This window comes from Ixodes scapularis, unplaced genomic scaffold (genome assembly GCF_016920785.2).
Source record: "Ixodes scapularis isolate PalLabHiFi unplaced genomic scaffold, ASM1692078v2 PGA_scaffold1__304_contigs__length_218370807, whole genome shotgun sequence".
NCBI lineage: Eukaryota > Metazoa > Arthropoda > Arachnida > Ixodida > Ixodidae > Ixodes > Ixodes scapularis.
This window is the reverse complement of record NW_024609846.1, coordinates 206,473,911-206,540,971: the sequence shown is the minus strand read 5'-3', so window position 1 is coordinate 206,540,971 and position 67,061 is coordinate 206,473,911. Positions and strand designations below refer to the sequence as shown.

Here is a 67,061-nt window from a genome sequence, read left to right as displayed (position 1 = left end):
AGGATTTTCTAGGGTGCTTTGTGTAAGTTGATTGGGGTTGCGCCATAAATAAACGATCTAAAAAAAACACTTTAGTGCTCCTTTAATTAGAGTGACTAAACCTGTTTATGTTGCTTGGGTTGCATGAGTTGCTTAAGTTGCATAATGTGCTTAGAACGCAAAAGAAGCTTAGGTAGCATAGGCTGTTTAAGTTACTCAAAGGGAAATTCCGGTCGGAATCTAAACCAAAATAAATGACTAGTATCGCTTTAGTTTCTCTAATTATGATCCCAGCCGAAGTATTACGTCAAAGTGAAGCCGCGTACTCCACTAAAATCATTTTTAGAGATGCACCCAGCTGCTCTTTAGTGGGTGGCAAGCGGGTTAGCTTTTTGTCAAGGAACACTGGGCGGCGCACCCACGTGACGTCACGTCGCTGTGAAGCTGTGGGTGATTCCGCACGTTGTACCGCGTGCCGCAGCACCACGGTGATGTCACGAAGCAGTCGTACGGCTGATGATCGGTGTTGCCATCTCTCTAGCAGATATATAGTTTCGGTTTTGGCGTAGACGTCCGAAACAAAACTTCGATCGCGATATTTAGAAAACTAAACAAAATATCGAGAAAAAAATATACTTCCTTATCAGGGAGACTGCAGGGGCTGAAAACAGTCGTAATCTCCAATTCGAAAATTTGGACAGGAGTTGCCCTTTAAGCTGCTTAGTTTCCAAAGAATGCTGAAGTTACTTAAGCTTCTTAAGTAGATTATGCTGCGAAAATTGCTTAAATTGCTATGGTGTTCTGTGAGTCCGGTGCAGACGCAATGATAAAATGCAATCCATAGGCAAAGAATTTTGAAATCGACGGTCTCTGGAATTTTCTACAGAAGGGCGTCTAACAGCTGTTATTTCAATTGTCGGTATGTTTGAAGCATGATTTCCTTCCATGTGTTTCGGAAAAGAAAAGGCTGTCCCAAAAACGTGTTGTGCGAAAGTGTAAAGCGCTATATTTAGTGAACTTACGAAATATAATTGGTATATAATTATACACCAATTCAGTATTCCTGCTAGCGCTATAGACTTAGCGGGGAAACGCTTCCCGTCAAATTTAGCTTCACGTTCGACGTTAAGGAGCTCTTAAATAAACGACCAGCGCAGCTCGAGCCACGCTGCACAATCTGTCTCCAAACGTTATTCGTAGGAAATAGATAATTTTTTTTTTTCTTTTAATACATGCTGAATTGTTAGTGTTTTCAGAAATTTTAATTTTGTAATCTCCGTCTTGGGGGTTTTGTGCTAGGTACAAAGAGTCCCGGTCTCGAGGACGTGGCTCTAGAATGGGCTTTCTAAGAGCTTAGGCAACATATACAATTCGTGAAGCTACCCGCTAGTGTCTGTGCGCTTCACAGATTTGATAATTGTTGTAATTGCTATACTTCATACGTAGCATCTGCTTTTAATAAACGCAGCAGGAATGGTGGTTTAGGGATCGCGAATTGCCAGAGTAACTAAATGAGCTTCTGACTTGACGCATACAGATGCTCATCGCCTGGTTTACTTCCAGTGAAGTTGTATAATTTCTAATCAAAGCTTCACGAGCTATAACTGAAGAAGCCATCTGTATTTTCATCAATAAAGCTTTTATTAAAACTTCTACAATTTGAGTTCTTATTATTTATTTCGGTATATAAATATGTTTCACATTTGAATTTTGCATCCTGGGCATTTCTATTCTAGGTCATTTTAAAAGCCGGTTGATAAAAAAAACGCGTGTCGTAGACTCTCATTCAACTTTCAAACGTCCTCAATAAATTACAGTGTAGTATGTCTCAAACTTGCAGCGCTACGCGAATAGACGATCTGTCGGACGCACAACGTTCTTCAGCCGGAGGTCGCCAAAGCTGCTGCAGTTGTATAGTGAGATAGCACTGACCTCACGAGCTTCCATTATGACCGAATTAGAGTCATGAATCAGCAAAGACGACGAAGTGTCGTGAAGCATGAGAGGAAAGCATGCAGTTGCTGTAAAAAAAATAATTTTTGTCTGAGACTGTGACCCTTGTCGAAGCACAGTATAGTTCAGTGAAAAGCTTTGACAGGTTCGAATGATCTACACGAAAAATTATTATATGCCTATATTATCTCACCGACCTTAAGTGGACCCTAAACTAAAAATAAGCATTATATTTAAAACTTTTAAATTTTATTTAAAACCCGAGTCTGTGGTGAGGGATACATTGAAGTAAGAAAAAAGGCACAGGAAAAGAATTCTTGGATTTTAAACATCATGATTTACTATCAGCAGCTGAGCTACATACACCGTCTTCTTTAGTGTATAATATTATGAAATACAATACTGTTTAGCCATTCTCCCAATTTATTTCCTATTTAGTATGTTTACGTTAGTGTGAACGCTTTTACTTACGTACGTTTCACGTATACAAGGAATTTGTTGGTTTACAGCACACTAAATATTGAAAGGGTACGGAAATAGAAGCTGAGATCCTTTTTTATTATTAAACTGCTGACTATGTTGTGGAAAAATTATAAAGATACCAATTTTTATTAAATGAACAGAACAATTTTATTTGACTAGTCAAACGATTACCGAATTGCACCTGGGCCCGTTTGCTCGAACAGCTAACCGCGGCTAAAGTTAGCCGCAGTACCTAGGAAAGGGATTTTTTAGTCACGTGACTGGCTCGGTAGGGATACGGGGAGCTACGCATTGCCCCGTCGCGTCGTTCGACAAAATGGCTGCGGCGTACGCAGTTTCCGCGGTCGCGATCGCATTGGTGTTTGTCTTCAGAGCGATGATTTAGGTTCCGTGTTCTAAGTTAAGAGTGTACAAGTATCCTACGTGCGCCTTAAAGAAACTGACATTTCGAGGGGACTGCGACTGAAGTCGACGGCAGCAGCCCGTCGACAAACAGTGGCTCAGAGTCACCGATTTGTAGAAGTACAGTGGCCCGGAGTCGCCGACTGTCGAAGCTTCGCATCGGCTTCATTGAAGCACGGCAAGAATCATGCATCGCAGCGCCGAAATGTGGGATGCGTTCCAAGGAACACGATAGCCGAGTACGACAAGCGTTTTACGGTGAGCACCAAAACATTTCGCGATAGGGTTGTGATGAGGCCAGCCTCATACTCACGTTATGTTGAGCGCTGTGAAACTAACTTCAAGCAGGAGCAGGATCAGAATACGTTTATTGAAAGGAAGCATTACGGAGAGTTGCCTTTTGAGTAGCGATTGCGGTTTATTGAAAGTAGTCACGCCGGGAAAATTTCTGTTCAGGGTGTCCATTTTGTACAAAATCCTCGTATTCTGCTTACAGTGCGACTGCAGCTGCAGCATCAACCGTTCTGCAGATAAACGGCGGACAGAGGCTCAACGGTCCAATGGATTTTAGCAGTGATGAGTAGCAGAACTTTCTCTGGGTTTAGTGAAATGCTACGTTGTCCATAAAAGACCAGTGACCTGCCGATCGTTCAATTCACTCGCCCTCCAAGAAAGCCGGTACATGCAGTTTTTCCGAATCAACTCCGTTGTGCCGTCTGCGAAAGTTGTAGAACCGAGAAATAAACAATACTGAAGTTGTTGGAAATGCACTTGTTTGTTATTTCGCGTTGCTTCTGAAAAAATATTTTACGGTTAGCAGGAATAATGTTGCAATTGTGTAGATAAACAAACCAAGGTAGCAGACGATCATGCTCCTTCTGCAAACGAAAATGAACCGAGCGACTACCTCAAAGGGGACCGCGCCGCTGCGTCAAAAGAATTGGACCCTAGATGAAAAATTGGAATTAGTCCGGGAAGTTGAGGCTCGAAAATACCAAATCCTGGGAAAATTCGGCCCTACCGTGACTACTAAAACCAAAAGACGCGCCTGGGACCAAGTCGCCAATTCCATGACCCGCCGCCACCAAGTTCCGCGTTCAGTGAAACAGCTTCAAGAAGCATGGAGAAAATTACTTAAAAAGTGCCGAACTTTGTACAGATTGTACAAAGAACATGACCAACGGACAGGTAAGTTCCAATATTTGCGCTACAAAAACAGAAAAAAGGGCGATATTTGTAAAATCTTTATTGGAAACTTTGGGTGCACTGTACAAATTTATTAGAGAGTGATATATTAGCCCCTCAAATTTTTGGGGCAAATATCTCAACCGAAGACCCCATTCAATGCGCGACAACTAACATCTCGCTCAATATCATGAGAGGGCAAGCCCAAAGATTAATTAGCTCTTACTCGCACAAGTTTCAACACAGTGGCACTAACACAGAAATAGCCCCAAAGCACCTTGGATCCTGTTCCATGCAGTGGGCCTGCGTAATTTCTCAAAATTAATGTCCAAATTTTGCTTGCCAAAAACATTGTCTTTAGCACTGTAAACAATGTAGACACTATTGTTCAACTAAACACAGAAGAAAAATGTATGTAGGCAAGTAGCGTGGGAACAAGGGCAGGGGGGCTTCAGACCCCCTTCCCCTTCCCCCCCCCCCCCCCCCCCTTGAAATTTCAGACAGCTGCGGTAAACAATGCTGCAAAAGGGGGCGGGGTTAAGCTCAGAGGCTCCGTCGCCCCTCCACGTTTCAAACACTTCCGACGCAACCGATTCAGGCACAGAGTGGGCCAGGCTAGCCGGTAGCTGGCAACAGTGAGTTTGCTGTCAAACAAAAAAAAAAAGAAATAAATTGTCCAACATCACATATTACCCGAGACCGGATAATAGGAACCTGAGGGTGAAAAAAAAAACGAAGGTAAGAAAACAATCTTATCATTATTGGCAATTACATGTTTACGCGTTTTCTGTTCATTCGCACATTGATACTATGTTGAATAATGAACACCCTGTCTCCCCTCCCCCACCTTTAATTGTGCTTACATCCTAGAAAACAAAATAAGTGTACTTCAATTCATAGGTGCTGGTCCCAACCCCCATCAGCTGACACCACTTGTCGAGACTGTTTTAAATGTGATCGGGGACGATTCCCCGACGATCTGTGGGATTGACGTCATCATCGGTGACACCGAAAAGTAGGTAACACTTTATAGGCCATGCTGTGTATGCTATGCTCCTGTTAATACTTTATACATTACAATACTAAAGTTGTAGGTATGAGCACGTGGCTTCGTCAATCACCTTACTTGTGCTAATTGAATGGCCCACCCTTACGCCTACAAGTTTGATATCGTTGCACACTGTATGTAGACTGTGACAATGGAGGCGATAGTACAGTGGAAGCTCTGCACCCAGTTACAGCTTACTAGCCCTGACAGCACAAGGATGCACAAGCAGCAGAAGAGAATGAGCACGCGCTGAAGGTGCATTCTTTTTCTGTTCTGCTCGTCACATTATGAGTACTTCCACAAGATGATAGTTATGAAACTGATGATAGGGATGTTCTGCTGTCACTGATGATAGGTATGAAACTGAGCAGAGACACAAGGCATATCAAAAGTCACCAATTGTTGGCATGCTCCTAGAAAACATTGATGAGCATAGGGAACAGTTTGGATTGTCATAAAAGAATATATTGGTTTTCCATCTCAAAGTAGACATGTCAGTTGCATAACACTACTGCTGCGTGCCCTTACATAGAGACCAACTTCATGAAGCAAAACGACAATATTAGGAGCACGAGTCAAAACCTGTCCAGTAGAGAACAGAACACAGCACAAGGACACCACCTTCACATATTTAGCCATTTCTGCACTGCTGAAAAAGTGCCAATGAAACCATTTATTAGGGTAAATGCAGTAAAACTCACAGTTTGAAACTATTTGTACCACAAAATTACAAAGAAATATTTACATCATAATCAACAAAGCTATGGTAGTCTTTCTCTCAAGTTGAGATCACCTATTTTCTTCAAAGTCAGGTCACTCAATACCCAAATTTTTCCACTGTCAGTGGAAATGTTTTTGCATGATCTTCGTACATGCCTGCTAACGTAGCAAAAATCCATTCTTTTTTGGTAACGCTTATGAGATTAAGTTGAGAATGCACCAATGACTTATTCGATGCTGATCTGTGCCAACAAAATCTGAAAAAGTATCAATGTCCCAGTTAGCCGGACAGTGCTTGGGTACACAATAATCACATATGACGGCTGGTGTGAGTGTGCCACATCTACTTGTTTTAAATCTTGTACAAATGTCTATGTGGCGACTCTACCAACCGCCAATGAAACAAAGTTGCGGGGTTAGGCACTCCAGTCTGTTGTACCACCAACATATGTGGTAAAATTATGACAAGTGTTACTGTCACATCTGGATTAAGGTTGCCGCACGTTGCACTCAGTTCTCCCACACATATATGTACCCTGATCCAGGGTGACGTCAAAAATGTCATGCACTGCAGCCCTCATGCATCACTTGGAGAGATAGAGGACGGAGAGAATCATGTCACGGAGGACGTACGTGCACGAGTATGGTGTCTAGTCACAATCCTTTGCTTCAATGCTCTGAGCAGCTCTCTGGAGCTGTAGTCCTTGCAGTTTGCTAAGTTATGCTGAAATTTACAAGTTCACTCCTGCCCAACAATAGCCCTCTGTGAGCTGCCATTTTTCTCACTGCGCATGCTCGGAACACGTCCCGAGCATTAACTTTATGCAGGACAATATTGTACCTCGGGCTGCCATCCACAGCCAGTCAGTGACCTGGGTTTTTAAGTTTGCTGATAATCGTTGTAAAGGCTTATGCGTTAAAGGGATACCTCAACGAAATTAAAAATATACCCGTCGTGTTCAAAAATAGGTTGAATATGATCCACTGTATCCCTAAATGACAATCGCACGTTTGTATTTTGAACCTGGTGGCTATAGTTTTCGTTACAAACGGCCCACCCTGACAAGCGCTCGGAGAACAGCCAGCGGAGAGCATGTGACACCCAACGCAATCGTGACGTAGTTCGTCTCGGGACGAGCAAAGCTGCGACGAGGCTGACGTCGAGAGGATGGCCTAGTCGTTCCAGCCACCAAAGCGGCTGCTTTTGTACGAATTTTGAGTGAAGGGTTAATCTTTTATAATCTTGTAGGGGGACAATAGCAACTTCTGGGACATACAAAAAGGATTCTTTGGAAGAGGAGAGTTCCTCCTTCCCCTCTTCTATTGTGGTAGCCGGAGGCGAGACAGTTACCGTCACTAGCTGTCAAGGTTCTTAGACTGGCATTACAAACGAGGCGTTAGCGACATCCACCTGGTGCTCTTTGCCAATCGCTTAATTCGTTTTAAAATTCCTTTTCGTGACTTTTTTAACAAGATATTGTTGTGTTCGATGTGATACTGCTCCTTCGAACACATATAGACCAAAAAATGAAACCCGAAATTTTGTTGTAGTATCCCTTTAACCTCAAACAATTTCCTGGTCATGCGTGTCACTACAGCAGCTGCACGGGAAGGGTGACGACGCCGCCACCCTCGTCATCTGGCAGCAGTACAGTTGAAGACGACGCAGCACAGAGAACACTGGCCTCTCCTGTTGTGCAGCACAACCAGCGCTGGACCCGTGAGGCTGCACAGCAGTACCAGAGAAGGGCCGAGCGACAGCAGGATCTGGAGCATGAGAATATACTCCTTGAGAGAAAGTACACAAATGGGGCCATACAGGCTGCAAACGCAACCCTCGCTGCAGCAGATGCTGCACGGAGTTTCTATGCTATAGGGGAGGAAGTGCTCAGGGAGCAAAGAGAACTCATTAGACTTGAAACCACCCGAGCACAGCTGCAAATTGAACTGATAAAAAGACAATTAGGACAAGATTAACTCATGTAATGAGCTACTTGCATTGTTTGTCGCTGTGTTGTATACATATTTTGCGTTTTTTCTGACCTACATACTTGGTTGCACGATTATAACGCTCACATTTTTTTTGCCAAAATGGGTGCCTAAAATTAGATGCACTTACAATTGAAACCAAAACTCAAAAGAAAAACGCAAGGCAGCTAGCCCAATCGCCTTTGTGACCGTTTGTTTACATTAGATATTTTGGTATCCGTATCGCGCGTTCTTTCGCCTTTATGTCATCACACTGACGGGAAACGATAACCACGGAGCGACACTGCGTAGCCTCGCAATCCCAGCGACCCAATGAGCTCGCGAAGTGTTGTATGAAAAAAAAAAAGTGAAGGCCGTTTACAACTTTGTAACGCCGAATTAGAGCGCAGCTCTTGAGGAGGAGTAGGGAAGGGTACTGAGGGGGAGGGGGGTCACGTGACCTCGGCGGGGGGGGGGGGGGGTCACGTGACCGCCAGGTCACATGACCCCGCAGAGAAATTTTTCCGCTAGGTTTAGCGGACAAATTTTTCCGCTAGATGTAGCGGGGAATTTTTTCCGCTAGATTTAGCGGGGAAATTTTTCCGCTAGATTTAGCGGGGAAATTTTTTCACTAGATTTAGCGGAGAAATTTTTCCGCTAGATTTAGCAGAGAAATTTACCCATCATGCACCGGCGGTTACGACGACGGCGACGGCGACGCCGCTCAAGCCGGAAACGAGCGCCTAAGAGCTGCACTTATGGGTGTTCAAAGTGCATTACTTTACCTGCGCGGTAGAATCGGCAGCAATTAAATTTTTCGATATCTGGGAGCTAAAATTGCCTGCATGTAAGTATCGGGGCCACGTTAGAATCGTGCAAACATGGTATGTTTGACACTTCATTTATTTTATGCATGCTATCTACAAGGGAAGCTTGCACACAATCTTTTCCATGTCGTTGACTATCCCTACACTAGACCAGCGTGGTTGTTCTGATCGCAATATTTTACGCTGTGGTTAAGTAAGCAACAGAATATCATACTGGCAGTATGGCACCCAGGCTTTCGACGCCCCAAAGGTGGCACATAATTTACATGGATACCTAAAATAAAAATATGGGTTAAGCTCAAAGGCAGATGTATAATTCCTTCTTTCCTATATCCCTTCACATGTTTCCCTTTCATAACGCGGCTCCCCGTCACAGCTCAAGAGAGGAGGTCGCCAAGACGATTAGCCTCCCGGCAGAAGACCAAGGTCGAGTTTCTGTGTTTTAAGAAAATGTTCGAGTCATCGATGAGTGGACCACAGACACTTTCTGACTTGCATCTGCAAATATTCCTTCTGCTTTTAAGATAAAGGCTTTTTCTGCCTGGATATGCTCCTGCGACCTATGGACTGTGTGCTGCTTATGTACGAAAAAGTTCATACTAAGAATATCCCGAAACTCAGGAACAGAAAAAGGGATCAAACACAACACTACATCATTTTGTTGCGTGTGTCACCTTTTGGGGCCCCGGGTCTTCAACTCTTATTACTTTGAATCGTCACCACTTACCTTGTTCTTTAAGTATTTATTTATTTATTTATTTATTTATTTATTTTATTTATAGAGTACCTTCATCGCCTCGAGGGCATTATTGTAGGAGGGGTGGGAAATAACACACATACATAAAAACACAAAGTGATCACTTGTCCGCACGGAATAGATATACAACCGAGAAAAAAATACACTGTTATCCAACACAACAGTTTTTTGGAGCTGAAATCTACTTGCTGCTTGTACGTAGGCTCGCGATAATTCGAACTCGGATATTTCGTACTTCCAGTTATTTCAAACAGGTTTAAAAATTTTGGTTGTCCCGCTAAGCTTTTTTATGTATTTATAAGCCACTTAATTCGAATGGCGTTTTCGCTTAATTCATAGTTTTTTGCTCTCGCGGCCCTGTTGAGTGCGCTTCTTTCCGAGCACCGCTGCACCGCAGAGAAGCAATACCTGCGGAGCTTGCTTTTGCGAGTGTTGCTTCTCCGCAGTGCACCAGTGCTCGGAAAGAAGCGCAGTCAACGGGGCCGCGAGAACAAAAAACTATGAATTAGCGAAAACGGCACACATGAACGGAAAACGGCGTTCAAATTATGTGCTTCAAGACTAGCAATGATGACCAAGACGACAACGAGGACGAGGCACAGCTCACTGGCATCATGATTTCTGGCCTTGAAACACGTAATGTGAACGCCGTGCAGGCGAACTATATTAGTCTTGACGACGATGTGTGTGTTTGTCATGATGACTCATTAGAGGACATAGTACGGAAAGTAATGCCAGCACAGTGCAGCAGTGACAGTGAAGATGACGATGAAGAAATGGATGACCCACTACGAACTGTCACAGCCGCAGAGGCCTTTGAGCACATCGCTCAGCTCCGGAAGTTTCTGTCTGCAAAGGAAAAGTCCCGTAAAGAGCTGCTTGCGTTGGCTGGCATTGGAAATTTTGTTTTGAGATCTCATGTGCTGACTAAACAGTCCACAATTGACGACTTTTTTGCCGGATGAATAAACTTAGTCACAGTTCTTTCACAAATGTGTTATGCCTGTACTTGCTTATAGTTATGCATTAACTATAAGCAAGCTATTGTGCTATGTAGAGGAAACTGGCCAAAATCTGCTTTGTATATATCGCTATCCATGTAACAAATCATAATGTTCTCTAGTATCATATATATCCAACTAAAATATGTGACTTTCTGGAGTTTGAATTAATGAGAGTGTAGTATGTACAATAAAGCTCCTCTCTGGACAATGCCCTACTAAAAATAAATGTTTTGCAAATGATGTTATCATGCCAGCCAGGATGAAGAAAATATGAACTAACCCTAGGAGGTTTGTGAAAAATAAGAGAAAAGCTTTGCGGGTTGGAAAAACCTGTGAAAGGTGTTATGACTCAACACTCAGAAGCGTACACTATGTAAATCCTATGAGCTAGTAACCATGAGTATGCAGTGAAAAATGAACATTCTATGGGGTAGTATATATAATTTGTACTGATAGCTTTGAAATTGGTATCAAATGAACATTGTTTCACTATACTCTCCTATTCATGCTCCTGTACCCATTAAATAGTATCGGTTTGTAGATATTGAATGGGAAAATAACTGTCTTCTTCAGTTGCCTCATTATAAACTGTGCACACATAGTCTGTTATAGGGCTGACTTCAGCACTTCCCATAAAGCATCCGTCGGTGTGGGAAATGTATTACAAAAAATAATGACAGTATAAAAAGAGAGCTCCAGAGAGTGCGAAGAAGTGCACAAATTTGAAGAAGCATCCCTCGTGTCATTAGTTAGAAGTTTGAAAAGTGCATTGTTATGAACTCCGGAAATCAAATTCAAAATCTATTAGTTTAAGAGAGCCCGTGTGTGCCTATGCTTGTAGCTCTGCGAGAGTGCAGGAGTTGATGGGGAGGAGACCAAAGCAGTAACAAGCAGTTGAGCTGCAGCGTGCGATTGCAGGAGTGTTGGACATTGCACTGCACTCCCGTTTGACCAATAGCTTCGGCAGGGATTTTTTTCGAGCACACTCTTTCCAACGAGCTAATTATAAGTGCCTCAAATGACACATTTCGAGCTTTGTAACAATAATGCGGGAAGTAAGAAAAATTTTTTTCATTACTTATTTCGTCGCTCATGCTGCAATTTACACATACTGCTATGGAAGCAACAGGTATAAGGGGATGTCCATCAATCATTCTTTACATTTCTATCATCCAAATTTCGAAACTCTATGTGGGATATCTGCAAGCACTACCCGAATTGATCTGTGCAAGAGTGATATATGCATTGCTGGAATGTCATTGTCATGTTGATAACACACTTTCAGCATTGTCACATGTGTCACACTCCTTTATGGGTTATTTTGGGTAGAACTTATGATAATCTTACATCCAGTTAGATCATACAAAAAAAGCTTAAAATAAAATTAATCAATATCTCAAAGCTGTTGGCTTCTTGCTAACTGTGCAGCACGGTTGAGCCCCTAACTGTTGCAGTTTCCAAAAATACAATTGATGTTTAAGTAGCAAAACAATAAATATTATTTCAAGCAATTATTTGACCTAGTTAGACAACTGTCTGACATAATTTTCTTATAATTATCTGCAAAGCCTGATAAACAAAAGGTGAAAGCAATAGCCACGATCATAACAAAGCATCTTGCATTAGAAATGGACAGCCAGAAGATACCTATCCAGACACTTACACTTAGCCGAAGAAATGGTTGACAATAAAGTCTCGGGCCTCGTTGCTCTCAGCACGGTTGGCTGCTACGGGCTCAACGGGAACCTCAGCGGGGATGGCGGCCACGGGTGTCCTGCAGGGGTACCTCTTGGCCAGGTTGTGGAGGGCACAGCACGCGACAATGATGTCGCAGCACCGTTCTGGAGCCATTCGGAGCTCAGCGTGAAGGCAATGGAACCTCCGCTTGAGTTGGCCGATTGTCCTGTACAGAGCGCATGGATCAAAACCACATGTTATTCCTTCCCAGAAACCCAATAGCAAAATCGGACAACAGCGTGGAACGCAAATACTCAAGAGGATGACACGCAACAAGGACAAATTTACAGCTGAATTCGAATCGCAAATTGGCTGCCGTGCCCGATATCACACCTCCTAATTTTTCCAGCCCAAGCTCCAGCCCATTGCTCCAGGATATCGAAAGCTGGGCATTATGCATACCATTTTATTTTCCTTCCGAATTATTTTTACACTGCGTTCACATCCGGGGTCACCTGAGGTTAGCCTGTGCAATGTATTTTATAGAAAGCAACAAGCAAAGTGCAGCTTTATTCAAGCGCTATCCTCAAAGGGTTTCGTGGATATGCTTCCAACCAAACACCTGCATATGCACAGGCCAATATGTTAGAATTTTTTGCTACCTGATTGCTGCCAACGCTGTAAGAATTAACTTGTAACCAAGCTTTATACTGCAACAAATACAGTACCATCAAAATTTCATTCTACATGTTACTTGTGAGACAGAGTGAAAAGAGAAAGAGAGCCAGACTCTTGTCTTGTTGAGCCTTTTCCCTTCCACTCTCCAGGAATAGATGTTCGTGGTAGCGCAACCCATCTACTTTTGTCATTGATCAATAAGAATCCGTCTTGTAAGTCTGGGAGATGTAAAACGTAAAGCACTTGATATAACGCCTTATCCAAGTACTCCTACCCTTTGATTGTGCCGCTAGTGTTCCTATTAGTTAGTGGTCCACGCACCGCCATTTCTGACTCAAGTGGAAGCTCCTGGACGCATGCAGCCAAAGTTTTGGTAGAGGGTCTTATGGCGCTTTCACAACGGAATCCCAAGCAAGATTTGCCTGAACATTTGAGATTGCAGCGACTCATCATCAGTCGTGAATGACGTGTAAAATGGTGTCTAGAGACTATTTGTGGAAACTTGTTATTGCATGCTCAACTTCAACATTGTCCAAAATGATGCCTTGGCACTACTCTTAAATCCATCGATGAGAGCAGAATAGGTCATGCTAGGCATGTACTCTTGGCCAATCGGTCAAGACGGTCAGCAACACACAATTGTTTGCGACTTACACCGATGTGCCGCTATTTTTGGATCACACGCATCTTAGCACGCACGAGCTTAGCTGTACTTGTGCACTCAATATGAGTACATACATATCTAGCACGTTTAGTTAGTTTTCATTAAACAGCCCGAAACTGACATTTCAAAAAGTAGACATATGAAAGTGCCAAGGCACAGTGTTACTTCCACTGCTGTGTCTAGGAAAAAAATTTCATTGTCATTAATGCTTCTTTTTGTCCAATTAACAAAATATCAACTTCTGTCCGGGTCTTGCGTAGCACTGGCACCTGAGGTGAGTTTAGTGCTTTTCCCCATTATTGCCAGTCCTGGGGACCTAAGACATAACTGAGTTTCTGCATTTTCAGTCTCAAGCGATAAAACCCAATAAAGTGTGGTGAGGTAAGTTTCGAAAGTTTGATTTTAAACCTAAATGGTCAGTACTTTAGACCATTACAGGTGCATGTGACCGAGTAAACAGAGTATAGAAGCATGTGACCGAGTAGTCAACTATCTTATCTCCGTGCTTTCAAACTATTCTGTTGGAAGCACACTTTAGGAAGTATTTGGGTTTGTCATCGATGCAATTTGCGTTCCTTTGTCCATCAAGTTTGCTGTGGTCGTCTAGAGGGCGGATTTGGAGCGTTTTCATTGTTTGTCAAGCCATTTGGTCTTACTTTTGTTCTGGGAGGAATGGAATGTCATTCTGTTCCTATTGTAGGGAGCATAAGAAAAAAACCAAAGCTGTTTAAACAGCCTCTCTCAAGGTGCTATCTGGTTAGAGGAAAGCAGCTTTAATAGTCCTCCACATGTGAAGAACAAAGAAGCGTGCCAAGAATTACGTTTGCAAATTTTGCGATTAAGAATTTGTCGTCACAGCACATGTATAACCAAGGTTACGTTTGCCATGTCCGCAAGTGTTGCCGCTTGACGAATAACTCAGATATGAACCTAATCTACTGCATTCTCGACAAACCTGCTTGAAAAAAAACGTAACTGGTCAATAGATATCGACCGGAAAAAGGCAGTAAGCTTTCGACTAAAAATATTCATCGATAAAAACTGAAAATTTCATACTCACAATAACAACCGAAAAAAGTATGCCGATTCCAGAAAAATAAAAACTGAAACCGCAGAACCCTAGGCAGCTATTATAAGTTGTATTGATTCGTAATCTCAGGATACTACTTTCATCTTGCTTACATAAAACCACGGTACCTTATGCTTCGTTAGATTAATATAAAAATTTGTATGAATATTTTTATGCCATAAAGAATAGCAACAGACGTAAGGAGCATGCACGTGTTGCACATATTACGTCAAGACAGCTAGTCGTCTCGAAATGTCTTGCATGAATATCTCTGTGCCCTTCACAATATATGGCCTAGATTTACCGTTCAACAATGCTTCTTGTCGTCGTGTGTGCCGTATTGTATGCGACCTCGGCTGCTGATGACGGCGACAGGAATGGCGTCATCAGCCAAGGTTGACAGGAGTAGCCGCTGTCACCAAGCAGCAGGCCGTCGTACTCTCCACTGGCCAGCTTGACTGCCAAGGTGCTCTCCGTGAAGATCCGAGAGTCGTGGGTGCTTCCAGGCCACCTTGCAACCACGTTGCGAATCCGAGAAGAGGCGTCAACGACCACCTGTACGTTGATGGAATGGTATCCATGGCGGTTGACGTACGCCTCCTCGTGCACATGGGGTGCCTGGATCCGGACATGGGTACCGTCAACAGCACCCACGACCAAAGGAAAGCCGGCCATGTCGTAGAACTTGTGCTGCAAGGCTGCCCCCTCCGCAGCGTCAGGCCATCTGCGTCGTTGATCCCCTCAGCAATTAAACCACATATAGTAAACTTACAGCTACAATGCTTATGAATACCTTTTTAATGAGGAATGCTAAGGACTTTGGCTGTGCCCTTCAAGTTTGTGGTAGCAGTAAAGTGCCTCAGTAGCACCTGTTCAATAGTGAAGTTTGCATGTTTTCATAGGATCCCTTTTTATTTTTGTTCAGTTACCAAGACCTATAAAGTGACTGTGATTCGGTGCAAGTCCTTACCAAAAGTGCAAACGGGTCGCTTTCTGAGGTTTCTCAGAAAAATGGCGTGCCCGGGCCCTTTCCAATCGGGCAAGTAGGACGCTTACGGCCGTAATCATTTTTTTTTCTATTGAAAAGGGGGGGGGGGGGGAGGAGGGAGGGCTAGTTACTAGTAGGTAGAATATTACTGCCATAAAAAGGCAACCTACAAAACATCCCTATCACCAGCAATTCAGATATATTTTTAGTGTATTTACTTTACTTCAATACGGCTGGCAAACTACAATTAAAAGGAAAAAAAAAGGACCCTTACCGTATGAAGTCTTGTGCTCGACGAGCCAGCGCTACGGTGACTTGCCTCACAGCCCGTGAAGCACTTGACACATGCACGCGGATGTAGTCGCCTGCAGTGATCAGAAAGTTCCCAGTTGCGTAGAACTGCAAGGCGATGATCACTTGCTGCTCCGCAGAGAGGGCGCGGCTACGACGTGTACGGCGCTCCAAGTCCGGACGCAGTGTGTCGGCGAGAAACATTATGCCCGCTCTTCCAAATCGGAACCGTTGCTGCAGCCCATCCTCGTCGAAATCCTCAAAGGGGTTCAGGCGGTCCCGCAGCACACGCTGTCGCCTCATCATTGCCGCTGCGTACTGCGCGTCCGTGCGGTCTCTTCTGTGTCGGCGATTCCTTGCGTTGGACATTCTGCCCGGTAGCAAAGTCGGAAATCGGTCCGCAAATCTTATCAGTCAGTCCGTGGCCGGTCGGAGGGTTTGTCGGTGGGTCGGTCGGTCGAAGGGCAGAATACAGACAGGAAAACTCAGATGATAACCGAAAACGAGAAACGCGCGTTGCGTGCAACGAGGCGAAACTGGTTGTATAAACAAACGCCGTGCAGCCGTGCACGCGACACGGCACACACGGCGTTGCCAGACTTGGAAGCGACGGTCGACGCACTTGCTTTTTGCAAAACACGACAACAGAAAACTGCAAAGCACTTTGACTAGGTGTCTTGTCTACGCTTCCACACTTCGAAAGAAAGAATTTCGATGCAAAAAAGAAACTATCCTTTTTCTTTTCAATTGAGCAAACGTTTCTTGCAAGTTACAACTAGATTTAGCCGAAAACGGTTCCCATAAAGCAAACGTTGTATCATAAAAAAATAACGATTTATTTTTTTCAGCACAAGGTGGCGCAGGCTCCAGCCCAATAATAAAGGACGGATTTGTTTTATGTCCAGCCATTAAAGTTTCGTAGTAGGTACAACGTAGGTACAACTAGGTACTTTCGGTACCTACTAGGGACTTTGGCCAACGCTAACCGCGGTTAGCTCTTCGAGCAAACGGGCCCTGGTGGATGTTCTCAAAGCTTCCCAGAATGACGTCACGTTAATCGTATGGATCAATGGCGCTGAACCATTTTAATCGGGCGACGGCTTGCGCCATCGATGGCGCAAGCGACGGCCTAGCCAAGATCTAGCCAAAGCTTTTAATTTCAAAAACTAATCGGCAAGTAAAAAATCAACATTTCAGATACATTTCTGAATTCGAAATTAATAAAGCACGGTCAAGAATTCTTTCCACTGTTAATCGCAAGCATTAATTTAACCATTGCAACATTATACACAATCAAAAGTTTCAATTCGTATGACGTTCGTGCCTCTTCACAGCATGGTGCGCGCACTTTCCGTCCTACGGATTGATAAGAAAAGAAAACAAAACTTTATTATTTGCTTGACTTCTTGCACCAGTTCAATAATAGTCCGATAACGAGCACAGGGACCTCGAATCACTTTTTGTCGAGTTCTTCTTTCCTCGTGGAACATACTTTCTGGGATTCATTTACTGCCCGCCCGTGTCCCAAGAGTATCGACTACTCGACGCAACCCTGGAGTCCGCCATAGCATACTTTTTTTTTGCGGCAACTTTAACATCCCCATCGATTGGTGTTCCTATGGCGACCCTGTCCCCCGTGACCATTCCGATAACATCCTTCTCGAGAATGCGACCCCTGCTAGCCTGCTCCAAGCATGCCAACAGCCAATATACATGACCAGTGAAGAGGCACCGAGCTTTCTTCACTTCGTATTCGCTTCGACATGCCTTGAAACTGTTGAAGTATCTGAAGACATCCACGACGGTAACCATCCTGCTATGGAGCTTCACTACGCAATCCCTTTGCCGCGCAAAGGCGATTTCGTGCGAAGGCTATGGAGGTTCCGGCATATTGACTTTGATCACATGACTCAGCTTTCTTCCCTGACGCCATGGGGTATGACCACCACAGGTTCCGACTGGTCATCCAAATATGACCAGTGTTGTGACAATTCGTCATATAGAAAGCGTGTGTTCCTAGCTCTGTCGGATCATTGAAACGGAAGCACTCGCCATGGATCACGGCTGGCATCATACAAGCAGCGCAGATTAAGCGATCACTATCACTCTTTCATCGGTCACGCCGATAGCAATGCCTTGCTATCTTACTACTTGCACAGAAACATCAGCGGTCACCGAAGGCTGCTATAAATGGAGAGTTTTAGTAGATCGTTCCTATGACTCCGATAAAGATACCCGATATTCCGCCGCCACCTTTCCGCACACATCGTGTCGCTATCGGGTATAGTTATTGGGAGTATCGGAGGTATTGGAATCATCTACTAAAACCATCTAATACCTCTCATAAACAATACTTGCGCGGTATTGCCAAACGGGTAAAGACCGAGCAAAACGTCTTGTGCATAGGCGTAGACTACGGGGGGGGGGGGGGGGGCATTGGGGCTTGTGCCCCCCTGGTGAGATCCAGGGGGTGGCGGGGCAGGGCACACCCCCGGGCCATGATCCTTACCGAGACCCTGTTTACGTGCCATGTAACGAGCTTCTAGTAGTGGCATGTGATATTCTGCAGCCGCAGGCTTCATTTCCAAGTATTAAAGAGAAGAGGATCGTGGCCGAGTCGATTACTGCTTCAGAAGCACAGAGGCCAGGGCTCTACCCCCACAACTTGGCAGCTGCCAGGAGCATTGTTTTTCAGATTTGTGCTCGCCGGCGCACGCGCCGTGGTACCGACGATAAACACACGGCTACGCTTGCACGGTGATTGACATTGACACACAGCGACGGACACATGGCGGTATACATACGCTGTAAAAGGTGCCGCCTAAAATTAACTACTGATAATTGCCGGTGTAAAAGAATTGCGCGGAAAAGCACCCCTTTCCCCCCCGGAGAACTTCTCAGCCTGCCCCCACCCCGAAAAAATGTAAAGTCTACGCCACTGGTCTTGCGTAACTACATCCGCTTCCTACGATCGCCATCTCTACGACCCTGTTTAACCGTACATGGCCATGTCTCCGATTCTCCGCAAAAGATCCGTAGTCTTTTACCGACCATTTTTCTTCAGTAAACAGTAGCGCCCCCTCCCCCGAATTCCTCAGATCTGGTTTCATTCAACCACCCACACGCAGATTCTTCAGAGGCGTTTGCAGCGCGCTTTTTGACTGCAGATGAGGCCAGGAACATTCGGTCAGAACACACCACCGTGTCCCTCACAAATGAATCATTGCAGGGGGCCCTCTCCAAAATCACGAGCTCTCAGAGCTCTGGTCCGGACGGCATTGCCCCAGCATGGTTCAAAGGTATCTGCTGGCATATGCTACAAACCGCCTGCGAGGTGCTGCAAGGTCTGTTCGAAAGGGGCGTCGTCCCAGAAGCATGCCGACGAGCCTTGGTCATTCTACTGCTTAAGGGAAGAGGAAGCCAGTGAACGGCTTAAGGCATTACCGTCCGGTGTCGATCACTTCAAGTGTCTGTCGAAAATTCGAGAGTAGTTAACGGCCAACTTCTTAACTACCTTGAAATATCCGGCTACGTCAGCACAGCCTTCGGAAATATCGTAGTTGTGAGTAGGCACTGGAAACCATTACTCCTTTTATCAGTGACAGCATAGACAATCGAACCCCTACAGATATAATAGAGCTTTATGTAAGTAATGCCTTAGATACACTCGGCATCGCACCCCTGCTTCGAAAACTCACAAATGCAGGAATACGCAGTTTCTTATTCACAACTGGACCTCCGGTCTCGTGTTGATTCGCAGCTGACAAGCTATGAATCATATGGCCCACGATCTGCGGAGACAACAATCACGTCAGGTGTGCCACAAGATAGTCCTTGGCACGACTATCTTCCTGCCCTGTGTGAACGACTTTCCCCGCAACAAATGTCTCTTGGCTCAGCACCCGGACGAAACATCAATTTTTAAAACTGTTTCGTCCCTGTCTGATGAAAGAGACCTGCAAAAACAATCTGGATGAGGTAAACATATGATTCTTGGGACATCACCTTCGGCTGGCACATAAAAAAAAACGCGTGATACTCTTTTTTAATAAAAAAACGCACGAGAACCCTCTTTTTATCGTGGAAGGCACTGCGCTGATTACCTCAGATCACCTATTCATCCTGGGAATCATGTTTACGCACAACTCGGACTTCTTTGCAAAGATCGACGGGGTTGTCGCAAAAGTCTGCAGGACGCATGGCTTTATCACTCGCGTGGCGAGGCCGTGTGGGCCGACGGTTCTTGAGACGCTTTACAAATCCTTAGTGCTGCCTTTGCTGGTGTGCTGCTGTGCAGTCTGCATGGTCTACCCCTCAGTAACACATAACGGGAAGATTGAAGAGTGTGCAGCATTGCGCATCATGTGAAATCTGTGCGTGGTCTCCGTGTGCGACCAAAGCTTTGGACTGGCGGACCCTAGGGTAGATATGAAGAACCGCGCGAATCCATGTGTTGTACCCCCCCCCCCCCCCCTCACCAACTGCTTGTCCTATCTAAAAATGGGAGCGGCCGGTCCGCCGTTGCGCCTCAGCAGGAGGTGGGGGGAGCCCGAGCTTCTTTGTAGCAATACTGGTCGACACAGCGAGTCTCTTGATTGCTGCGACTAGACTTTCTGCCCACATCGTTGGCTGCTCACAGCCCTCTACCAACATCGCACAGGGAGTCCCGGAACTTCGTAGAGTATTTGCGACTCAAGTGTCATCGAACATGTTGACATGATCCCAAGTTACACCCATCTTTACTTTTTACCCTTCCCCTCTGCATTCATACCCATCATCATCATATTGTTACGAATGACAATTGATGAGGCGATGATAACTGACAAAACTAAACGTTTAATGGGGCGAACTTGTGTCCAAAACAAAAAAAAAAGGAACAGAAGAAAAAGCAGAGCGTCGCGGGCGTCGATGTCGGCGAAACCGCAGGATCAAGCGCTGGGGCGAGACTGATTTCGGCTTGCCACGCGGAGCGCCTTTTGTAGTCGCGTGGGTTTCGGGAACATTCGGCCTGGAACGTCCCGGCGCGTAGTAGATTCGGGCCGCGAACAAGCCCAAGGGGATTCTCGATTTTACCAAAAAACTATACTCGTTTTCACCTCAAGAACCGTAGTAAAAAAATTACGGCGTCTTGCGGAGCATTACTAATTTACCTCTTTATGCTAAGAATTGAAATATATGTAGGTGCATTTTAGATTAGATATACGTTACCTTATCAAGACGTACACGTTTCAAACGCCAAAAGCATCGCTATTGTCTCCGATGACCAAATCGTTTAAGAACTATTTCCTGCGGCGTATGAACACTAAGCAAAACGTCCTTTTTTCTTGAGGTATAAATTCCTACAATAATTCTTGAGGTATAAACGGGTATAAATTCCCACAATAAATAAAAGACACGTGACTTCCAGGAATCGAACCCTGGATTTTCGCGTGGGAGGCATAGGCCACGTGCGCGCTGCCTACTTGGCCAGCTGCGCGCGTGGCAATATCAGTTTTGTTCTAGGGACTCACAGCGCACACGGCAGCAGGCTAGCAGGCGCTCTAGCATGAGGGTTCTTACCTATCTGCTTTGCCTGGCAGGCTGCCGTGTGCGCACTTGTTTTGAGCCAATAAATTACTTAATCACGTAACCAGTGCTTGATTTTTCCGCTCGGGCGAAGCCATTTAAAATAAGCAATAAGTACTCATCCGTCTCCGTTTCCTCCCCACATGCTGCACTACATCTGCCCTGATATTTCGCTCTGTACCGCTGAGCTTGCAACACATAGTCTTTGCCTGAAACAACAACGAGCTTCTCATAGAATTGGCATATATATACCTGATTTAGCAATATTTAGTAATTTAGCAAGTCCAGAGATCCGTTTAAGTCTACATTACCACCTCTCATATTTCCCTCTCTTCTGCTCTAACACACTTCTTAAATGAACAGTGCAAGAAAAAAAATTATTTATAAAAGCATAAATATGGGATACGTATTTTTTCAAATGATTTTCTAGGAGCAAAACGTTTTTGCGCGCAATATTTACACTGTTAGGCGCAATTTAGGTGCTCAAGAAGGATGTCGCAGACCGCTAAGCCCCGTCCCGTGCTTACAAGGTGCTTACATCTCTCGTTGGCTGGTGAAATGATCGACGTGTGACAGGCTGTAAATATGCATCTCTGTGCCGTAATAGTATTTCTGTCGCCATTTTTTTATGTTTAATAAGCAAATATTAAGATAAAGACACTATTGCTGTTAAAATATATTCTGAGATTGCTTCTCTCGCTTTGGTGTGAAACGTTAACAATCACGGCTCCCGGCGTATGCAGAGTGATAAATGAGCGAAGCTCGTTGGCTTCGTCAATTTTTATGAGTGCGAGCGGTTTTGAGTTCACAAAGTGCGCTTACACTGTTAAAAAAAAAGTCGTTATGCATGCTAACCATAGGTTAGTAACTGCTTGTCACATATGTTGCTAACCTCTTAGTAACTGCAGTTAGTAACGGGAGTGTTAGTAACAGTTACTAACTAAAGAAGCTAGTAACGGGAACTGACCTCATCCGCGAAACCTAGTAGGAACTACTAGCTTAACGTACTCAGTACTGTAAAAACTATGGCTCGCATTCTTTAGCAAGACATCAGCAAGAAATAACAGCACAACATAATTAGTTCTTGAACGTTTATTCAGCGCGCATTCAACACAATACTTATACAGCACCTATATACTAGACATCATTCAATATACTTCAAAACGTTCTTGATGGCAGAGATTGCCCGTTTCACCAATGGTGTGTGCGGTGCTCTTCGAAGTCCGCAGAAGAGCTGGAGGAGTGCCAACGTGTTCTTGTTCTGGCTTGAGTGCTTGACGTATAAGATCCAATAAATCTCCATGACGGTTGTGACACCAGCTATAATGTCGACGACCTCCACATTCAGGACTTCAAACACGGCAAATATATCTTTGGCCTCGTGTGCCTTTGAGCCCTCAAAACGAAGGACAGTGTAGATGTCCTGTAACATTTGCATTTATGAAAATCAGCCCAGTTGTGACGACCTAGACCGCCAAAAAGTGAAGAGGGTATTCCTTACCGGTCCTTTTAGAAATCTCGGCTGTTTCTTTAGCAGCATAGGTAATAACTGTAACATGCTAACTGCAAAGCAATCTGTTGCAAGAAAATTTCAATTACGCCGAGCAACAGCATGGTTACAGAATTGTTAAAACAGTACTAGGCAACCCTAGGAGGAGGGTTTTAACACATACACTTCCTGGCATCTCCTTCCAGTTTTTCGAGGTCTGCTTCCAGCTCGTGCACTGTCTCCTTCGCGCAGCGGCGAGACTTCACCAGGCAGAGGCATCTCTCCCCGCACTTTCTAATGAATGCCAGCAACTTTGATTCCAAATCTACGCCTGTGATGGCAATGAACTCCTGGTGCAGCTAAAATTATGGGAATAGCATTTGTATGGAACTATTGCCCAGGAAAACATAATACTGTTATAGCAATACAATCTAGAGACGGACTTTATAACATTCGTGTAAAGAGTTAATTAAGAAAGTTATCAAATCTTATGCGCATACACTGTATGTGGAAGAATTACAAGTGGTAGCCTCATGCTCTGCTCACCATTTCAGCGTTTGCTAAGGCTGGGTATTTTTTTTCCGTACATCAGCTGTTGGTGGTTGCGTCTCCATAATCCATTTACTTCTCGAAGAGCGAGTCTTTTTCATATAGTTTCCGAGCTTCCGTAGGTCAGGAGAACGTCGTTTCATCTCCCTCGTCATGAAGTCAACATGTCCGTTTATGACGGATCCGCAGAGCTCGACATCTGTGTATAGTGGGACATTTGCAGTTTAACAGGAAAGAAACACTACCAATAACATCAGGAAGCTCTCGTACTAGCTGGCACTGATATGCGCATTGAACTTCAGGTGACGACTTAGTTTGTTTTGAATCTAAGAAAATGTCAGTAAAATATTCCTTGAGCAGTACACAATCAAAATGAGGCCAGTGCATGCTGCTGTGTTGCCATCTCGCTCCATAAATACTTGCTTTCTTCTAATAAGCCTACTGTATGCCCGCAATGTTAAAGGGACCATGAAATGATTTTAAAATCGAATTTCATCCACCGCACGTCGTAAAAGGTGTGAAAAGAAACACAAAAACACAAAACTAGGGAGCCAAAAAAAATTATTTGCTATAGAACTTTTAAAAGAAAACTGGACTCTTTTGCGCCTTCCTTCCTTCGCCTGTTCACTACGATGCATGCGCGGAAATGGAGCACGTCAGCCAAATCCAGGTCGCCTATTGGGTAAGAGCCTACCTCACCAGCACCGCGATCGTAAACAATAAATAGCCGGCGAATGTTTCCTAAAAGTTTTGTTAAATAATATTCAGATCCACATTTTGTAGCAAAATTAGAGATGTGTGGCGAAAATTGCAAATTTGATAATGCTGAGAGCCAAGCGCCATCTATCGTGTGGTAAACGAAGCAACTACTGCGCGTGCGCAGTAGGGCAGGGCCGACTTAGAACGGTTATTTCCTTTGGTTTCCTTCCTCTCAAAACTCTGACTGACTGAACGTTTATTTTTCTATGTGTTCATCTCGCGCGTGCCGACTTCAAGCAGCAAGAAAAAAAATGTACTTAAAACAGACCACGACGAACAAGAACGCTGGATCCACAAACACCCGAGAAGAGCGACCACAGCCGCGAATCCCGCTCCGACGAAGCTCTCAGAATATAGGCCTAGCAGGCACTCCGACTCGGCGCAGCGTTGCTTCGTCGCAAGACCGTCTGCCTGCCTACGACCGGCTGGCGTGCTGAATGGAATATGCCCGTGCTACCCTTGTGGACCCTTCCCGTATTATAGTTTGATCGCTGACCTCAATTTTAGATTAAGAGGTGAGGTCAATCTCTTCCCCTTGTTTTCCGAGGCAGTGTTGACGAACACTCGTCGAAAAGAGACCCTCGTCGATTCTCTCTTCTTGTTTTGTGTGATATAGAGCTGAAATAAACGCTGCATGGATTACCTTCGTAACACGGTATGTACTCTTTGTTATTGGTATGCCATTTTTATTCTGACAGACTGCACGTCACTGTCGAGCTGTAACAGTTCGTGGGAGGTATACGTGCAATACCGGTCCAACCTTTCTTTGCCGAGTGTCGCGTCAGTATCGAGTTGCAATAGTAAAAGATCGGTCCCGAAGCGCTTACCAACAGCGCGAATACAGCACTTCCATCAAACGCGCGCGTCCTTTCCGAGTGTGAACAGGTATTTACGTGGCTCTTGCTGACGCTCGTAGTTCAAACGTATCTTTTTTAACGTCGGCTCGCTCCTGCATCTCCGAGACCGCGAAAAACGCCGCGGCAATTTGTTTCTATCTACGTCGCTTTGCAAACGACTGACACTGGCCGCCTTTTACCAACAATGACAGTTGGGTTGACTTCTGAAGTCTTCACCGGAAGACTCGCTGCACTTCCCAACAGGCATACCGGCGTATGGGACTAGTCCCATGCTGTCGCTGTAGCGCAACGTATATCATTGAATTTCGCTCAGCTGCGATGCGGCGATGAGAGGCGCCGATTCAGAAAATACGTCGGTGACATCGGCGCAGTAAAACCTACCGGCGCACCCCAACTCGTCGCCGCTAACGCTCCCATCTCCTACCGCCGAGAGAACTTCCGGTTCCGGAAGCAGCGTACGTCACGGCTTCTTTTGCGGTCAAGAAAAAGTCGATATTTCGTTAATTTTTTGTGTAGAAGTTAATAAACCGAGACGAAAACGGATGCCTGTTCGGCATTCAGTGAACATTGACGGTTTAATGTAAAAGTTATCTGGAAAAAGTAAAAAAGTCATTTCATGGTCCCTTTAAGCCCTCATAAAGTACACTTTCGAAACAAACGTCTCTGGGGCCTTGTAGCGAATAAGGCTGCGCCTGGTCGAAGCAGATAACATATCTTTAAATGCTCTGAAATGCTGAGATTGGGACCCACCTTACGACACTGTCTTTAGTAGCCGCACTGTCCTGAACGTTTTTTCGCTTGCCGAATTTCTCCCTTGCTGCTTGTACAGCAGGCACTCTGTCCAGAGTCTCACATTTCGCAGCTTATATTGAAAAGACACTTTCCATGAGTCCTATGAATAAATATTTTCCCGTTGTTAAAATTGTGTGGTAACACTAGTTTAGGACTACGGCTAAAGTGCACGCTGCACAGAAAGGCAATCTAGGACAAAAACAGGCATATTTACATGTGTTTCCATACAGTACCTGCTGCGTAACTGTAACTGTGTTTGTGCTCACCAAGCCTGTGCCAATTGTGTCCCTTAGCACGGGATACTCCTGCACTAGGGCCTTTGCAGCCGTCTCGTAAAGTCCTCCGGGATAGCTGTGGGCATACCAAAAACTTAGCATCTAATAAACGAGAGATATGAAAATGCAGGCGCGTACTTACCAGTTGATTGTCAGCAAATGGCTTGTTACACAGGAAACTATCCTAGATTTCCTACGACTGGGCACTTTTCCCAGTTCAGCATTGTCAATGGCAACCTTGACATCCAATGGTATAGGAGGCAGCCTGTAATCACTTGTATTGAAAGCAAGCTGCTGACCGTCAGGCAGGCTGCTGCCAGGAACCATTCTCACCATATCTCCCTCATTTTTGCTGAAAACAAAATAGATGCAGGAGCCGGTGCCACACCAGATTTGACTGTGCCCCATGTTTGCAACTCACCCACTTACCTGCGTTTTAGTGGTAAGTTCCCTTTGTCGCCGGTACTTTCATCACCAACAAGCCTAATTCTGTCCCCATCAGAAAAAAATGTCGTCATCTGACGTGTCCACATATGCATCAAATCGAGCATTGTAGACCTGAAAGGAATGCAGATGTTTAGGACCTCGCATATTTAGCGCGATTAGCAGCAAAGCCCCTTAAACAATATACTATCCGGGATATAACTGGCTATTGTAACCAAGGGCTCGTATCTGTAACGCACTGCAAGGTCCATAAAACGTAGGGTCCTATACTCCACCTCACACTGTAAAAAATGGACAGTCAAAATTACGGTAAGTTGACTGGCATTCTGGCTGCCAGCAACTTCTCGTAATTTATACGGCAGACCGTAAATTGAAATTTACTGCCTGACCGTAATCTCCCAGTGAATTAAACGGTCGCAGTAAAACAAGATACCGTTAATTTTACGGGACGATGCTGAACAGACCGTAAACGAGATTTACTGACTGCCGCTAAGATCACGGCATGGTGGCAGTTTATTTGCCAATCAACTGACTGCTAATTTAATGGTCACCGTAAAAATGTTGACCGTTTAATTCACTGCCAGTTGGCCATTGTAAGAAGTAAATTGAAGGTGAAAATGCTGGCACAATGAAGCGCTAGCACTTCGTACAACACATCAGAAAGACTGCAGAATTTGACAAAAGTAAGCATTGTCGGATTCTATCATCTTCCCACCGCATTGTTGTTGATTACGGGCTTTATGGCGCAAAGCTACTATGGCCATACTGCGCTAAGCGTGTTTAGCTGGGACATACTCAGGACTTTCTTATACAAATTATCTAAAAAAGGTTCATATGACAAGGTTAAAAATCATAGAATTAAAATTACAACTGCAGTAGGAAGCCGGTTTTTCTTAAGTAATTTATGACACGATCAAACGGTACTATAGGAGTCTCCCCAATTAGCAGTGCTGGGTGAAAAGGAATCTGGTGTGATAAAAACTCGGGGAAATGTGTACGTCGTTCTGTCTCAAGCCCTGGGCACAGTCACAAAATGTGTAAAATTGTTAACCGCTCCCCACAGTCATCACACAGGGGTGGGGCTTCCCCCCTGAGCAGATGTTTGTGGGTGAGGTAGGAATGTCCACTTCTAAGACGACACAAAAGAACCTCAAGGCGGCGGGTTTTGTGGGATGCACTCTCCCACATACCGAGAGCTGGTTTAATCCTGTGAAGTTTGTTTTCGCATTCCATACTCCACTCCGATTGCCATAGCTGGAAAACTAATGATTTTACTAAGGGCTTCATATCTTGAAATGGAATCTGTGAGGTAGTTGGCAGTAGGTGCTTAGAGCTAGTGGCCAATTCGTCTGCTCTTTCGTTACCCAGGATCCCCACATGGTTCGGCACCCAGCAGAATTTTATGTCTCGGCCAAGCCGCAGACCACATTGTACCTTAGATCGGACAAGTTGTGCCAGTCTATTTTTACTTCCCTTCATTAAGCAAAGTGTGGTGAGCACACTTTGAGAATCCACGAATAAAATAGATTTCATCGTCTTGCTGGTGAGAATATACTCCAAGGCCATCAACACTGCATAGAGCTCTGCCGTATAAATACTTGCACATTCCTTGAGACGTTGCACCTTACTGAATCTTTCAGAGTAAACTGCTGATCCTACAAAATGCAATGATTTGGCACCATCGGTATAAAATTGGGAGTAGTTACCATAATTCTTCTGCACCTCAAGGAATTCTTGCTGAATCACCACTAGGGGAACATCATGTTTATTAAATTTAGTAAAATACGAATCACAAAAGACGGGCAACGTACAACACGGAGCTTCATTTTCACCCTTCTGCAAAAGGTCGGTCTCGTCAAGGGTGAGGTCGAGAGATGTACAAATGCCCTCAAGGCGAAGGCTTAAAGGCGGTACAACCCTGGGCTTCTGCTCCAAAAGACGAGCAAACCGAGAATGTTGCAAAGCACGATAAGTTCGGTGATTTGGATGAGATAGAATTCTGGAAGCATAAGTCACCGCAAGATAACGTCGTCTGTGCCCAAGTGACATCTGATTAGATTCAGCGTACAAGCTAGAAATGGGCGATGTGCGGAAGGCACCTGTAGCGAGCCTTAAATCGAGATGATGCACAGGATCCAACATTTTGAGTGCAGAAGGCCTCGCTGAATCGTAAATTATGGCACCATAGTCCAGACGTGACCGGATAAGGGAGTTGTATAGGCGTAGCAGACATATTCTATCGGATCCCCATGATTTGTGCGCTAAGACTTTAAGAATATTGGCTGATTTAAGGCACTTCTTTTTCAGGTCCTTCAGGTGGGAAACGAAGTTCAACTTTTTATCAAACGTTATGCCCAAAAATGTATGCTCTGTTTTTACACTAATAGGAACCCTGTTTAACGTCAGTTCTGGATCTAGAAACAGCCCCCGACGCAGAGAAAATGGCACACAGATAATCTTCTCAGGTGAAAACTTAAACCCATTTTCGTCAGCCCTCTTACTAATTTTGTTGATGGTAAGCTGCAGTTGCCGCTCACAGCTAGACAAATTCCAAGAAGAAACCGAAATGTGAACATCATCCACGTAGAGGGAGTATGAAACAGAAGGTGGAATTACCTTTGACAACGAATTAATCTTTACAGCAAACAAGGTGACACTCAATACACCTCCTCGCGGAACACCATTTCCCTGGACATACTGGTCGGATAGTGTGGTGGCGAGTCGAACTTGAAAGGAGCGACCTGTGAGAAAACTGCTTATACACCGCAACATGCGACCATGCACCCCAGAGGCATATAAATCATGAAGGATACCATACCGCCATGTCGTATCATATACTTTCTCCAGGTCGAAGAAAACAGAGACACAATGTTGCCTATTTATGAAAGCTTCACGTATGGTTGTTTCCAGACGGACTATGTGGTCCAAAGTAGAGCGCCCTTCTCGAAAGCCACTTTGGTTATTAGCGAAGAAGTGGTTATGCTCCAAAATATATATTAACCGCCTATTAATGAGGCGTTCGAAGGTTTTGCCAAGGCAACTCGTTAACGCGATTGGACGGTAACTACGGGGGTCCGAAGGGTCCTTCCCAGCTTTCAGCAAAGGAATTACATGCGCCTGTTTCCAGATTTGGGGAAAGTAAGCTGCTTCCCACAGATAGTTGAAAAAACCTAGTAGTGTGTTCAGTGATTCTCGAGACAACTGACGGAGCATTTCATAATGGATTCCATCAAGGCCTGGAGCCGACCTCTTCTTGGAGCCCAGAGCCACCTCTAGTTCTTGCATTGTGAAAGGAGTGTTGTATGGCTCGGAGCTACCACCGGACATGGGTACACGGTGACACTCAGCACTTGCTTTAAAACGTTTAAATTCCGTCGAATAATTTCGGGAGCTGGAAACATTCTCGAAGTGCTCTCCAAGCACATTAGCAACATCTTTCAGCGAATTTGCAGGGGTGCTAAATAGAGGAATAACAAAGCAACGGTAATCCCCTTTGAATTTTTTGTACCTATCCCAAACTTCCTTCTCCGAGACAAAACTATTTAGGGAGGAAATATACTTGGTCCAGGAGTTCCACTTAGCTTGTCTCCTAGTCCATCGGGCCTTTGCTTTTAGTCTTTTTAAATTCTATCCTATTTGAAGAAGTAGGGTACCTCCGAAAGGTATCCCATGCCCTATGCTGCTTTTACATTGTGGTGGCACAGTCTTCATTCCACCGAGGCCTACACCACTTGGGTAAATTTTCAGCGGTGCGAGGAATGGCGTCTTGGGCGGCACTTATAATTTGCTCCGAAACATACATTGTCGCTTCTTCAGGTGACACATACGCTAGAACTGACGGGTCAAGCACTGCATCAAGTAGTGCCCAGTCGGCTTTGTCCAGTTTCCACCTAGGGGTTCGTTTTAATATAGTCGGCAGAGGAACGAGGCTTTCAATTACAACCGGGAAATGATCACTCCCGAAAGAGTTGTTTAAAACCTTCCAAGAAAAACAGGGAAGTAATGATGGTGATGAAATGGAGAGGTCGATGGATGTAATGTAATTATGAGTGGAACTATAAAATGCTGGTTCTTTCTTATTTAAAAGATATACATACGTCTGAGGACAGTAAAAATCTTTCTACAACAGCGCCACGAGAGTAAAGGCGCTTACTGCACCACATGGGACTGTGAGCATTAAAATCACCACAAATTAAAAAAGGCGTTGGGAGTTGCTGAACCAATCCTCGAAGTTCATGAAGATGCAGTTGACGATGAGGTGGTAAATATAAGGACACAACCGTAATGAGACGATCGGCAAGAACACGTACCGCAACTGCTTCTAGTGGTGTACGCAGAGGAACTTCCACACACGCTATGCCACTCCGTACAACAATGGCAACACCACCAGAAAAGTGGTCTGAATCCCGATCCTTTCTAAAAACACGGTGGCGATTAAAAACATTTGCATGGGTGTTGTTAAGATATGTCTCCTGCAATCACACAGCAATGGGCCGTAGCTCATCTAGAAAGAAATGAATGTCATCAATATTTTGCAGAAGACTTCTACAGTTCCACTGTATAAACCTATACGTGTTCATGTTAAAAATGGTTTAAAGTAACAACAAAACAAAAAAGGAAACCTGCCCTAGGTGCCCTGGGGCGGTTTGGGCGGGGTTACCCGCGGATTTAGCTTTTTCTGGGATGACTTTTTAAGCCTGGCGTCATCAGGTGGGACCGAACGAGGGGGAGGAGGTTCACCAAGTTCCATCCGCTCCTCCTCAGGCTGAACGGCTGAGGGAGCAGCTGGTACGGGCACCTCCTTAGATGTCGAGGCCTCTCCTAAAGCCTTAAAACGAAACACACCCTCCTTCTTCCTGGGAGGGGTCCGAGTAACCAAGGCAGGCACATCGTTCGGTGGCCCGTCCTTTGGTGTGGAGGAGCCACCAGTGCCTTCTCCCTGAGGCTGGTGTTGCCGCTTATCCTCTTGTTTCCCCTCCATTGGCACAGAGGCATCTTTTGCCTCTGCGCCATCTGGAGGCCCCTGTGGTTTCTTTGCTTCCAACGACAAACGGTTTCGTGGAGCAAATCTTTGTGATGCAGGGGGGGTGGTGGAATTACCAGGTCATTAGGGCAGACCTGGGTTCCTACCGAAGACTTTGATGGCACACCCCCGGCACGTGCTACCAAAGAGGAAGGCCCCTTCTGCACGAAGGAGAATCGCTTCCTGGCTTCGGGGAACGAGATGTTCTCTTTCACTTTGAGTGTTATAATTTCTTTTTCTTTGTTTCCATTTTCTGCAAGAAAATGGAAACAAAGAAAAAGAAAAAAGAAACAAAGAAAAGAATAAGCAGGGTGAGGTTCACCGCAGTTGATACAGCAAGGTGCATTCGAGCAATTCTCTGCAGGGTGATCATTTTTGCCACACTTGGCACATGTTGTCTTTCCACGGCAGCTCTGGGCGCTATGGCCATATCTCTGGCGATGAAAGCAATGCTGAGAGTTTGGCACATATGGCCGTACTCTACAGTTCAGATACCCGGCTTTCACTGATTCCGGAAGCGCCTTCAGTTCATAAGTCAGAATGTCATGCTTTGTCTTCACCTCTTTACCGTCCCGTCGAAAAGAAATTCGTTTTGCAGCAATGACTCCTTGGTCACGAAGGCCATTGACAATTTCATCTTCGGGGGATTCTAGCAGGTCATCTTCTGATATTACACGTTGTATAGTGTTCAAAGTGCGGTGGGGTGATACAGTAACCCTGTAGTCAGACACCACGTTGAGTGCCAGCAGGTCTAAGCTTTGTTGAGCGGTTACCACTTCAACGAGATCCCCAGATGGCATTTTTTTTGCTTTAAAATTCTTTCCGATTACAGACTCAAGAGTCTTAGAGACCAGGAACGAGGATAACTTAGATAATGGCTTTTCCGTTTCAGAATGCATGACGAGAAATCGGGGAAACTTCTCCACGGGTGCGAATGCTTCTCTAACGTGTACTTCGGTCCGGACCCTTTTCAGGGCCCGATCAGGTTTTTGGTTTAGTTTAGAACCCATAAGAAATGGGAAGGCGTTCGGCATCTGTAGCGCACCACCCACCACGGAGCCCAACATGGGGATAGGTAATGCGCCATAGCGCATTACCTCTCTGTGGGTCCAGACAAGGGGTCTATCGCCACCCAAGGTTAGCCCTTGCCGCCAAAGAGGGAAGAAAAAGGAGCAAGAGAAATGAGAAAGAAAAGAAGGAAACAGGACAGGTAAAAGTGAAAGATCGGAGGGGATAGTAGAAGAAAAGGCGACTAGACTGAATCATCCTGGCCGGGCCTTACCAGGACTCCCGTCTACGAGAAGCGGGGGCCGAAGTGGTGTACTGCCTCACACGGGGGGCCCCGAAGGGTTCAAACCTAACCCGGGCTCGGCTCAACCACCAGGATGCCCTTTTCCTCAGACACGGGAAAGCCACGCACAGCCAGACGTGGGCGGGCGAACCCGCATGGCTCGGTGTCCGTGGCGACGCGACTCTCCAAACACCTGCTTTCACAGGTGCCCCCTGCGGTGTCCACCGCATTGTACGACATGCTTAGCGTTTCACCGCACTTGCTTTGCTGCTTCGATTTACTTCCTAATACTGGTCAACAAACAGTGAATGAAACAGTGAGTCATGAAGTCTCCTTAGGTTAGCCATTTTGTGCCTGTAAAATATGTGGCATGCTGTATATTGTAATTGGAGTGGGCTTCATGTCAGCAATACGATCGTTGTGTATGTACATGCAAATGCAGTTAAGCCAGAACATTGCATAAATAATGTGTTGAATAGAAATAAAAACAGTACATTTATTTACTTCCATGGTGAGACCCCACGCCCATCCACCCTTTGATCTGGAAAAGAAAGAAACCATTTATCAACATAATAAATATGAATGTGCCGAAATAGAAGCAATTTAATAGATATATTGTATAATGTCAGCCATGCTTTATCTGCTGTGCAAAGAATCTAATAATGCCGATAGTGCTTGCAATGTTTGAAAGAAGTTTTATGTGACAACTGAATACTATAACTTAGCTTCTGCTAATCAAGCGAAACTTCATTATATCTCAGTAGCTATACATTAGCCGAGTAGTTCATGTATTCTGGTGTTCCCGAATACCATTTCAGTATCCTTGCACAGCCCCAATATACCTAGGCAAATGAATGAGACGATATATAGACAAAGTTTGGCAAAGAGCACTGCAATAAAATAGAGCTATTGAATGTGAAAGCCTAATAATCACTTATTAGACAATTTTTAACTTAAAGGGGCCCTGCAATGACTTTTTGCTGTTTTTTTTTTTTATTTGCACCGAAGCCAAACGCACTGAACGTAGTAACTTAGTGAACTTTTTTCTTTCCTCGCATCGAATAAGTATATTAAAATTACAAAAAACAAGCAAAAAATAACGCCCACCATGATGTCCTTGGTCCTCAGTCCCCCCCTTTTCCCGTGCCCGCAGACCGTGTTGACTGAGGAATGTGGGAAAGGAGGGGAAGACGGGGATAGGAGGTTAGGCCGAGGAGAGAGAGCTGTCTGGGAACGGGGCATGCTCCCTCTCCCCGGCTGACCAGGACCAACAACATCAAGATTTCGTCACATGCCACGCTCATTTGACACCACGGGGCGACCCCGTAGGAGGAGGAGGTTTCCACGTCGTACAGTTAAAATAGGACGCACTGATATTTAGTTACTCTCTCTGTGCCTGCTGGCTTGCCCAAACGCCGAGAGACGTGGATACCGCAAAAAAGGTAGACCCTTAACTAGGATTCCAGCGCCCCTTTAAGAGCAGAGTGCGTTTCTTTTCAAGATGAGGGGTCAACATTAATTACACAGCTCACATAAAAATTTTCTCTTGTTCAACTAGTTAAGCAGGTTGACTGTTAAGAGTTACCCATTTTGGTAGTGATGCTGTTCTAATGTAGAACTAGTCTTTCCCCACCACTGCAGAATGCAATGCTCTTGCCACCGTGCACTAATGAAAAGGCATCAGTAATCTTTCTCTGACATGTTCACACCATAAAAGATATGAACAGTCGGTTGCATCAGAGCGAGCTAAAAACTTCAAGTTTAAGCTTGCAATACAATCTCTCTGCACTGTGCGTCGCTGCAGATCAACAAATGCTGACAGCACTGTGCTCAACACTTATCTTTGAGACGAAATTCAAAATAAGTTTGGACAGCTCGTGATGGAGCTGCCACTTACACACTTCTCATATTATCGGCCTATGTTTGCCATGTAAAAGATCCATCATATCTACAGTTAGTCTCATTTCTAGCATCACAGAGACATTGTTTTATGTAGCTACAGGCAGCGTACTAAAGCTATGCTGGAGTTGTAACTGAGGCTAGGTTAGGTTATGTTTTAACACAATAGCATTAAGGCTCTCGTGCAGCAAATGATTGGGCGTCCAGCGTCGACGTGTCGAGAAAATCCGATGATGTCTTACGCTAAGGGAATCCCATGCAATTCTATGATCCCTTGTGTATGCAAGGAATTAGAGGATTTCCATCCCCACTGTTGCCCTCCCTGCCCCTACACCCGCTTCCCCACTCCTCATCCACCCCCTGCCCTCAAGCTATCGCGTCATACGCTAAGGTTGAGCATAAGTGTCCCGCCAATTATTTTTAGAGCGCAGCTCTTAGGCGCCCGTTTCCGGCTTGAGCGGCGTCGCCGTCGCCGTCGGCGTAAGCAAGGTCGCCCCAAAATCACGTGACCCCTCCCAAGGTCACCCCAAGGTCACGTGACCCCTCTAGGTCGCCCCAAGGTCACGTGACCCCCCAGGTCACGTGACACCCCAAGGTCACGTGGCCCCCCAAAGTCGCGTGAACCCAAGGTCACGTGACCCCCAGATCACGTGACCCCCTCCCCGAGGTCACGTGACCCCCCCCTCCCCCTGGAATAATGTGACCCCCCCCCCCCCCGAGGTCACGTGACCCCCTCCCCCGAGGTCAGGTGACCCCCCGGAGCATATTAAAGAATGAGGGGAGGAGGAGGAGAAGGAGGAGGAGGGGTCTACCCTCCCCTCAGTACCCTTCCCTCCTCCTCCTCAAGAGCTGCGCTCCAATTCGGCGTTACAGGGACTTGTAAACGCCTTTCACTTTTTTAACACAAGCAGCTGGCACTGAATTATTGCCATACTCACCAAATTTAGGCCCAAGTGCCATTGCTTGTGGCTGCTGAAATCTTCCTGCTGCCAAGACCTTGTGTTCAATGAGCCCGAGCCCCATGTTGCGTGCCTTGTTCCCACGTAGGATGACCGACCTTATCGCTACGCATATGATTCAAACATAACAGAATTGGTAGAAAATCACAGACTGAAAATATCAAGGAAAGTAACTCCAAGCTACTGTTGAAGCGATGTGAATGGTCAGAGTCATTTTGGGGCACCTTCTGGACCAGCCAAGAATCTATTTTTAAGCAGCAAAAGGAACTTTTGCAGCATGAATGCACACTTTGTCTCGTTCCTTCCGTTGTGAATATTATATTAAGATTCATCTGTTCGCCTGTCAAATCTAGAAGACAATGCCTGCTTTCCTTTCCCACCTTTGCCTTACCATCAGCAGTTTCAAAGTTCAAGAAGAAAAATTGTGTAATTTAGTTATGCACATCAACTGCATTTAACATAAAGATTTTTATGTTTATTCTAACACATAAATCTAACTAGTAATATACCTGTTCAAAAAATACTATTACTTTATATGTCTGCACTGTTATTGACAGTGCTAACATCTCCATCATTTAATCCATGTATTAAAAGTATTATATATGTCCGATTTTGTGGGCCATTTTAGTGCGTACACTTTTTCAGGAGACCCCGTACTAGCAAACCACTTGGTTTTTTTTTTTTATTTTACAGCAACTAAGAATTTTCAGATTAGGATTTCACAACTCCCCTGTTCTGCCACAGCAAAACGAGATATGCAGAATTGCAGTTTCAAACCTGTGCACCACAGAAACCCACAGTTTGAAACCTGTGAGTCTCTGTGGTGCACAAGTGTATGGCTTAAAGAGCGCCTAATGGAGCTGGTGAACTAACTAGATTGGACAGACCACGCATAATTCCAAAAATGATCAAACTTGAAAGCACGGCAACAATTTTACAAAAGTAAAATTTAATAGTATATTGCCCAGAGCAGCAATAAATATTGATTATTTGCTCAAGCCCACCGTGATAGTCCAGCCATGAATCAGGGTCCGATGCATTAGTTTCTATATTGATGGGATGAATTAAATTGTGGCCCATTGTAGGCATGAGCAGCGTCATAGCAATGTAAGAAAAAATTTAGGCAATTTTTATCAGGCTTAAAATGACTACGGAAGCTATGAATTTCTTGGGCTCACTCCGATGCATGCTGTATGTGGTCATGAACAACAAATAATGATCATGTGACCATCCGACTATGTTTGGTTCGCTATTTGTAGCATAGTCACGTGAACACACAGATGGCGGTTATGTGACCCTGCGGACAATCTGATCAACATTGGCCCGCTATTCCCAGCATACTGACAAGCTGGATGGGGCCCCGCGAACCATGGTGCACAAAATTAGCACAAATGACGAACACAGGAAGGAGGAGGAGACAGAACAGAGAGCTACTTAAAACTAACGTTTTATGAGGATAGAGGAGCATAAAGATAAAATTGACACTAAAATCACAGAAAGAAGTGAAGAAAAATAGAGTAGACAAGAAAGTCGAATTACAAAAAAAAAAAAACTGATCACAAAAAGATAATAAAAATAATAATGGAAAAGTCTTAAGTGATAAGCTGGTGGAAAATAAATATAAAATTTAAAGTTAAGGCAGAGGAAAGTTGTCTTCTGCACTAATTTTGTGTACAATGTTTAAGCAACTAGGCCATCAAAATATTTTGGAATAATGGTGACTAGATGCCATGGATAATGGCTAAGTGTCCACCATTTATTCGCTATTTGCAGCATAATATATAGGGTGTCCCGAGTGACCAGGTTCAATCTAAAATGGAGCGTAAAAATTGACGCCTCCATGTAGCTACCTAAACTTTTCGTCTAAGGTGTATTTCACAGGTCGGTGTTTTCTCGTACAATTAAAACGTAACTCCCCTTCTGTGAAAATTCAGGGTCAAGAAACTTGCCAGGGTGAACGGCGGGCGGCAACGCAGACGACGAAGTCGAGTTGCGGGATATGTTTTGCGTACATATTGATAGATGGCGTCGAGAACAGCGTCCAAAGGTGTAGCCGACCAGCCAAAGAAAGCAGACAACACGCGGACAAAATCCGTTGGCAGCAAAAGCACCGTCGTTATGCAAACAGATTTTTTTAGTTCAAGTTTCGATTTTATTGTCCGCACTTATTTTTATACTAAAGGCACATTACAAAAAGATCATGTTCATTTTAAAAAGCCATGGGGTCGCGAGCAGTCTCGATAAAGAGGTAGCGCCATCTGTCAACACGGCCTTAAGGAGGAAATAAATGAAACGCGACCCGCCACTCGACCTGTTTGTCTGCGTCGCCACCCGCTGTTCACAGTGGCAAGTTTCTTGGCCCTATTTTTTACAAAAAGGGAGCTACGCTTTGTAATTTTACAAGAAAACACCGACCTGTGAAATAGATCTTTGACAAAAAATTTAGATTGCTACGTGCCGGCGTCGATTTTTACGGTCCATTTTAGATCGAGCCTGGTGACTTGATACACCCTTAAGATAAAAAGTATGGAGTCCTACTAGGCATCCACATACATCTACCAAAATCACAGAAAAGAAAATTACCTCTGTTAAAGACGTTAAAGCAATAGTGACTCGCAAAGGGTGCAGCACACACCGTTGGGATGTCTGGTATCTTCTCAACCATGAGCCTCCCACCGATGCTGAGTGCGTAGTCGTGGACAGTCCACAGATCATCCCTTAAGAAAATTTAAAAAAAAGTGAAAATAGTAAACTTTCAGATAATAATCACATTGTTGACAAGGCATTGGAACAATGGGGCTGGGTTGCACCTCCCCATCATGGAAAAAATTCTAAAAACAATACGGGGGAAGAGAAGAGGCCAAGCTTCGTCCCTTCCCCCCTTACTGTCAATCTCCCGTCCACATTCCAAACACTTCTGACATTACTTGTTGCCGACAGGATAAGAGGTAATTGACTCGATTTGCCTTGCCTCCACTATGAGTCAGCTCGCTTAAGTGTAGGCCACAGTCAGAATTCTATTGCAGGAAGGAAGAAGACGAGGCATAAAGGCACCTACGTAAATGTTCCCTGGTTGGCTGAGGGGAGACACGTGTCACCCAAGCTGAACAGGAAGCTTGAAGACCCTCTCTCTCCCCGGTTGCATATGACCACCGCATTTGCATGGGTACTCACTGTATCGTTACATCTACCATATACTTGTATTTGTTGCAAGGAGGCAAAGCGATTTGTCACCTGTAGAGACTTTGGAAATGTCTGTTGTCGCAATGGGCTATATATACATAGCGATTGTAGATTTCATGAATTGTGTGACAGATATGGGAAACACTTCAAATTATGTTTTTTATTTAAACTCTGAGACGTGCTTTATATTTATAGATCTGCATTTTTTTGGTTTTTACTGTTCTAGAATTTGGCACCTTGTTTCGGCTTTTATTTGGGAATGAAGTTTTCGATTTTATTGGTGAATGTTTTAAAAGACGAAAGCTTACCGGGTTTTTTGCGGTGAATATGCATTGATTAGTTCCAGTTTTCATTGACGTCTGTCCAAAATGCAGTACATTAGACAGATATTTTAATTGTATTTTCGCAGCAACACTTGCAGACATGGAAAGCAGTTACCACTTTCATAGGGACGACGACGAATTCTAAATTGCGAAACTCGCAAGCAAGATTACTAGGCATATTTCTGCTCTTCACACTTCTAGGAATATCGAAACTGCCTCCTGCTAATCAGAGAGAAGCTTGAGAGGGTGTTGAAACAACCTCCCAACAAAAAGAAACCGCTGAAATCAAACAACTTGATAAACAACGAAAAACTCCAAATTTGGCCCTTAGAAGATGGCAGCCAACTTGACGCACAAGGACTAAATCACAAAATGAACTCGGATTGCATCCACGATAAACCCAAGTACTCCATAAAGAGTGTTGTCCTGCAGACCTTCACAGTTGCAGAGATAAGATAGTTGACTACTCGGCCAAGTGTGATGACTTATCCCCCCTCATCTTGGCTTGCCATAGTGGCCTGAAATACTAACCTTTCTTGGCTAAAACCAAATATAAAAAAAATGATTTTACTACTTTTACTTGTTTAAGTCAAAAATGCCAAACCCCATTTATAATTATATTCTATTTCTGCACTAATTACACTTTGTAACATTTGAACTTGAACTTCTGGAACTCAGTTTGAGAAGGAAAATTTGCAGTACATATAATGATACAATTTAGTCATAAACATACCCAGCGCTATAATGCAAAGAGGAAGCGGAAGGCCATTCTCGATTTCAGCAGCAGTTAGAAATGGCTGGTTTCAGGAATGATAAATGGTCATGGTCAAATAATTTTTAATCAAATATTTCTCATAGCAAGAACCACAAACTCTGACAATGTGTCATTGCCGATAGCATGCACCGCCATCCATTCAACAAACTTAACAAGCAATGATTTTTCAATAAAAAAAAATCCGAAAACCTTCTTTTGAATTTTACAAAATATAAACTCTGAAAAGGTGGAACCCTATAGACCAACACACGGCCCTGATGTAACGCAGCTGCGGTAGCACTGTTGACGGCACTGCGCATGCGCGGACGCCTCACTTTACACGAATTCAGTTTCTGCACACGCGCAGTGCCTACACCTGGTGTAGGCAAACGCGGGCTTGTTTGTAAACCGTGTGTTGGTCTATATCCTATAATGTATTGCTGAGCATAATATGTAGGGTAAAGCTATTGCCAGTAACAGTATGAGTAGAAAAAAATATTATTGTAATTACTCTGTGGCCTGAGGTAGGCGACAAGTTTCCTGGCTTGGATCGGTTTAAGTAGGCTTGCAAGGTCTCCCTTAGTCAAAAAGTCGAGGTCACTTGGGCAGTCTACGCCAAGGATCATTAATTCGTTGAGGACACACTCAACCTTACCCGAGGTCAGGTTTGGCAAGGCCGCATTTGTTTGTTCTTTGACAGCCTGCATCCTACGGAGGAACCCAGTGTTTTGGGATGATCATCATTGCATTCTGTACCTTATGTGCAGGTAGTGGGTATAATCCCTTAGTTGATCAATGTGCATGCATGCAAACTGCTCTGATGCATGCACTGCATATGAATGCAAATTAGGCAGATATGTTGTGCTATAAACTTTCACAGCAGTGAAGCGATCCTTTCTGTTATGAATTAAGAGCAACATTATTTCACCAAAGCACAACTCACTGTCCATGCTGGTAGGTACAAAGGCACCAAATGAGTATGATATCCCTTTGTATGAAACCGCATTTGTAACTTCTGACGTGAAGTTAAAAATGCCTAAGCATTTCTGGAGAGCTTCTGAGTAAGTTGAAATCAGAATAGGCATTCCTGCCTTCATTACAATGTCAGGATCGAAAAATGCCTCAGAGTGCAGGTATGCCTGCAGCAGCTGGTGTCGTCCAGAAAGGGTTTTGTTCAGTGCCTTGAAATTTTGCAGGTGTTTGACACAATTTTTAAAAAATGATTGTTTACTTTCAAACCTCAACGTCCACAGGTTTATTAGTGGGCCAAGCTGTGTGATGAGCGTGGAGTAGTGAAGCAGGTAGTGGTGCTTCAGTTTCAGAGGTGCCATAGGAAATAACTCTTTGCAATATGCAAGGTACTCCTCAACTAGCACATGCAAGTAGGCAACCATTTCTTCATTTACTTTGGGAGCGCAGATAATGTCAACCACCTTCCTTAAGGTAAGGTAGAGGCACCAGACGGGATCTTTAGTGTCAACTTTACGGCTAAGAAACAGAGGAAGCAGGCGCAGCAAATTCCACGTTTTAACAGCTTCACCAACTAACTTATTTCCTTTTATGTTTATTTCACAGGGTTTGCTATTTGTGTCAGAGCCCATGAACTTTAAAGATGTTATCCTGAAGTTCAGGTATTTCAATGAGAACCACTCACATGTCTCTGTAAAGTGCCTTATGAAAAGGAGGAGGTCGTATGAAACAACACCTTCAAAAAGGTCATGTGCTATGCAAGGAGGAAGTCCCGTATCACATACATGAAAGAATGTCAGACTGTTAAATGGGCTGTTTGATTTCACCCCTTCAACAGGAGACCCAGTGTCTTCAATCTCCTGAACTGCCAAATCATACTTTTCTGCAGTCGTCTTTTCACCAAGCCGACACGGATCCTCGCTGAACTCTTCGTGTGAGCAGGCAATAGCGGCAAATGAAAGTGGAGGAACTGAAGTTTTCGGTGAAGCCCCCATAAAGTGGAATCCCAAGTTATCTCCGAGGATACATACGACTGTCCCCTTGACGTGCACACCATCAAAAAGAATTCTGTTCAATTCGATATCGACCAGGTCACGTAAAAGAAGATCAACAATTTTTTCGATTCCAAAAGTTTTGATGTCTTTCTCAGCAAAAAGAAGAGCCAGCTGAATGTGATCTCTGGTAGATCTGTTGTGTTTTTTTTTTAATTTGCAAGAGTGAAGTAGACACCACCAAGTTTGTGCTTCTTCTTTGCAGATCTCAAAGGATTCACAACCTCAAATGCGTCCTGATACAGCAGTAGCTTAAATGTTGGCAGCCCAGTCCTAAAGAGAGGATTTGATTTGTAGGCTGAACCGTCTGAAATGTCTTGCATGTAGCTCGCGTCCCTGTCATCTAAAGAAGTGTTAAGAATGCAGTCAGCAAGTGAACCATTCTGTAGTAGGCTTTTTAAAGTTTCCAGTACTGGCACATGTTGATATGAGCAATCTCTCTTGTTTCCGTCTCGCCCAAGATAAATCTGCACTGGCTGGACGTATGAAAACTTTTGTTTAAAGTAGGCTCTTCTTTTGTGTTCACTATTGAATACGGTAGCATTCAGACTGCTGAATACATCTTGGCTGTTGGCAGCCGCAACAAATTCTTTAGCATCAGCAGTCCCAAGGCGCTCCTCCCAGTTGTCATGCAAGGCTTTAAACATGCACTGCTTACTTGAGCCATGCAGGTTTTCGATTCTTGCCACAAATGCTGAACTGTGGAAGCAGGTGAGCAGTACTTAGATTCTAGCTTTAGGTAAAAGACAGCCAGATCGTACTCGACACACTCGTTTAACTCACTTGGAGATGGTGAAAACTGAGGGGTAACACCTCCAGAATTGGCATCCTCCATGCTTGCACCTTTTGGAGAAGCACTGCTCTGACAACCGGCGCTTGCCTGTTGCCCTGAAGAACTGGTTGCGTCTAAGGCGCTTGCCTGTTGCTCCGAAGAACCGCTCGCTTGTTGGGCTGATTTTACATGTTTTCTTGATAGGTGAGACGCAAACGTAGGTTTCGCGGTGAACGACTTGTCACAGCTAAAATACGGGCAACTGGCTGACTGCCCGTTGTCGATGTGCTCTCTAAGATGATTTACTATCTCAGCCCTACTCGAGCACTCGCGAACGCATTCGTTCACGCCACAGTTTAAGTTTACGTCACCCGTTAAATCGAGCCGAGGTCCACGCTCGCACACTTGACCTTTATGAAACCGTAAGACGTGACATCTCAGCCCTACATAAGTAGTGAACTGCAAACAAGCTGCGTGTATACATTGAATCTGGCGCGCCCGAACTCGTGGCTACCATAATGACGCACATATTCGACCAGCGTGGTTGACCCCTTTGAAGAAACGCGGCAAACAAACATGGTTGCTCAAGCCGTCGCCTCATTAAAGCGAGAGAAAAGAGCCAAGACCGACAAATCGCAAGAATGTGCAGTATTAATCCGAAGCTATCTTGGCTGGGTCTCAATAGCTTGTGCTCTCTTCCCGAAAAGGAGCGCAAACGAAGATCGCCAGCCGGCCAGCCGATGCACTCCGTCAATACGCATGTGCTGCCGGTTTGTCGGTGTCGGCTCTTTCTCGATCTTGCCGGCCACGGGCATAAATATTCTCAGAATCGGTTCGTGCTTGCCACCTTCACATTCAAACTGATACTCACGTTATGTTCGTTTACTATCGGGCCCGCCAAACGCCTCTGGTACTGCGCCGTCTGCCGTCTTGGCAGCCACGGTCGTGCTCCCTATTGCAAACTTTCCTCGCTTCCTGTTTTCTTCCTTGGGAAAACAAAATGTGGCGACCCGACGGCGGGAACGGCGGAACGGCGCGAAAGCCGCGAAAGTGGCGAAAGCGCGAAAGCAAGGCAGCGCGATGGCGAGGGCTGTGGGCGAGGGTCAAGGCGCGAGCAGCGCAAGCCTAGAGCCGTGAACTGGGGCCCTAATCTGGACACTTGGCGAGAAACTCGGCGAGAAATCTGGCGGGCGTGATTGGCCAACGCCGCACTTGACCTTGGCGCCGGCCAATCAGAGCTGCGAGATTTCTCGCCGACTTTTTCGCCAAGCGTCCAGATTAGGGCCCCTGGAGAGCAGCCCGACGACGCAGGCGCAGAAGGCCCCCAACACATCACGTGCGCGCCGTGCGTGTGTCTGGAGCGTGGTGCGAAGTGTGTACCGCGCCTCGCCTGGGGCATTCCGCTTCTTTCCTTTCGTCCCCGTACCTTCTCTCTCTTCCCTTTTCACTCGAAAAACAATAGAGAGTTTTAGTAGATCGTTCCGATACCTCCGATAGCCCCGATAACGATAGTATGCATGCGCAAGGGAGGCGGTGGAGGAGTATCGGGATATCGTTATCGGAGTCATGGGACCGATCTACTAAAACCCTCCAATGTCAACATACCGTCTTTTTGTTTTGTTTTTACGGTGGGCGCTCCGTGACTTTCACGGTCAATTGACTGTTTATTTCAGGGTCATTTTTTACGGTGCATGAACGTCTGCAGTATTGGTGAAGCCACTGGCGGCGAGAGCGTATAGTTCTGTAAGATGCTTTGCTTGTACAGGCACCCGCGCATAGAAGGCGCTTTCTAAAGCAACGCATTCGCGCCCGTGCCTTCGTCAGCACTCCAGACGTTTCGTTTCATCTTATGTGCGAGCGAAGGCAATGCTAGACGCGCGAGCCCTGCTCTCTGTGCGTTCCTTTTTTGTACGCGCACTCGTGCAGTTCATGCATTTCTTGAAGATACACGCTTGCACTTATAGCTTCGCCTTTGCTCGCACATGACATGAAACGAGGTATAGCACCCGATGCCGAGAGAACGCGCTCACGGGAAAATACGAAGAAATAGTAGGAAAGAAAATTCCCCCGTAGCGCAGGTAAAGCCACGAGCCCGAGCCGAAAGACGCTCCCTCACGTTTTCAAAACACTCATGGCGAATTCCACGGGGCGTTTTGGAGCGCGCCGGGATCAGTTGACCAGATCCGGAATGGAGCACACGATCCGAACGGGGTCGCGCCGCCTACGGATCCCATGTGGAACATGACCACTGCTCCAAGATCGGCAGATGCCTTCCCGTCATTCACCTGCCCGGGAATCCCCTTTCCGCGGCCGCCGCGGTCGTTTCGAAGACGTTTTCGCAATCGCGGCGCTAACATGTGTTCGACGCACGAGCGGCAGGAATGGCTGAGGAGCTTCTAGCAAAGATTTCCGGAATGCCCGTCGTGGCAAAACCTTCTCTTCTCCTTCCTGGAAAACGAACCTGTCGCGCCGATGGGTAAGCAAGCAGCCATTATGAATTCTGAGGCGAGATGGGCGAGATCAGGCGAGATGCCCCACGAGAAAGGAAGTCACGTGTGTGCGCCGAGGGCTGGCCCGGCTGGCTTCCGGTTGAATCCACCGAAATCGTTCGAGCGGCTTTTCTCGGATCCAGATCGAGATCTGGAGCGGGAGGTAATCCAAAACGACCAGTGGAACATGTCCGTCTCGATCCCGATCGCCCAGTGAAGTAGGCTCGCTCCAGAAAAGTCGTTCGCGGCGCGCTCCAAAACGACCTGTGGAATTCGCAATCATTCACGCGCTCCAAAGGAGCGCGTCCCTTGTGTACACAGTTGATTCGCGTATTTCATGACCGTGGGTACACAAAACTCGTCAGGCGCTCTTTGAAGCATAAAACGACGCCGTCGAAACTTTTGATGACAATGGTGGACAACATTCAATTTCGTGCTCTCCGTTGTCGCAACAAACTCCTTGCGCAAAACGTTTAACACCAAAACTCGTTTATTCAAGCTAATCTAGAAAAAAAGGAAGAACTTACCTCCATCAGGCCGGACAGCACAGCATCGCAAAGAGCTGTCGGCATCAAGGCGCACACCACATCCGCTTTGTCTTGACCGTTGACATAAATAATCTTCTTACGGTCTTTCCACGTCACTAAGCATTGGATTGGCGGCGGCGATATGGCTGCCGAGCATGTGCGCCCGCAGAAAACTAAAGAAAACGGTGTGAGAGCTCCACAGCACGGAGGACGGGGGGCCCCTTCTGACGCCACGGGTTACGCGCGGCGCGAGCGGATTCGAGTTACTCCGGCCAGCTCCGACTGGTCATGTCACGTTACAACGCAGCCATAGCAACGTTCGACGCGAGTATATTTTCGAACGTCAGGGTACAAAACTTTTACTCCGGCGTGGGATCGAGTAAATTTCGAACACAGCCCTGGAGGATAAGAGAATAAGGATGGATGGATAGATAAATGTTGACGCTACCCTTTATAACGGGCGGTACTTTGTGCCACCTAGCCTAGAATTACTTCGCCCCCCCCCCTCCCCGGCAAGGAAACAAAAAAAAAATACTGCACAATTGGTTAACTGCCTCTACATCCTTGGAGCTATCACGGAGCAGGTGGTGATAGCACACAGAAGCTATATGGATCTGGGTATGCCTGAGGAGACACACGACATCGAACAAGGTAACCTTGAGGAACTACCAGCGGGCGTCACGGCGTGCGCCATTGCGATGCAAGACGGTACTTGCAACGACACTGAATCGCTTTCTTCAGGCCCCCCTCTGAACCGTACCGGCGACGGACACGATGCGACTTGTAGTCCTGTCATTCATGATGCTAGTACAGTGCACGACCTCACTCTAAAAATGAAGAAACAATTGTGTTTGCTTTTCTTTGTCTAGCTGAGGTTTGCACAAGTTGCCGCACTCTACAATGGAGAGCATCTTCAACGACTTCAAGGTGACCTTTCTTGACATGATTCGCGCGTTCGCAGCCCAGATTCAACAAAACATTCCCCTTGAGTCGGGAGGAAACGGGTTGCGCGTGTTCGTTGCTTTGACTTCCTGGATGAGATTTTTCAAGCTGCAGGGAACAAGTGCCAGGAAGACCAGCACGCCAAGCAACACCTTCCGTGCGTAAAGCCCGAGGAACAGGTGCTTGATGGCGGCGACATATTCCAGTACGTGCTCATAACTGGTGTATTGCGGAACCTAATGCTTTCCGAGAGCTTCTGCAACCACCTTGACCACAACTTGACAGCTGGGCAGTCATCACCACTTCTGCGAAGCTTTCGTGATGGCTTAGTGTACAAGGAAACACCGTCCGCACTTTTGCAGGATGGGTCCCAGTACACCCTGTTTCTTGTGCGATATAGTGATGAGGTAGATATTGTTAACCCTTTAGGGTCGAAACGTGGAGTTCACAAAATCCTCGTTGTGCACTTCAGTGTGATAAACATCCACGCCCGATACAGGTCGCAGCATCGCGCTAGCCATGTAGCACTTGTGCTGTAGAAGCTTGTTGACAAGCATGGAATCGATGCAATTTTGAAACCGCTTTTTGCTGATGTGTCACATTTGAGTACGACTGGTGTCACCGTGCAGAAGGGTGCAGCTACTCTAAAAGTCACAGTAATTCTTGTTGTTTTATGTGGCGATAACCTTTCTATGAATAGGCTGGGCGGATTTACCTGCTGTTTCAACAGAGGAGATCCGTGTCGATTTTGTACTGTACCGTACTCAAAGCTTAGCACTATTTTTTCATGAAATTGACGTACAAGTCCAAAATAATATTTTGCACAGAAGCCACGTCGAAAGTGCAAAGGTAAATCAGCCTCTAAGTACAGCACTTTATGGGGTAAAAAGTGAGTCTCCACTTTTAGGTATCGGGTACTTTGATGTGACAATACAGCTTCCCCCCGACTTGATGCATGACTTACTTGAAGGATCCATAACTCACGTGCTTATAGAGGTGTTGCGCGGCCTCATCAGCAATAATGTGATCAAGTAATCGGATCTCGATAGCATCACAACATTCAGTTTCGGTACACAGGATAACAAGAACAAGCCTGAGGCAATGGGCAAATGCTATCTAAATGGTGAAAGTGCCTACAAGGGTACTGCGTCTCAGAAGTGGTGTCTCTTCGTGGTTTTTTTCGCTCAAGTTCGGAGCAATTGTTCCAGTGAAGAATGAGCACTGGGAAGTGTACCTGTTGCTGAGGAGGATTGTAGACATGACATTTGCTGACGAGATTCCACGTGACCACCTGGCGTGTCCGCAAGATGAAATTCGGTATTTCTTGACTACCTTTGCCACCCTTTGCCCAGGAAAAATGATCCCAAAGATCCATTTTTTTGGTGCATTATCCAAGGCTAATTAACGAACTTGGTCCATTGAAGCAATACTGGTGCATGCGCTACGAAGGCCAGCACCAGCATGTTAAGACGATAGCTTCACACAATCACAACTTCATGAATATATGCAAGTCAATTACAAAACGACACCAGTTGCTACAGAGCTTTGAGCTCTCCAACTTTGAGTTAGACGGTGCCATTCAGACAACAAAGTCCAGGCCTGTGAAGCAAGAAGACTTGGCCCCATGTGTGCATGGAGTCTTTTCAGTTGGTGTGCCTGTGTGGGAAGTTGCTTCCGCCACTGTGGAACACTCAACATAAAAAAATTGGACGTTGTCATGCTAGAGAAACTCCAGTTTCCATTTTTGGACAAATTGCAAGGCTGTATGTATATTGCGGTAGCCTGTTTTTTCTTGTAAATGTGTTAAGGACTGTGACGTTTAACCGACGCCGTTGGTCATATGTTGTCTGCAGGACAGAAGAGCAGAAACTTGTAAGACCCATGAACCTCGCATCACCCCAGGTTCTTGAGCTCTATTTTGAATCCGACCTGGTGCTAAGGCCTGAAATAATGATTGCGGAGTGAATTGATTGATCTGTAGCCGTTGATATGTTTCAGCGTATCAACGCACCCGAACTCTGACCCGACGGCAGCATCCTTAGGCAGTTAATTGGTTGTTTGTTGCCATCGATGTGTTTTGGGGTTGCGGGTGAAAACGAGAGAAACATATATGCATAAATATAAACGGGAATGTTTATTATAAAAATGTGCGCGGGCTAAGAATGAAGGCAACTGAATTGACGCATTGTCTTATAACCTCAAATTGCATCATTGTATGTCTAACAGAGACATGGCTACATAGGGCCATACCTAGTTCCGACTATATTTCTTCAAATTATATGGTTGGGGTCTCTTGGGGACTAATGCACTTTAGTCCTTCTACTTAGCTTTTGTTTTTGTATAAACTTTTCAGTTCTATTGAAATGCTTGTTTTTGTTGTACTGCTTGTGGCACGGGTTTTCCCAAATCTCCCTCTTTTTTTCTTTCGTCTCTTTTGTTTGTGAAGGTTTCTCCCTCTCTTTCATTCGTCTCTTTTGATTTGTGTAGGATTAGACGCCTATATAAGCACCCTTCCTTGTCAAATAAAATTCAGCTGTGTTTGAGACTTTGTGTTTGTCCGTCCCTTTTTGTCCCAGTCTCGGGGTTTTTGTCAAAATGTTATATGGTGTTTCGGAGGAATCGTGAATATGCCAATCATAACTGTAGATTAGATGGCGGTGTGACTATTGCAGTGAACAGGTGATTTTTTGCACTTCGGAAGTTCGACCAAGAGACGTATGGGGATTGTGTGTGGATTGAGGTGCGTTCTGCTGGAAGTACAAGATGACTGATAGGAAACTACTACTTTACACCGATCTCAGACTCGGCTGTTTTTAATGATCACGTTGATATTGTCACAAATAAAGGCAACGAGAGAATGAGCAGTGAACTAGACTTAAAGGTCTAATCAGCGAACTTGTGCCAAACAAAATAAAGAACGAGCGTCGAGACAGCAGGAAAAGCGGGCGGCGATTTGGCGGCGTAACAGCAAGCGAGAGCGAGGCTGACTCGACGAGGTCACGGGCAGCTCTATATCTAGTGTGCACCGGCATCGCGAAACTTCAGCCCAGAAGTTTAGAGCATCGAGCGTTCGGGGTGAGAATGAACAGGCACTTTTGAGAACAAGAAGCTAGGACGAAAGTATAAAAGTTACGCCCCGAGTAAGAATAAGCTCGAATTTTTTTAGAATTCCGTGACCGAACGTTACTTGCTCGGTCCTGCGCGTGACATGAGAGTGCCTTAAAATAGGCGGCCCCAAATCTTGGGGACCCCAAAGAAATAGGGGTTCATCATCCCGCATCCGCAGAACCCAAACTCTGTTTGGGGATTTTGGTTGGCGCTCGCCCCCAACGCGAAATTCGAGAAATAGCGTGGGGTCCCTATTTGCTTAGGGCCGGGTGGCGTCGGCAAACATGGTGGTGCCTTTTTTGCTCGCTTCGGAACAAGCTCGTCATGGTCACTGCAGTACTAGCCAATTTCTTTGCCAATGAATGCTGCAACCGGCTTTTGCTTTCCTTTGTCTCGCTCAAATCATAAAGAATGAGCGGTGGGCTGGCCCCATTTTAAAGATCGTCCCTGATTCTGGCCGTTCCTAACCCTAAAAAGACGTGGTAACCGTTGACATGGCAACGTATTGCTACTCCGTGGCTCCGAGTGGATTTTGCTCGTGGCACGATACCTGCAGCTTGAAAACAAGTATTTCAAGGCTTCAAAGTCGCTCAAACTCAGATTCAAATAGAGCAGCTACTGGCAGAGTATACTGGCTCGCGTTCGTCTCAGTTTCGGCAGAGTTGAAGACCTAAATCTTCGGCGGCAGATGGCCAAAGCGCACACGAAAGCCCAAAAAATTTGACAACGAGAGCCAAATTCACTGATATCTATTGTAGTAGGCTGGATCGTGGACCGCAGTCTGGGCAGCTGGGGCCGATTGTCGCCACCGGCTGCCATTGATTGACCCTACCTAATGCACGGGACTCTATGGCAAAAACGAGAAAAAGTGCCGTTTCCCCCCGTTTCTAAGCTGTTGTAGGCACTGAAACGTTTTGCCTGTTTTTTTGGAAGCCTGTCAAATAGCATGTGTACAAACATTACCACTGACAGCCCTCACACTTCTTATAAATAAACGTTTTGTGGTCGTGAGTGACTCAGCTAGGCGAGAAATGTAGTGCAGCTCAATGAGACGAGAGTTACCTAGAGTTAACGCGGAGTCAGTGGAGGTTTGACAAGTTGGGTTTAGCAGACGGCAGGCTAGAGGGCTTCGCTACGCAGAATTCGCTCACCCCCGGAAAGCCGCTGTCAACATAAAACTTTTTCGGCATTCATCAACTTCTGGGCTTTCCCGAGGACGGCGTTATTGACGGTAAGTTTCTTTGTTTGCTTCACTACGAGAGCAAGTTTGCCAGCTCAGCCGTAGGTGCTCCAGCACGTTTGATTTTTTTAATTGGTACTCGAACGCTTGACAAATACCAATTCAACCTCCAAACACCCGATATAATGATCGCATCACATCATAATATACTCGCCTTCAAGCACAGCATAGAAGCTGCAATATTTCTACATTTTGTGTTTCTCTCATAGACTTGCGTGTATTGCCTGGTGTCAAATAATTGACCCCGTGACTATACGTCAGAACATGGCGTCTGGGTCTAAACAAACCGTTGCTAGGGACGTTGCTATGGACTAATACATGGAGACTTCACATGAGGCTAGATTTTTTCTTACAAGTAAATCATTTTTTTGTAAGCAACGCGTCTTGATATCTAATTATGAAGATGTTCTTGCCGTCTCATATCTTATTGCAACAATGAAAGCCATTTCTAAAGTATTACACTCCGCTTTGCTTTGGTAGCAGACGACACGATAGATTTGCTGGCCTCTGTTGCAACGGGCGTCTTCATTGAACTGCATCGGTAAACAGGAGACAAAAACATGTGCATCGCTATGGCCATAGAGGCTTCCGCAATATGCTTTTTTTTCTGTGAAAAATTCAGCTTAGTTGAGTGGGGTGAAAAAGCCGTAAAATCAAACCATGCTATGTAGATCAGTCACGACGATGACCTGAAGTGCATTACCGGCGTAGTGCAGGCCAGCATGAGAAAGAAATCGTATGCTGTCGAGGTAAGTCGTTTACTATTACTATTATTATTGAGGTTGTTAGGTTATTAAAGAATTGCATGTCTATCGCGATTTCGCGGTATTTTGATTTTTTTTTATTGGTATACATCAAATTCCGTGGATGTGCTCTTTTGGAGAAAATCTCTATGAAACCCGCGATGCGAGTACAATCGAAAACGCATCGTAAAATGCATCGCAACTTTCCGCCAGTGCTACAGGTACTCACCTTATGTTTTTTATCCAGTTTTTTTTTTTCGCGCTTTGGGGTCTTGAGGAAATATAAATAAACTGCAACAATCTTTCTCTACGCGGTGGTTACAACCATGTGCGAAGCACACTCTCATAGCACGAGTCCGCAAACGAAATTTTGGATCTCAACCGATCGCCTGAAGTGTTTTTCTCACGGGTGCAATGCGGTATTTCAGCAGACGATCATCTCGCATCGCACCATTGCATCATCGCATTGCATCGCATCGCACTCCACTATGAATTCTTATAAGTGTCTAAAATTCATTATATTTCAAACAAATGCGATATCAGAATATTTTCTTTATTCACACCATTCAAACGACGGCGCCTGCTTGGCCGGACGGCGTGTGGCAGACGGCATACTTCGTGCATTCGTCGTCTGCTGAAGGAATCTTGAGGATTGTAAGTTGCAGTCGTAAGTATTTCACAAACAGGCGATTACCGGAACACTTCTGTCGAAATATATGACGTTCAAGCTTTCTATACCTGTTGGTTTTAGAAGTTTAAATCCTATTCCCGATTTTTGAACGGTCGGGTTTTCGTAGCGAAACCTAGCCACATGTATTTGTCCATAACAACGACCTTAGCAACGGTTTGTTTGGACCCATGACGTCCCACTTACGGAGTCAATGGCCACCGGTGGTGGCACCGGCGGGCTCGCGATCCGCGATCCAGCCTACTAAAATAGAGATCAGTGGCCAAATTAGAGCGCTACGGATTGGATTGTTTCGGCTGAATGCAGCCAACAAGATTTATACTGATTTTAGATTGTCTCTTGTTTTAGCCAGCTTGATTGGGATTTACCTTAGCCATTATTTGTAAACAAAAAAACACTTGCTAAGCGTACATGTTTTACACTTTTTAATATTTTTCTTTTGGGGTTTTTACGCTTGTTAGCCGCATTGGCACTGCAAGCGGGAAACGTAAGCGCGCTGCGCTGCGTTGCGAAACCCCTATTTTATAAGCCGGCGACGCCAAACTTGTTGCGTTTGGGTCCCCCAATTTCTTAGGGGAACCCAACGTTACTAAAACCCTCAGTTGGGAAACTTACCCTTGAAACCTGGGCCGCTGGCGTCCACCAAGACCGAGCTAGATTCCCTAACAGCGCCACCCTTTAGCGACGAGTTGAAACATCAAAGTTGCTTTACATAGCCACTGCAAAATGGCCCTGCGAGATGGTGCCACCGGCCCTTACAAGACTCGACGTGCAGCCGTGCAGTTCCCGGAGTGGACGCTGCGGGAAAAATGGCGGCGTTGCGATCGCCATTAGCTCGATTCTCGAGTAGGGATCGGAGCCACTTTTTTTAAAGCAGGCTCTATGGCAGTTTTCCAACTGAGTGGTCCTAGTAACGTTGGGGGAACCCAAACGTTGGGGTTCCCTATTTTAAAACTCTCTACTATACCCATCTTTAAGAACGCATCGTCCTGATGCAACGCGACAAAGGCAAAATGGCAAAAAAAAAATACGGTGAGACGAAATAAACATGCAGCGTCACAATCCTAACGCGCGAAAAACGTCTTGAGCCGAACTACGTGGACCACTTCGGGTCGTGGCTGGTGGCGTCCTGTTGGTCGGGTTCCGTTGGGGGCACCTCGTAGTTCAAGTACCCAAGGAGGCGGACGACCTTGTGGGGTCCAAAGTACCGTTTTAACAGTGTCTCACTAAGGCCGCGTGGGTGAATGGGCGTCCACTCCCACACCCAGTATCCGGGTTGGAACTTCACGTCGCGGCGACGAAGGATGTACCGGCCAGCGTCGACACGCCTTTTCAAAAAAAGTGTGTGCTGCCTATACTTCATTTCACCATAACTTGACAAGAGGAAACCTCCACAGCCACCTTGAGTCAATCAGATGTACAGAGGGAAGGTACTGTACGCGACAAATCTCTACAGGAGAGCACTCCGATGACATGTCGCGTGCCTCACTCCAACGGGCATATTGGCTCACTGGTACTGTAGCCTTCGCTGTTTGCCGAATTGTCGTGAAATGTAGTGTAGTAGCGACGGAGCTCACTACCCGAGGCCTTCGTACTTTGGGCATTTCTTCGACAGGAATGTTATGTCAGCAATAACTTTTAACTCGGCTGAGCGCCTATTTGACTCGAATGCTGCACCAGCGTTGGACGTGAACTGCGGCCCATTCGTGTGCCTTAAGCCGAAAAAAATGGTGATAGTCAATGTTGCTCGAGGGTGTTTTGCAGAGGGTCTTTTGTTTCATATGTACATTAAATGTCGTGCTATATAACAATACATCAACACACACTTAAACTAGATGCTCAGAGGTGTGTTTGTTTTTGAAATTAACAAGTTACAGCAATAATTATTTCTTACAAATGTAATATTTATTTTTGGTAGCTGGGCCCGTTTTGTGCTCATTTCTGTCAGTGTGTTACGATGTTAATATCATGTGTGTAGTTTCAAGTATCCTCTCTGCAATGCCCTTGGAGGGAATAAATGAATGAATGACATTTTCACATCACTGGAGTTTGTTTTCGGATACACCACATGCTCAGGAGAAATGGAAGCAGTGCAGCCCCATGCAACAAATCTGCCAGTTTGGTATGTTTCTTTTATTAATATTCAATGGTCAAATATGCGAGTGCCCTCAAAAGGTCCAGCGCAGTCAGTGAACACAATACTTGGTGTGCAGACTGAAGGCGTAAAGGCAAGTGGGTATATGATATGTATTTGGTTAGTGTATCAAATATGTTTATTTCCACTTGATTAGATAATTATTGATTCTTACCAAACGGCTCCTTAACGAGTTTTTTTCTGTGACAGTCTCGTGTCAGGCGTTCAGTAAAGTGCCTGTGCTCCTTGTCGTCGTATGACACTCCTGGCACGTCGGTGTTCAGGTTGGTCGGGTGGCAACTTTGACTGACTGATGCCGTCTTGTACTCATACGTCATGTGCCGCCACTGACATCTGATTCACTGAAGCTGCAAGGCTGGCTTCTAATCCGCAAATTTTTCTGGTGGCTTTCTGCGTCAATGCAGCAAGTTTGGGCATGTATTGCCTACGTGGCTGTGCCTTTTGCTGTACCGTTGATTTTATGGCTGGCAACAACGTTTGTTTGTTATCCAAGAGACTTAACTTCCATTCCGCAATGGCAATTCCTTCTGCATGCCGCGGTCAGTGCAACTTGTGTAAGTCTCGTGTGGCAAAGTGAAGTCGGGTCATGCTTGATGTCCACTTTTGAGAACGATCAACCATTCTAATTCTTTAGGTCACTCAGTGGCATTATCCCTCAAAGTTGGGAATTGTGTGCTCTGTGGAGTGGACAGAGGTAACATGTGTCGGCAAATTATTAGGTTTTTTCCTTGGACGACAACCGACACCACATCAACTGTCATTGCATTGCTGCTCACCTGCTTTGTCGTGCTCACCTCCCGTTGAGGTGATAGGGATAAGGATCCTCGGGATAATGTCGGCACCGGGGACATAGGCCGCCGAAGATACTCCTCAATGTCCGGCGGTCGCTCCTCGAGATGTGGTCGTTGGTCTTTCGGCACGAACCCTCGCAGGCCCATTCATTGGTACGGGCACCTCCGGTAGACATGGTCGGCCCCATGCCGTGGTCGCAGAGTGGTTCTCGGTCGGCCGTTCGCAACACCTTTTTCTTCCTCGCTGCACCTTGTCCAGCGCGAACCTACACTGGTTCTGCCCGACGTCAAGAATGCTGCGGCGTTCGGGTGTCTCGTTTAATTGGCATTGAATACTAACAGCAGCCGTTGGCGGTCGTCATCATTGTGGCGCAAGTCGCCTTCGGTTCGTCAGATGCCGCTTCGCTCGAAGAAGTATCCAGTTGGAACGCCTGTTGAACTTCTTTCCGAACAATCTCGGCAATCAAAATAAAAGCCGGGCAACTAATGTCAGGAAGTAGCTTCCTAATCTCCTCCCAAACGACGTCGTTAATGATGTCGCGCATGTCTGGGAGGCTGGCGACGAAGTTGCAGCTGGATAACTCGGGCGTCGAGACGCCGGGGAGTTGTTGATAGTGAAAGGCTGAGGCAGGAAGTGCTCGTTCATTGTTGGAAGCCTCGGTGATGAACGCTTCGACTGTTGTCGGAGGGTTGCGGACAAGGCTGCCGAAGGTGTTGTCCCTTACATGAGGGATATGGGATTTTTAGCATCTTGTCTTCTGTAGCATCAAGGTCGGCGTGGGCGCTCGATCAAGCGCAAAACATCCTCCACGAGGGCGCTGACGCTCTGGTTGGGACGGTGTCCTGGACGGAATCAGGTATTCAGCTCTCTCTCTGTCGTCAATTTTGGCTCACGAATGTGCGCTTTAGCTCAATCTTGCAAACTTCCCACGACGTTAATTTTGGATTTGTTGTTCTCAAACTAGTGCATGGCAGTTTCTTCCACGACAAGCACAGGTTCTTCAGGTGCTGGTCATCTGTCCACCCAGTGTGGCGGACAAAAAGGTCACATTAGTCAATCCAGTCATCGACGTCTTCATACATTTCGCCATGAAAGGGCGTTAGAGTGCGAGGTGCGACGGGCATGCAAAAAAAAGGTGCGAGAGGACGCACCTGCTGCTGCGGCTTTGTCATTGTTAGCTTAGTCGGCTTCGGGTTTTCTGGCAGGAGACGGTATTCTGGTGGTTCTTTCTGGTAGCAGTGACGAGCTCGGATATCATGTTCTTTGTGGTCTACTTGAAGTATTCGCTCTTGTGGGACGCGCTTGAGTTGCCATTTTTCTGCCGGGCTACGGATTGAACTTGGTTCACGGCTCCCGGGGTGTAAGACGCAGGACAGTCTGGCACACCTGTCCCGTTGTCGGGCAACTCGACTGAGGAGCCGCCAGGGTGCCCAGAAAGTGTAGCGCTATGGGTAAAGTACCCAACACCTCCACCAGAACATACAATGACAGCCGAGCGTGGCCTGAAACTTTCCAGTATAGTAAAAATTAGTAAAAGAACTGGACAAAGAATTCGTGACAATATAATAAAACTGACAGAAGAGAGTTTATCCTCACTAGGAATGAAGCTCCATTGCTTTAGCCACATTTTGTCCAAATAGGTCATCTCCTTCGGTGTTGTGACGACCGCCGTGGACGAATCGAACTGAAATGAATGTAGGACTAATTTTCTGATAATTAGCCGCTGCAGTCTGTCGCCGTAAAGTGGCGTGAATACGTAGGCTGGGTGGGTAACACACGCCCCAGTGATACACGCGTGATGAAATGTCCATACAGCTTGCAATTGGCGTAACGAGTGTTGATAAAACGATTGTCGACGAAACATGCGGGAGACCAGCGGATTGAATACCAACTGCAACACTTGTGCCCCGTGAAAGTGCACGTCTACGCCAGAACAATTTTGAAGCAGCACAGCATCATCTTGCACGGCACGGAAACTACCAGCTTCAAGGCAGCTCTTAGGTGCGCCGCACGCCTGTGCTCCGTGAAAGTGCACTGTTGCGCTTGGCCGAGCAGGACTCCAGGCCACGGCGAGAAGACGACACGGAAGCAGGGCAGACGGTCTTTTTAATCCAGGGGCTCTAAACTCGTCAAACACAAAATTGGGGCCGAAGTTCACGGAGCGCGCTGATTGGACCATCACGACAATGACTTTGCGCTTTTGTCGCCGGCGTCCAATCGACGCGCTCTGCAAACTTTCGGCTCCAACTTTTTGTTTGACGAGTTTAGGGCTCCAGGCAAGCTCGCAAACAGACGAAAACCGAAGAACAATACCGGCGGCGGCGCGACCGACTTTTATCGGCTGCTGCCAAGAACAAATGAAAGAAAAAGTGTGATGCCGAAGATATCGCTTTTGGCGCGGCGACTATCAACATTCGCGCGTTCTTCCTGCGCTCACGCGTGAAAACGCAAAAACTTCTCCCCCACGGAAGAACACGGGGGTGCGAGTCCTTGGCTCGAATCCCCGGCAGAGTCCGTGGATTGTGTTTCCGGCCGGCGCACGATGCAGGTAAAGGTATGTTGTGACGCTGAGGCAGTGTCCAGGGGTCGACGATGACACCGCACTGGAGAGGCGTCTTGTTCCTGCAGAATCGGTCCGTGCTGTGAAGGTGTTGAGTTTTTCCGGCCGACACACGATGCAGATCCAGGTATGTCAGGTCGCTGAGTGAGGGGTCGACGATGGCACCGCACTGGAGAGGCGTCTGGTCCCTCTGGGAGCTGGTCCGTGCGTTCGAAGGTGTGGAGCCTTACTTCAAGATGCCTGGGCAACGGAAGGGAAGGCGAACCCAGAAACTCCACAAACAGCGGCCAAGCCAAGGCAGGCCCGCCCTCTGGCACGCAGAGTGCTTTACATCAAGCAATGCTACAAGAACCTATGGCGAACAGAAAGAGAACCCCCATCGGCACTGGCAGAAATGTATTATTAAAAAAAAACGATTTGCCCTCTCCCCCTTGCCATCTCTCGCCTAGACAGAGAAAGCCCTGCTCAAGCTGCCTGCATTACTGTACAGGGATCCTTTTTTTGTGCTTAACAGTGAACGCGTACGGTTGCAGACTTAGACTCCAGCGAAGCAATCTACCATTTTTGTTCGACATCTGTTGGAGCCACGTTAGCGGTCGGTGGTCTGTGATGAAAACAAATGGCGACCCCGACAAGAAACACAAAAGTTTTTCGACCGCCCACACTAGGCAAGCGCACTCTTTTTCAATAGTGCTGTACGCCTGCTCTCGAGCGCTTAATTTCCTACTCACGTACAGGATCGGGTGCTCTTTCCCGTCTGCGCTTTCTTGGCTCAAGACTACCCCTGCCCCTTTTCACTGGCGTCACACTGCACGAGGAAAGGTTTCGAGTGGTCCGGGCTTGCTAAGACGGGTTTGCTCCTCAAGGTGCTTTTAAGGGCATCAAAAGATACCTGTTTCTCTTTGTCCCACTTTACGCGATTAGGCGCGTTCTTTTTCAACGCGTCAGTAAGCGGACCAGCCAGCCCGGAGAACCCCTTGATGTAGTGTTGGTAATACCCAATTAAGCCCAAAAACATACGAATATGCATTTTTGTTTCTGATCGCCAGTACCTTTACTTCCAACGGGCTTCGGTGTCCTTGGCCTACTGTGTGTCCGAGGTAATCTACCTCTGAGCGACCAAACTTGCACTTCTGTGCTTTCAAAGTTAGTCCCGCCGGGCGAAGTCTCGAAAAGACTTGTCTTAGATGGGTTAAGTGTTCGGACCAGGTGTCAGAGAAGATTGTAATGTCGTCTAAATAGGGTAGAGCAAAACTTTCCAACCCTGCAAGGACTTCGTTCATCAACCTAAAGAACGCGAAAGGAGCATTTTTAAGGCCAAAGCTAAGGACCAAAGGCCGAAAAGTGCCAAAAGGGGTCACGAAAGCGGCAAGATTACTTGCAAGCTCGGTGAGCGGTACTTGCCAATATCCACGAACAAGCTCTAGAGTGGATATGCCCTTTGCCTGGCACACTTTTTCGAGGCAGTCTTCGACGTGCGGAATGGGAAAAACCGTCGTGACGATTATCATCAGAGATACAAGGTCACCCTCGCCTGGCTCAATTAGCTTAAGAGCGAGCATCTGTTCAACAGCTTCCTGCATCACTTTTTCCTGTCGAGGCGAGTACCGGTAAGCTTTCCACCTCTTGGTGTCACTCGAAGTCAATTCTATGTCATGAGTCATTAAATTAGTTCGACCTGGGACTTTCGAAAACAATTCCTGATACTCGGTTATTAAGGTTAGCAAGTATTTTCTCTGACTTTCGCTTAAGGTAGCTGGCTGAATCGTGGTTGCCAGTATCTTTTCTGGAGTGAAGGAGGTTAAATCTCATGGGATCTCTGGAAGGCTAACTGCTACTTCCTCAGGTTCGTTTAGCAAGACGTCCACAATGTGACTTCGTCCTACGTACGGTTTCATTAAATTACAGTGGTAGATCCTCACTTCCTTCTTACGACCAGGCAACTTAACGACATAGTTCGTGTCCGACAGTTTTTGCAGTACTGTCCCGGGACCTTCCCGCTGAACTTCTAGTTTTTTTGCCCTTGCACTTCGCAACATCAACACTTTCTGTCCCTCACGAAAACTGCGAACACTGCTGTTTTTGTCATAGCGTTGTTTTGCCTTAGTCTGTGCTTTGAGCATGTTGGCTTCCACGAGAAGCTGCGTGTCATACATGCGTTGAAGCAAGTTACATACGTACTCAACAACCGTCGGGTCGTCCTCCTGTCCTTCCCAGTTTTCTCGGTACTTCAGAGGAACGACGATTTAGTCGACGTTCATCCCTTTCTTTCCGCGAAACTCGAGGTACAGTATTCTGTTATTTTGAAAGAACGCGGAGCTGCTCGAATTAGGGTTTTGAATGCTCTGCCAACATATTATCAATGTGGAATCTCTCTTCTGCTCTGCAATCAAGGTTGCCCTATCTATTGCAGCGAGCGCCTTAAAATCACTGCTCCTCGGAGGGATGAACATCAAATCATCGTCTACATTTTCCTCGTCACGGTCTGGCTCATCTAAAGCGCGACGCTCGCAATTTTCGACGGGATCGTGCGAGTTATCTGCTGCACCAGCTTGTGAAGCTACAGCTTGCTCTACACTTTTTTCGCAGCTTTTCTTTGTCATCGATCTCGTGACAACCATGACGGGGTTCATGTCAAGCGTTACCCCTGACTTAAGCAGTTCCTTTGCGGCTGTGTTGGACAAAAGGTGCGGGCATCTCGGCAAAGCGTTGTTCGAGACTGCCGGCCTCGGTTTCCACCTTTCCAAAGGTGCCTTTCAGGATTACTTTCGCAACAGGTAGGCTGACTGTACCTCCTTGCAGGGCCTGCCTCAGGCACACGTAGTCGCCTGTGAAGTCGTTCTCGTTCACGAAAGAAGAGTGCACGACGTCGTACGTCGCGCCGGTGTCCCGTAAGACCTTGCAAGTATTACTGTTTACGTCCTTGTCGTGAAGGTATGGACCTAACAAGTCTTCGTACTTTTCGAAAACGAGCTGGACTGGGGAGACCTTTGGGACACGACATCCAGCAGCCACGTGCCCTGGCTTTTGACACCAGAAGCATACTATTGGTTTCCGTGCTTCGAACGACTTCTTCAGGCGTGTTTCGGGGGACTTGTCTTTAGGAACTTGCTTGTTCGCGTTCTTTTCCGACGTACGGAATGATTTGGTTCCCCCAGAGGAAGGCCCCGGAGGCCGGTCAGTCTTCCCTAGGTCGCAGCTTGATCCCCTCTTTGCACAGTACTCATCTGCATATTCTGCTGCCTTGCGAACTGTCCCTGCGTCCGGTTGATCCTGAACCCATTCTCTGAGCTTTTCAGGCAACGTACAATAGAAATGCTCTAAGCAAAAGTGCTCAAACATTTTCGCTTTGTCCTCATACGCCTGAGCTCCTTTGAGCCAGTTCTCCAGAAAACTGGCTAGATTATATGCGAACTTGGATTAGCTCTCTTGTGGGCATTTCTTGGCTTCTCGAAATTTCGAATGGAAAGCTTCGGGTGACAACTTATATTTTCTGAGCAAAGCACCCTTCACTACCGTGTAATTTTCGGCCTCTTCTGGCGGTAACCTTGCCAGTACATCAGCTGCTTCGGCCGGCAACACCCTTAGAAGCCTCTGAGGCAGAAACGACTCTTCGAAACCCATCCTGACACATGTGCGTTCGAAGTTGGCTAAGAATAATCCCAATTCGCTCCTAACAGAAAAGGGCTGAAGAAAACTTCTCATGTCATAGTTAACTGCTTTCGCGACTCCAACAGCGATCATTTCCGAAGTCAGTTTTAGATGCTCGAGTTGCAGTTGTTTGAGTTGTTTGTCTCTTTCTTTCTCTAGGCGACGTTTCTTTGCCTCATCGACAGCTTCGACAATTTCGTCATGCCCGGCTCCGCAGCCCGAACTTTTTTCGACTATCTCTGGGTTTCGCAATGCCTTGCTTACATCCAAACCGAGATCTTCAGCTACGGCTGACAATTCTACTTTAAGCAGGCTATCCAAATTCATTTCTGCCAGGTACAACGTCAAAGTCCCGTTTCTGTCGCCTTTCCTATTTTCGCTTCACCACGAAAATTACAACACTCGGCGTACCAGAAAAAGCAAGAGCCAAAGCCTCGCCAACCGCTGCCGTAGCGCTCCCGTAGATCCGCTATCCCACCGCTGCCACCAGCTGTTGCGCTTGGCCGAGCAGGACTCCAGGCCACGGCGAGAAGACCACACGGAAGCAGGGTAGACGGTCTTTTTAATCCAGGCAAGCTCTCCGACAAACGAAAACCGAAGACCAATTCCGGCGGCGGCGCGACCGACTTTTATCGGCTGCTGCCAAGAACAAATGAAAGCAAAAGTGCCATGCCGAAGATATCGCTTTTGGCGCGGCGGCTATCAACATTCGCGCGTTCTTGCTGCGCTCACGCGTGATAACGCAACAGCCCGTCTACACCAACGCAATTTTGGAAGCAGCACAGCACCATCTGGCCCGGCACTGGAACTACCAGCTACAAGGCCGTTCGTTGGTGCGCCGCACAACAAAAGTCAGCCTAGGCTCATTTGAGGGAAGCGGCCACGATCCCACGTTTCCAAGCACCGAACTGTGTATCCAAATACATTGCACATGCTTGACTGCAGAACTCAAAGATTCTGATGGTCAATGAGAGCACAAAAACATCGCGTTAAAACTTACCCTAGTCATATCCGAATCAATCTTGGGCTCGAGCAACGCAAGTCAGATCGTCTCTTTCATGGCAATATCCCCGTCGATCGCCATCGAAATGCACACCACCCCTCCATATTTCCACGTTATACACACGTACACTGAACTCTGAAATTGCTCCCGACCGTCTTCCTATTACGTCTCCGGCATCTCAATTCAACTCGCTCAGACCAACGACGAGGAACAACGCACCCGACAAGCTCTAGCTAATGCTCCGGCCCAGTAGCCTAACCGGGGCCAGCCGCTGACTTGGCGCTGCCATCTTTCCTGTGACGTCACGTATTTGGTTTGGTCACGTGACGAGTAGTCACATTTCCGTACAATGGCAGCGGCTTGGGGGGGGGGGGGGTGGGGGGGGGGGGGGGGGTTACTCGTGTGCCGACCGGAAACCCGCAGCTTATCGCTCAAAGCCCCTCTACCTCGTTGAAACACCCCTTGGAGGTAAAACCTGTCTATCCTGGTAAAAGTGGCGCCATTCATTGTTGTAGAAATGCTGGAGACACGTGCCGCGCACCATTTTTTGGAAGAACATGGCGTCTAAAATCTGGCTCAGTGCTGCGTTCTGCCGCCATGATTAGTGCCACTAAATAAGGTAAGCTCAAGAGTAATGACACTTGCCCATATTGTGGCCTAAAATTGTAGTTGCCAGTTATCTGAAGCTTGATTTGAAATCACGGGAAACGCATTTCTGCCCTCCACAAATGTTTAAACAGTTCGTGGCCGAGCAAAGCAATATTACACGAGCTTCCTAACACAAAATCTAATGCTGAGGAAGTCGCACTTTTGAATAATGACGATCGTCGGTTGCGCCTGCTCTGCGCAAGCACCAAAATGACGGCGCCCACAACAATGTCGGGAAAGGAAGTGCAGATACTCTAAGCGCAACTCATTCAGTGGCTCTAGCCATGGTCTTCCCAAGGGCTGCACGTTGCTCCTGCCTTGTGCATGGACGGATCTTGCGGTACTTTTGAAGCGTAAAGGGGCTTTACCAGGAGGCCGAGAGCTGCGCCACAGTTCGGGTCCACTCAAAGGTGCGGGAGCGCGCGCTTGAGCCCTGATCAAAGCTGCGCACGTGTGATCTTTTTCCCTCATTGTAAATTCCACAGTAAAAAATGTCGGCGATTACAAACTCGGGTCAAAGCAAACTGAAGATCCAAACTAGTTTCCAAACTAAATCGTTTGGAAACCATCGTGGAGCCTGCTATGCCCCATTCTTTAAGTTGTGCTTGAAATGCGACATGCGCGTAAGGTTGTGCTGCATTCTCGGTGTCTGGGGGTGAACGTTAATTCAGAGTTTAAACTCTGAGAATCACTAAAAAAAGCAAATTCCTTTTTTTTAGTGATTATGTGCAGGGTATGGGCATTCTCTCGTTTATTCTTTGATTGCCATTGAAGCTATAATCTGCTGAATGCTGCACTAAGGAAATAGAGAACTTTAGGCACACACCGTAGATGGGTACTTGCTGACAACAATGTCCTTTCTTGGTGTCTTATTTTTTCACGTGGTCCTTAGGGATTTCCTTGCTGGACAGCTGGTGCAAAGACACGCCAGATGTCTTCCCCGATGTTGACGCGCCATTCGGGACACAACAATGCACCACTGGGTCATGAGCAACAGAAACCCTGGAGCAACAGGGTTAGCAGGGAGGAACAGTGAGAATAGTAGGGTGTCAGCCCTCCCAAGCAGAAATAGGCACAGGCTTTCTGTTTTGACAAAAATGCCGCATATAAAAAACTAACAGGCTGTAGTTGAGCTTGTTGGTGCATACTACTACAAAAGCCCAGCTGAACTTAGGAAAATACAATATAGAGAGAAAAAGAGATAGACATACCGCCGGACTACCAACTGTGATTTAATACTTCCTCCTATTTCTAAACCTTGACTTTGTGCTTTTTTTTTTCTTTTTTGTTTTAAAACCTTCATAAAAACACATCATATATCCGAAAACCTAACTAAACTTAAATTTGAATGTTCCGCACTTCACCCGGACATAAAACACCGCAAATATTATTCTTCTTTGGTATTGAGCTTGATCGAGGGCTCGCTGACGCACGTTGCTTTTTTTTCCTCCATGGCCAAGGTCTCGAGCATCTCTCTTACATATTGGTTGTTGTGTTTTGCGATTATGGTGACGGTGTTGAACTCTGCACTGCACTCACATTGTGAGTGCTGGTAGACGACCTGCTGTTGTGCCTTTTAAGTTTTAACAATGCTGCGTGTTCTCTTGTTCGGTCGTTAATGCAGCTACCAGTTTGGCTAATATAACACTTGCCACACGATAAGGGAATGTGATAAACAACCCCCTTTCACATGGGGCAAAAACCGCGTTCACCATTCGCAAAATCAGAACACACAAGATTCAAAACATATTTCGATCGAACACAAGGAACTATAAAATCGTGGTTGTTACCGACGCGCGCACCACTCGAAGTGATGACAATAATAATAATAACAAAAGCAATAACGTCATTGACTCAAACGCGTTTTTCGCCAAACGTGGCGGGCTGCGCAATTTTTTCCGGGTAACTCGGCTACAGCGCCGCCACAAACTGTCAATACGCGGGCCCTCACGAGTTCCTGTTGCCGAGCCGCTCCTGTGTAACACTACCCAAGTATTCTAGTACACTGTAGTAGAACTACAGTGTGCTAGAATACGGGGTAGTCTTTGGGCCGGCGCGACTTCGCAATTGACCCCGTAAGTGATGACGTCACAACATGGCGTCTGAGTCCAAACAAACCGTTGCTAGGGACGTTGCTATGGACAAATGCACGGAGACTCCACACGAGGCTAGATTTTCTTTTACAAGTAAGTGAAATATTTTTTGTAAGCAACCTAACTTTTTGATATCTAATTATGAAGATGTTCTTTTCATCTCAGCGTCGTATTGCAACGATGAAAGCCATTTTTAAAGTAATGCACTCCGCTTTGCTTTGGTAGAAGACGACACGATAGATTTGCTGGCCTCTGTTGCAGCGGGCGTCTTCATTGAATTGCGTCGGTAAACGAGCAATACAAGCAAGTGCATCGCCATGGTCGTAGAGGCCTCCGCAATGTGCGTTTTTTTCTCTGAAGAACCCAGCTTAGTTCAGATGGGTGAAAATTCCGTAAAATCAAACCACGTCATGTAGATCAGTTACGACGACGACCTGGATAGCTAGGTTCGACATTGTACATGTACCTTTTTTCAGTACACGGAAGTGACGTCATCACGTCTGATTGGTTGGAAACAAAACTGACGTAATTTCCCTAGAAAATGGTGGGCGGAGTCGGCAAAACTGGGCGGAGTCGGCTACCGGACGTGACAACAAAATGACGTTTCGTTTTGTACCGAGTACGTTTCAAAAGGTACTTGCTCGGAACTAAGTGTCATTGGCAGCATGTGTTCGGCGGCGAGGCGTCGCCGTCTCGTCAATTCGTCTTTTTCTTTAATAGAGCTTTTTTTTTCGCCAGAAAGGCTGTATCGGGAACACCGCGATGCATTCGAGCTCGCGGAGGAGATCTTTTGGAAGCAATACCGCCTGCCCAAGATCGTGGTGCGGTGGTTGTGCGACGAACTTCGCGAGGAACCGGAAATGAGGAGAGTGCGTACCTCGTGGACGGTCATGACTGTGGAGCTTCAAGTGTTGTGTGCACTGCACTTCTACGGCACGGGGAGCTTCCAAGGCATGGTGGCGAGCGACGAACACGTAGCGCGGGACCAAAAGACAGTCAGCGTTGCGGTCCGCGCCGTGTCCGTCGCTATCGTGCGTCGCCTCGGGGTCCAGCGTGGCTGGATCCACTTCCCCGAGACGCCGAGCGAGAGGTTCGACGCGGAGAAGGGCTTCAGGCTGCTCGGCAGGATACCCGGCGTCATCGGTTGCGTGGACGGGACCATGGTCTCCATCGTCGGCCCGTCCAAGAACGACCCAACCGTCACGAAGGCGGCGTACTGGTGCCGCAAGTACTTCTACGCCCTCAACGTGATGGTGGTAAGTACACTCATGTTACGTTGTCAAAACGCGCCCCAAATCTGTAGAAAAAATAGAACGTATTGCCGATACGGTTTAAGTATGCAGTTTTATGACTGCGGGCTGTGGGGTCTCACGACTGCGCGAAAGTGTGCTCTACGTAGCATGTGAGCCGTGAGACTTTTCTCCCAAAAATAATACTTGTCTGTTAAAACGTGCAAGCTTCCGTAAAAAAAAAAAACACATTATTTTTGTTTCAAGGTAGTTAGTTGTACTACCTTGCATCCAGGAAGGTGTGTTGACATGCATGTGTCAGACAAAATAACTTAAAAGGTTCTGAAATTGCGACTGCTTTGTGAACCATAAGTACAATCTACTACTTGTGGATTCAGGTAATTACATGTCAATATCTCTCTCACTTTCAGGTGTGTGACGCCGACTGCCGGATAATGTGCATCGACCCACGGTATCCCGGGTCGGTGCACGACTCCTTCGTGTGGCAATTTTCCTGGCTCCGAAACCAACTCGAGCAAGGGCAG

The 67,061-nt window shown here is 46.1% G+C and overlaps 1 protein-coding gene and 1 pseudogene across 1 annotated transcript; both read right to left on the bottom strand.

Moving 5' to 3' along the window:
• Positions 1-5,174: 5,174 nt before the first annotated feature.
• LOC115312291 (putative nuclease HARBI1) lies at positions 5,175-16,696 on the bottom strand. The gene is made up of 4 exons (XM_029971170.4): positions 15,677-16,696; positions 14,719-15,138; positions 11,990-12,229; positions 5,175-7,537 (listed from the first exon to the last, which is right to left on the bottom strand). Exons 1-3 carry the CDS (start codon positions 16,060-16,062, stop codon positions 11,992-11,994), a joined length of 1,044 nt encoding a protein of 347 aa, XP_029827030.2. The 5' UTR covers positions 16,063-16,696; the 3' UTR covers positions 5,175-7,537; positions 11,990-11,991.
• Positions 16,697-22,402: 5,706 nt separating this feature from the next.
• Positions 22,403-60,015, bottom strand: LOC120838620 (annotated as a pseudogene).
• Between the last annotated feature and the right edge of the window lie 7,046 nt (positions 60,016-67,061).

Bases quoted from the DNA above. Each gene is read 5' to 3' on its own strand.
- LOC115312291 (XM_029971170.4), bottom strand. From the start codon at position 16,062: ATGTCCAACGCAAGGAATCGCCGACACAGAAGAGACCGCACGGACGCG. The intron at 15,139-15,676 runs GTAAGGGTCCTT...TCAACGACGCAG, and splicing joins CGAGCACAAGACTTCATACG to ATGGCCTGACGCTGCGGAGG. The intron at 12,230-14,718 runs GTAAATCTAGGC...CGCTCTGTACAG, and splicing joins ACAAGAAGCATTGTTGAACG to GACAATCGGCCAACTCAAGC.